Source organism: Manacus vitellinus, unplaced genomic scaffold, assembly GCF_001715985.3.
Source record: "Manacus vitellinus isolate BGI_N305 unplaced genomic scaffold, ASM171598v3 scaffold_0_pilon, whole genome shotgun sequence".
Classification (NCBI taxonomy): Eukaryota; Metazoa; Chordata; class Aves; order Passeriformes; family Pipridae; genus Manacus; species Manacus vitellinus.
Genome location: NW_021938789.1, coordinates 36,414,928 through 36,487,016, shown reverse-complemented (window position 1 = coordinate 36,487,016; position 72,089 = coordinate 36,414,928). Strand labels below are relative to the sequence as shown.

The window sequence follows — 72,089 nt, the reverse complement described above, 5'->3', positions numbered from 1 at the left end:
GAGATCATGCAAAATCCTTTTTTCCATGGAAAGCTTTCAAATCTATACAGATTAACTTTAAATGTGGAACACAGACCCCCTGCAGCCTACTGCATCACTATACTGCTCAAGGTGTACCCAGGAGTGGGCTCAGGCCCAGTTTTCAACAACAATGACAGGTAAATCTAAGGAATTACCAGCTTTTACTGTCTGGTTGATTCTTATTTCATCTAAGTCATATACTGAATGTCTTCTCTCCAAGCAAAAATAGAGACCCTTTAGCTTGCTTACAAAGTCTGGAGATATTGCATGCCTACAAAAGAGGAAAGAGTGAACAGCAAGAGTAACAGTTGAGGCAGGAGGTTAGTTGTGAGCCCAATGGCTTATTTTACTTGCTTCACCAGAATATCATAATCCATGTTTCTGGTAGCTATGACCTCACCTTTTCATTTTTCAGCCCAATTTATGGTCAGAACATTTTGTCCCATTCAGTTTTATTTCCCAAATTTATTTTCCAGTCTTCCAATCACAGATTTTTTTAATTGGTTTTCAGTCTGCTCCTTAGCACTGCTCCCTTGGGTTAATCTCCCCCTGCTTCTGCTTTTTTTTTTGACCTACTGTTGCTCTAAAAACAGGAACTATTTTTCCATCATTTTTTTTTCCTCCTCACTGGAATCTTATCCGTCTTCCCTTTGCCATAAAGAGGAGTTACGCAGCAAAAGAGGGAAGCTGTTTTAAAAGTCTAGCTAAATTATTTTTTGGTCAAGTAACATTACTGAAAATCCTAACCTCCAAAGAAACTAGATGACACTTCATGTTATGTTATGGCTTTATCCTAGGCCTTGGGAATACTTCCTGCAAAGAGAACAATGACAAGCATTTAACAAATGTTTGAACGGTTACTTTGGATCTAAATTCAGAGACAGTATCAATCAATGTAGTATAAAATTTTTCAGCTCTTTCCTACAAGGCCATTTCTGGAATTGCTGGAAGCAATACTAGTCAGCTGCAATGAATTTAATAAATATTTAGTCAGACCACGCAATTAAGTCTGGTGTTTATTATCCTGTAAACATTTATAGAGCAGCATGCATTAGCAGGCTGTATGCTTTCTCTTATCATTGAAGCTCTGTATTACACTGTACCAATGCAGCTTCAGGATGCATTTTATTAGAAGGCCTTGAAGAAATTGTTAGGGTTAAATATGTAACTATTTATATAAATTAAGAAATAACTCTTGACATGGCTTGTTTATTAACCAGTAAAAAGGAACTGTTTCAGATCTGTGAAAGAATCTCCTCTGTGTTCAGTATTACCAGCAACAGAAAGATGTTTACTTTTCCTTCCCTAATCCTCAGATCTTAAAAAGAAAAAAAAATTAAAAAAAAATAAAAAAAAGACAACCTTGATTTTATCTGAAAATGCAGTGAAATGTTGGAAACTGTTTGCCAAGTTAGAGCTTGTTCCCTTACAAGGAAATGCAGTTTTGGGAACAAATAGCATTCCAGTCTTTTTCCCAGTGGGCATTATGCCATTGTACTTGCAGACATTGTGTCATGGAAATGTGCAAGAAGGCCTGAAACAGCTAAGAAATGCATTGCCTAGTTATATATTTATTTTCTGCTACTTAAAAGCTACTGTCTACTCTTATTCAACAATAGAAAAGGACACAAGCTGAGGCTTATGCATTACAAGTTTTTCTGCTCTATTGACTTAATGAAAAGCGAAAATTAACATGATTTTTAAATAGTTAATAAAATTTATCATTATTGAAATATTTTAATATTGATAAGAGCATTTTTAAGGAAGCAATTCTGTAGGTGATTCCCATGCTGGCCAGAGTTAACTTTTTCAGTGTGAACAAGGAACACATTCAAAATTAAAGACAAAGCCTTTTTCCTATTTTTTAATGAAAATATTATTTAGCAAGAATTTTACAGAGGTATCTCCTTTGGCACTCACTGCTTTCACAATACACTTGAGAAAATTAATACCAGATGCCCATGTTTCTTCTCTTATTTTCAAGATAACTGTCTTTCTAGAGGGGTACTTTCATAATTAGAAGGAGTTTTTCTGTTATTAATATTCTTAAATTAATCTTTCTTGGGAAATTACTTTTATTATAAAAAGTGTGATTTCTGCTTGGAGACCTTTGTTTTTCTCCTTGATATTATCCAGTAAAAACATGGTTTAAATCCACATGAGCATTTTGACAGTCCATTGTTTTCTTGGGCAATGCAGTTTTTAATAAAACAAGCTCCTTTATAGTTCTCCAACTTTCAGTATGCATTATAAAACATCGGTTTAAATTTAGATGCTAAAAATTCTTTTTTCTGACCTAATTCAGATTAGTTCTCAGCAATGAACTTGTTCTTTCTCCCGCTTATTGCTATTTGCTCAGTGGGGGGACCACACTCACAACAAATTTCCAACTAAGTGGGACATACTAATAATATTCCTAACTGCAGTATCCTTCTGCCATCTTGCTGACAACGGGGTATACTTGAGATAAAGCTCAGGGATGAATGAAAGCCTGTATTGGCTCACAGATAACTTCCATAACATTCAGTTGCTCATGACACCTCTTCAGTATCATCAGTGTTTTCCAAGACCTGAAAGCTTACATCAGAAAGAAAATACAATTTCAAGTGCCCTTGGAACTTTAGGTTCATTTATTGGTACCAATGGGGTAGCAATAACTCTTAGCACAGTAATGTTTGGAGAATGAAGAGAATAGTTTGGTGAATTGCATGTTACAGTTTGCTCCCAGGGCAACTGCAAGAATCCATCCAACAAAGGAGATTCCAACAATATGTTTGAGAACTCTTGGAGACTGCTTATATTTTTGCTGCCCCAAGAAATGCTGATCTGAGAAATGCTTTTGATCATTAAATTCCTATGGATCACAGCACATATTCCATTAGAGCTGAACTTCCTTATCTATTCATTCTGTATAGTGAATAGATAATGCAATGCAGGATGATAGAAATGTGCACACACAAGTACAAAACTTAGGCAAGTATTTAACACTTTTCAAATAGGACTTCATACTGGCTATTGGAAAAGATTAAAGCACCAGCAGGAAGTGCCTGTACCTTCTCCACTCCAAAATAAGCACAAACAAGAGTATTTTACTGATAAGATGCACTTCAATTTATTTCAATTATGCTATCAATGTCCTTGCACATTTTTCCTATTAACCCACATTTAAATGTAGATATAAGTTAGCCATTCTTTAAAGCTTTGCCAAGAGCAAAACAAGAATAGACAAAAGGTCAAAAAATCCCGTGGTTAAAGCTTACATTTTCAGTGCCCTGCTTTATGTGGCATTTAGAGCCTTTGTATGCTCAAGGGAAAAAGTGACACTCGTATCCACTTCCATTGTTAGTACTATTTTGGGCTTAACTCTAGTACAAATGGCAATTATAGCACAGCTTCCTTAGGAGGGATATGAATGATGAACATGGTTTCCTTTTCCTTAAGTTTAATATTCTCCTAAGTATCATGGTAATTTTGTATATGTTAAGGACACAATATTTTTTTGCTATTAGAGAATTTCAGCATTTTTCCTCTTTAGCTCACAGACTTAATTCCATGAAAAAAATGGTTCTGTGTCACCACTGGTGACAGGAGTAAGGTCTTTGCTTTCTTAATAATTACTATTTATTGAACAAGGGTTTTGCTTACAATTTTTGTTTTTATATGACAAGCTGATTCCAATTCCTGCTTACTAGCTTGACAAATAAAAATTATAATTCAATTCATACTGCTCTAGTTCCATACAGCAGTTTCAAGATTAAGTCCTCAGTGATAATATGTAAAGCAGTTACAACTGCACAAGTTGTCCAAGTAACAACGACTAAAGACATCTTGCAACAGCCATGAGAAAAAACATTTTTCATCGTTTTTAGCAACATTCATGTCAGACCTGAAGCCTGGTTTCTAATAGCCAAATTCATCTAATAAGTATGGATAGCAAAATGATCAAATATGTTAATCCACTTTTCAGAGGAAAAAAAAATATGATTTCTTCATCTCCTTCAGCTTCTGTTTCAGTAAAAAATCCTGGGTAATAGAGCTCATGGAACAGTCATGTTTACTAAGAGATAAGTTTCTTCTTCTGGTAAATTCAAGGTGCAAAACAAACAAAACCAGCCCACCTGAAGTTCTTTTTTTGTGCCAGTAAGCAGAAAATAGGGGGGAAAATGAAACTGATTGAAAATTCCCTTGTCTTCAGAGGAAATTAATGCAAATTGATGGATTGCCACTGGAAATACAAATTAAACTAATTTGGATAGAACAACCCTATTACAAATCCAGAACATCTCTTTGGATGGCTGTTCAGTGACTATTAACAATTTCTGTACATACACACATTTATGAAGAGTAAAGAACAGAAGCATTTGTCAAGCTGCTAAATCAATTTAAGAATTACCACAGTTAGTTTGTAAATTGCCTTCAATGTGCGAGGGCTTGTGACACTTGTCATTCTGACCACTACTGAGTATAGGCTTTAATGGAAGGCTTAAATTGCCACCACCACGCCAGAATACCTTTTTTAGAAGCTGATTCTGTGTTTCCAAGGGTAAGTTATTATTTCCAAATTTGTCTTCCCAGTCATCGTTCACAGTCAATGAATAAGTTCTGTGACAACAGCCATCATTCAGTGACTAAATATAGATGGTCTTGGGATCTTGCAAAATTAAATCTGCTCTTCCCTGTGCATGCCTACATGGGCTACATCAGCCCACAGAGCTGAGATCTGAAAGCTGTGCCCTGTATTAAGGATGTGCCACACCCTGGGAACTGGCTGACAGAAAAGTAGCACAATGTTGGCAGCCGTATAAATTTATGTGTGTCTGGGAAGCAGGGTCATGGATTCAGCTCAACAAGGCACATATGCTGAATGTGAAAAAAAATCTTTCTTCATCCATTCATTTTTAGCATTTCATTCTTGGTATAGTTTTTCCCAGAGTAGGACTCTGTCAAGATGTTTTTTCCCTTTTTGCAAAGTCATTGCTTTTTTAAGTTCCTTGGACAAGAACCTTATCCATCAAAATACAAGCACTCCAAAATCCGGGATTCTCCAGCCTCATGATTTCCCATAGCTTCAGGAAAGCAGAACAGCCAGAAAGGCTACAACAGCTAATTGCCCTGGGCAAATGCTCAGTTTGTTGCTGCAAATACCGTGAGTAGAACCAAAGCAGTGCTCACACAGCATGACAGTTTCCCTATTCCTTCCTCACAGGTGCATTAGCAGGCTTTGAAGAGACCTCTAAAGGCAATTGCAATATAACTAGTAAGTATCAGGAATATCCTACATTTACTAACAACTTGTATGCAAGTTGGACATATGTAAATACCTACATAGTTTACCTACATGTAAATACCAACATTTGTTTCTTAGGCAGTGTTCTGACCCAACAAGGCAGTATCATCAAAACTTCATAAACACACTGATGAAACAAAGGTAGTTTTCAAAGGCAGGTAAGCTTTTAAGATACAATTCATAAGGAGGGGTTATTTTTTTGTTGTTCTATTATTTAACATGGGCAATTCAAAATGCAGCACATTAATAGTATGGACAGGTAGTAATCTTAATTTTCCATTCATTTCTAAACTAATTGGTGTCCAAGAGCTTACATTTGAGAATTCAATAAATGTGGTGTAGTTCTTTTCCTAAATTTGTCAAATGTTGCTACTGTACCTTCACTGCTGTCTTTAGAATAATAGAAGTTTCCATTCTCTGTTGTGCAGTCAGAAAGCTAAGAAACATTTGACATATATTTGATCAAAGATGCCAACGGCCACAAAGTAAAACATCTTTAGCTGCCAATTTTTGTTTCTTCAGCTGAGGGATAAACTAGTGTATTATTGGCATTACATGCATCTCAATCTCAAACTAGATGTATCAAGTCATTTCTGGAATCCTGGGAAATAAAAACATGTACTTTAAAACTACCTGTAAATTACCTGTTGATAACATCGGTATCCTTTGATTCCTTCTTCAGAGGCCACCTTGTCATCTTCTGTATTTTCACATTTATCTAAAAAGAATGCATTAAAAAAGTTTTATTTTTGAAGCAGTTGTAAAATGTTCTCCAATACCTACATCTTCTGAATGGTGTGTTGTGTTCACAGTTTACTGTTAGCAACTAGAGAACTTCCTCAGAAGTCAAAGAACTATCAGTAGTAACTAACATTGCTACTGAATGTAAATTCACTCATTTTCTGGAACACATCTCGTCCTCCAGTCAAAGGCTGTACTTGGACTAGTTGATGACATATGCAAAGTCCAGGTAGAGCTGATTCTGAGACAACACATCTTTTAAAAACATTTAGTTCAGGATCAAAATATGATTTTTAAAATCATCCTTACCTACCAAAAGATATGAAATATTGAACATGAAGTTTACTGCATACTCCATAGGTAGACTGAAGTTATTACTGAATCAAGTGTTTCAGTGATGACTTCTGATCTTTTTGAATCATGTCTGACAACGTATATTTGCCTTCAACATCCAAGTAAACTACAGAGGTCAAGTACATAGGACTAGTGTTGGAATGAGAAGATAGTTTAGGGAAATATTAAACAGCCTGTAGTAAATAGCTCAGTTTCACTCGCTTAGACACGAGCCTGGAAGAGCCAGTACCTTGCTTGGTCCTTCTGTGTGCTCTGTGCCCATGTTCTTCAGCCTTTAAATACAGTGCTAACATTGCGTGCAGGGGTAGTCTCTACCTCTGAGTGACTGGTTTGGGGTTTCATTGCTGGAAGAATGGGGAAAGGGGGTGGGGCTTAAATATACTAAATATATTGAATTCCTCCTAATTTCTTCTTCACCATTTTTATAACAGTCTTGTCCTAAGCACCTGTTTTGGTCACCAAGCTCTGAGACTTTTTTTTTACAAATCTCTTGACAACACTGATTGCACCAATTTGTTATTTTTAGGTCCTGTGGAACTGGAGTACTATTCAGTATATGAACTGCTGAACCTGGATAATTGCAACCAGGTAACACCTCTACATTGATCTTGCTATGCCTGAAATAAATGTGATTGCTTGTAATATTTGAAACCTACTCTGCGGGTCATATGCACAAGATTGTTATAAAAAAACATAGAAATATCTCTATTAGGCCAGAATTTTGGATAATGAACTTTTCCAAATATTTTCCTGATTGTCTGTTGTTTCCTTAACAGAGCTGTAGATATAAAGAAAGAGATTGATGTGTTTTTAGAAGCCACTTTAAAGCAAGGAGACACATCCAGGATTTTTATTTCAGTACTATCTCAGTAAGTCAGTACTATCTCAGGATAAACAGAATGTTACAAGGTAGAGTTGTTTGTGAATTCTACAGCATGTCATGATTTAACCAAAAATTTCATAGCTTTATGCTTCTGCACAGTTATGGGATGTGTGAATGAAACACAGTTCTTTTAGAACTTTCTCTAATGCTAATTGAATGAATTGATGAAAAAGTTGGAAGAAGAAATTCTCATTTTTAGATAGGCTTGGTTTCACAAAATGGATTTTGAGAACATTAGCAATGCTGTTTAAGGACACCACTTGTGGAGACCCTGTAGTCCTGACAGTAGTCTGACTAGATACAGAGCCTGATGGCCTGTGAAAACACCAGACTTTTTTCACAGGCCAGGATACATTCTGCAGAATTGCTCATAGCAAAAGCAAGGGAAGATTTTGTGTGCCCTCCAAGGCCCTTATCAGCGCTTGTTGAATGCCTAACTCTTTCTGTTGACTGGTTTTCAAGATCTTCATGGAACAACTTTGTACCTAGGATTCATTGCAGAGAATTGATTTAATTATGTTCTGCCTGATCACATTGGTCTCAGTGCCTTAGAAATTGCTGCTACTCAGTATGACAGTGTGCTGCTGCAGCAAAATTTCCTATGTCATCCATATCATCTATGATACTGCTTATAAGCTATAGTAAGACAGAACTGGATTTCAGAAAAAGTTTTGTTACCCTCAAAAATTTCAACCTGGCCTAGTAGTTTCTTCTAGCTGCTGGGAAAGATAGCCACAAGAACTGTGATAAGATAAAGAAGGGACCATAAGTACCCCATGAATTGGAATAAATAGGGAGTTCACAGCTGCCTTTAAGTATGTCATGTCAAGATGGTCACAAAAACTCTTCTCTAAGTAGTACACAATATATGCATGGTAATAACTAAATTTTCAGTCTGTATAATTTCTATAAACTCAAGTATATATCTCAAGTTGTTGGGATATTTGTTTTCCACTTTTTAAATAAAAGGTATAAGCAGATGACAGCACATTATCAACATCAGGAAGACTCCCCTGTGTCATTTTTGTCTTATTCTTATCCTTCCCTCTTGTTTAATTTTTTCTACCAACTAATTGAGTGCCAGGAGCTAAACAGAGATGTGAAAGCCACAAACACATGGCACCACTATAGATTTTTGTATGGACCAATGCAGCAATAGAAACACTGAATTTTGAAAACTAACATCATTCACTGAATGTAAAGAGATTAAATGCATTTTTTGAGAGATCTGAGAATGGTCATTTTTTTTCCCATCTTCAGTGATTTACGAAACTTGTTATTCATAGCAGATGTGTCCAGCCACACACAGGAGAAGTTTGACTTGTGAAACACATTTGTAATTTGAACTTTACTTAATGCTCTATACTTTTGCATACCTGTGTATGAAGAATTGCTCATATTTTTCTTTTAAACGCAATTTTGATTGGAGTTTTCAACACCACAAGCCATTATACATTTTGGTAGAACACAAGAACACAAAAGGAATTACTGAATTTGAGGCAGGCATTTCAAAGAAAAAAAAGTCTGTCTGGAGAGGGTACTTGGGGGTTACAAGTCACAAGTTTTACATTGTTTTCTGTTCTGCCCTGTTGGCTCTCTGACCTGCTGACCTGGTTGCAGCCTTCATCCTTTGACATTTACCAAATGGTTGTAAACTAGCTAAGTATCTAAAAGGCTTCCAATTGGAAATCTTCAGAAGACCACTGATATAAATGATAGAGATACACTTGGGGAACATCACTCAAAGTTGAACTTATTCACCATCTGGAACATAAAATATGTCAGATCAGGAAACTAATAAAACATTTCTGGTTTCTGTGTGATGTTTGCTCAGCTGAAGAGCTTGAAATTAAGGAATTAGCTAGGTTTGTAACTATAGGCTTGTACCTGCATAAGTCTTACAACTAATCCATGACAGTGTTGGAATTAAAAAGCTCTGTGCATTTACACATGAGAAATGATCAAGATGAAACTGGCCCAAGGCAGTCCTCTAGCAAGATTATTCAGCACGACTGTAATGACTTTTCAGTCCCAAAACATTACCTGCAATAACAGTGGCAGGGGCAGAGAAGTGCATATATTTTATATGATGTCACCTTTTCAGAGTTATTCAATATACTCAGCCCAGTCTGACCTCAGCATAATTAGCAGCACACATAGCAGTTATTTCCAAATGTTGTAAATTTCTTTTCTCTGTTTTCCTTTAAATCAGCATTTTCAAGCTAGATATATAGAGAGCAAAAAACGGATTCTAGATTTTGACAACCATTGAAACATAAGTAAAACTCAAAGGTGAAATCACAAAAGCCTTGATCTTATGTTAACGATGGCAACACACAGAAGCGACTAGACCAGAGACCCACACTGCATGAGACCTGAAATCCAGGGCATTTAATACACGAAGAAACCCTTCCAGCTATCATAGGGTCCCCGCAATTTTGCGTGGATCTAAAGATAGTTAGAAAAGAATCTCCCATCCTCAGCACCTTTCCTGGGTGAGAAGAACAGGAACATTATGGAGCATGAGCAAGCTAGTGGTGTAGAAGTTGAATACCTAAAATATGATAGAAGCAACAAGAAGAAAGGATGGTACAAGTGCAAAAGTTATTCTACTCAAAAATTTTCATGGTCTTAACTGAACCAGTTTTAATAGAAAAATGCACTGTGAACCATAACGGTACGTTTAAGGTAGTAGATAGGAGTTTTTTCAGCACACAGTTTAATAATTTCATACTAATTCTAACAGTGAATGTGAATACTGACCACCACTTTTTATTTTACATGGCACTATGCTACCCTATACCATTTATTCTTTAGACACAGGGTCTTAGATAATCAAATGGAGGGAACAAAGAGTAAAGTGGAGACACATTGTTTTCATGTCTCCCTGACAGAAGTTCTGGAGCATTCATGTGAGTCCAATAAATACAGACCAGAGTATTTAGAACATATTCAGATAAATATTACACTTATAAAATATCAAAACCAATAAGACAATCTGATGGGCACATTCGAAAGAAAAACTGAAATGAGAACAGAGTGGACTAATAATGTCTGTCTCTGATCTGTATTTTCAAGATGAACCTTTGATAGACGTTTGAAAAATTTCATTTTCACCCAACACAGGTCTGAAAATTACAATAAATTTATACTGCACAACTTATTTCAGGTGTTTGTTTATTTTTTCTGCATTGGAATCACCTGTTCTATCCTTCTATTGTGGCACGTTCTACCATGGAAAATGACCCATTCCTTAACTTTACCTCTGTCACGTAGAGGAGTTTTTAATCTTCATGAGGGGACATATCTGCTGACAAATCCTATGCCAAATTGTCCACTCCTACATACTGAGTCTGTGACATTATGAAAATGACATAAGTACAACTAATTCACCAAAATTATTTCAAATTTTTATGAGTCAGAGACAATAATTCAATGCCTTAATTTTTCTGTTCTTTTCTTTACTTGATCTATGGAAATGTGAGCAAAGTAGTTCTATCTTAGTATGTGTCCTGGTTCTCAGAGAAATCTAGATACTCCTTGTCTTGGTGGAAGTGATCTTCAAAACTGTTATGGCAAATCAAGCAATGTAGCACATGTAGCAAATGACATGCACAAACAGGGAAATAAAAACAACAAAAAAAGAAAGCTTCATTTAGCCAGTTCTCTGCAGCTGAGTACTGTACTTTGCAAGATGGAGAGAGAGAAGGATGAGAAGTGGTCAGTTCATACTAACCTCCAGGCTCACTTGAACAGGTATAACTCAAACTGAATTTCAGTACTCTTACTGAACTCAGTACGGATTTAACAAATACTAGGCAAATTCCTACCCCTGCCTTCATCTTCATTTTCTCTTTGAGGAGAAAAGACAACACAGAAAGAATTGTGTCTTGCAGAATATACCACCTAAGGAGTCTTTCTGCTGTGCCTTTTGCAACCGGACGTGCCTATCTCATATTGGCCTTTTTAGCCACCAACACGCTTGCAACAAACGTGGGTAGAGCCCTCCCCAAATCTTCTCTCGTGAAGCCTGGCCATGACATCAGGGTGATAACAGAATGTCTAGGTGGTTTTTATAACACAAGTAAGAAAAATAGGAAACATGCTGCTCGAGCGGATCTAGATAAGGAACTACTAATAAATGCTTATAAAATCACTTAATTCTCACTTGACCTGCTCTAAAAATATTTGATAACATTAAAAGGAATTTCCACTTTTGTAAATGGACAACTCAGGGTAATAAAAATAACTTGCTATTCATAGGAACAGAGCAGGGGAAGTAGATACTTTGTTGAGCTATATGCAGAACTGAATGGGGGAGGAATGCTTTTTCATAATAAAGGCAAGGGGTATTAAATCCCCTAAGATTTTGGAGAACCCTGTCAGCTCCATTTTCCCCCATCTCTTCAGTCTTTCTTCACTGATAGTTGAAGACACAGGTAAAAAACAAGTGGTTCTTCTCACTTTCTTCTGGGACTTCTCTGCCTAGGGCTGTTCCCACTGTAGCCAGAGCTGTCTGACAGACAAAACCCCACCTCCAGCATCTACCATCCAATCCCACAGCAGATCTTTCAATTCATCTCACTTTATAACCTTTCTCAATCAAATGCAAGAAGATTTCATAGTTCAATATAGTTAAATTTCCAGAGGTCTTCCCTAGAATATGATAACACTTGGTTAACTTGAAAAGACTACATTTTGTCCAATGTTTACAGCAGTAAACTAAAAAATAAGTATTTAGAAAATGGAATTCTTATTTGCAGTTAGCTGATGAATTCAGCAAATACTAGCATTTTCCATGAAGGAATCAAGAGTTAAAAGGGAATTGGCATACTGACCTAATAGGGTCTCATTTCTGTGTGTGACAGAAGACTGCAGCAATGTTTTAGCTAATAGCTTTGAAAAAACACTGCTAAACACAAATGCTTCTATTGTAATACTCTAGCTATTTTAATTACAGCAACTAGCAAAGCTGTTGTGTTTACTATGCAACCACCCAGTTCATAGTTTGAGCAGAAGACATTTCAGTTCTGGAAAAGTTCACTTGATACCATGATTTTTGAAACTGTTCTGCAGTTAAGAATATTCCTTATGATTTTTGCATATTTCTAATATTTTTTAAGAAATTCTATGTCTTCATAGTTGCAAAGGGTTAACAGTATTTGACCTTGCTATCAAAAAATTATAAATCCCTCTCAATATATTTTCAAATGCTTCTCTACCATAATTACTATATAATGTTTTCTTATGGATATGGATATGAAGTTGAGCCAGCTTTCCTCTTTTGTTAGTATTTAATATCCAGTTATGACTGAAATAATAACTCTACATTTAATATTCTAATTTAATGTCAAATTTTTGAAATATTGAAATATATAGAAACTTAAATTCAAGTGAACAAATGAAAGAAGGCTCAGTGGGAGCTGTAGAGTGCTTAGAGAAAAGGAGACAGAAGCCATGTAGCTAGGTGTTCGAAAAAAATTTAGGAGGCTAATTTAGACCCCTCTATTTTTGCAGTTTATTTTAGGTGCTTGTCATTGTTGCTTTAAATAACTTTTTGTGATACGCTTCCACCAGCCATCTCACTTCTAAGGCAATGGACTTTAAACTTCATAAAGAACCACTGCAGGATGTTATGCAACCTACCTAGTAAGAAGACTGCACTAGCCTGAGGTCTTGTGCATGTAGTAAAATAAATCATCAGCAAATATATTCCAGCTCGGCTTTATGCGGCAATGATTGGGAGTTATTTTACATATGTGGTATTCAGAACTTAGGGACTTATAAATCCAAGTGTCTTAAAAATGGCAGTGATAGAAAAAGCATTGAGAGATCTTTTCTCTATAGAGAATAAAGAAAACCCACATTTCTAACTCTGCAGCTTCCCAAAATTCCAAGGGACTTTTTCTTTATTAGCACTGACATTAATTTTCCAGCAGCTGTGGTAGGATAGGTAAAATGCACATTTGCCTTCAAAACCTCGTTGCTGCTGTTCTAGTGAAGCATTCTCTGATGGCCACTTGTTTGAACCTCTTGTAAATGATTGGTCATGACAAGAAGCTCTAAAATCAGAAGCAAATTACAACAATGACAACACTCAGCTCTTATGTGTCACTTCTGCCTCTTTCACCTCTTCCCCAACTACTAGTATTCCGTAGTTTTCTTTGGCATACACAACAGGCCCTTCATTATTTTCTGTTCTTAGTTCCCAGCAGACTCTGGGAAAAGTTCTCATTTGCATTACACGGGCACAAAACACTGTCAGCAGACAGGCAGGTATCACCAGAAACCACCTACATCTACAGGTTGAAAGCTATACTTTTATATTAATTGTACAAGGTCAAAAGAGTATTCTTATGGAAGTTCTTACCATGAAGAAAAGGTTTGTATTCCAACTTCTCAGAGCACCTCACAGTGAATCCCGAAAAAAATTCTTCCACTAGATAAATTTGAAGTTGCTACAATGTTACATAACACACTTGCTACAAACACCATTTATTCAATATAAATTCATATCAGAGAAAATAAAAAAATATCCATCAGCCATATACAACACATGTAAAATGAGAAACAGATTTCTGAGCTGATGGCATACAGAAATATATGTTTGCCAAATTCAGCCCTGTAATGATAATCCCTTAAAAACTTCTTTACAAGATTGTTACATTTTTCCATCAACTATTCCAAGAAATTAAAGGGAGTTGCTACCATTTCAGAAGTTCTTTAAAATATATTCCCTTTAAAAACTGCCTTACTGCTCCATAAAATAGAACCACTTAATGCAATCCCATAAATTCACTTGCTTGTAGTTGATACTTAGGAGAAAAGATAGAAACCAGTTGTTTCTAAAACAATCTTGGTATACCCTTCTGTTTTCCAAATGTCAGTGATTTACAGGCTTCCTGAGTGAGAGATATCATCCTGAACACAGTTTCCCAAAGAGCCCACCCCATATAAGTGCTTCTAATCTTTTAGCTGCTTGTGTTGACTATCTGGGCACAGAAAAGGCAGAGGACACTGAAAGGGAAGGTGAGTGCAGTAAAGGAGTGCTTCACAGTAAGACAGAGCTGAAGCTGGCAGGAGCTGCTGGAGCACGTCACTGATGTGAGAATTGGGAGCTACACAAAGTCTCATTAGCCTTTAGTCCCTGCCAGTTTGACTTCACAGCTGGTGTATCTCCTGCACATGTGCAGTGTGTGGTAGCCAGAGGGGAGCTATCAAAGGCCACTGAATCAAGGGTTATGCTGCTATAAACACAAAACCAGCAGGATTTAGGGCTCCCTGTTGAGGTGCACACAGGCCAGATGGAAGCATGCAGGAAGCAAAATCCTAAAGGAATAGGATGCTTGTGCTAGTTTATCACCAAATCCTCATATTACATTTTATCACTTGATTCTAATCCATTACTTATCATTTTCAGGGCTGGGGCTTCTTCTACAACAGTCTCATTTTCAGCCCCATAAACCTAAAAAAATTGAGACCTTTCCAGTGTCACAAGTAAGTCCAGTCAGTGAATAATAGCACTGTTGTATCTGAGTCAACTGATCTAATTATTTCTCATGGCTTAGAAGGGATTACAGACATTCACAGCTGCTTACACAAAGCATCACCTTTTAGAACGAGAAAACACGCTGCTAAAATTTCACATGACTATTTCATCTCAGGTTGAAATGTTGCTATTTTAAGAATGGTCACATAACTGCAATTTACTTAACTCTTGTGTGTTCCTGTCCTCCTCATCCTAATCACTGCTTTTAAAATTTATGTTGTTGTTCTCCCTAAGGCTCAAATCATATCCAACTCTATGTTCAGTACATCCATCAGATGTCTCTAATAACAACCAGCTTTTCTTTTACTACTTGATGTAATCCTGAAACATTAAATAATAGCAAATATTGATGTGTCAAATCTTCTATGTTTATATTATACAATCATAACAGTTAGAGATTAAATATATACATAGTTCATCTGTTGTCTCTGTGACAGAATTAGATTTGTTTTACGAAAATTTAGGGCTTACTGTTTTCTCACACGATCTACAGCTGTTGCCAGAAATGGTGTCCACAGCTGCAGCAGCCTGTATAGCCCCTCCTGGCTCTGTGCCTGATCATGCCCTTGTGCAGGAAGAAAAACAGTGTCTATTTTCCCCTCCTCTGCTGTACAATCTAGAGGTAAGATCCAATACTGCAATATGCAATAAGCATCCACTGATTAGGTTGCTGCTCCATGTCCTCCTCTAATGAAAGTTTTGCTCTAAACACAAGTTTACTGTCTGGGCATCCTGTGCTGGAAGAAGACAGGGGGATGGCATTGATCCTGTGTGCCACAGGGGTGCTGCCTGCCCGCACCTTGGGACCCAAGAGCTGGGTCTGATAGAGTCTGGAAATGTGAATTAGCTTCCAGCCACAGGTTTGGCACTTGGGTAGAAACAAGTGCTGGCTCATGCCTCAGCTTGGGTTAGGCGGTGGTAGAAACTGGGATGTGGGACTAGTTTCTGTCACATACCAAGTTCATGTGGTAGGTGTGCCATGACAAGAAGCACTGACTTTCACTGTTAGGTATTTTTTTATTTGCTCCACGACCACCATTGGTACCATCCTGTTCTTCCTAGTTACATTCTTACTACCATATAGGTTCACTGTCTCCCAGAGTTCACAAGCTGAGACCACTTATCTTGTTTTCATTATGGAATATTAAGGAATGCTGCTCTGGGCTTTTTTTTTCTTTTTTCTCCCCCTTACTTCACACCCAAGCTCTCTGCTCATTTTGCTGCTTTTTTTCTGAAGCCTTTCAGCTTGTGCCTTCCCTATGATGTAGTACACTAAATTTAGTGTGATTCTTTAAATTTAGTGGAATTAGATCAACATGAAGAAACACAGACCACTATCTTGCTTTATCAGCTGGATTTCCGATACAAGCACCTCAGAAAAGATTTGCAACTATATTTTGTAGCAGCTATAGTGTCCTGCAAATTCAGTTTGACTTTGGTGTTCTCCCTCAGATTTAGGCTTTTTCCATCAGTTCTCATTAATGTAATTCTTTTCTTGCTATATATAGGGATAAAATCCTTACAAAACTCCCTTTTCCTCCAGAGATTTGACTTTTAAGATTGATAACTTTTAGAAATACATCAACCTAATTCTTTGCCACATAGTAACATTTTCTGTTGATGCTTGTTAGTTTTAGATTCTCTGTTCATTTTCCTTCTCTTCATTGCTGTTTTCATTGCTTCCAATAGTAATTTACATTTTAATTAATTAGTTTTATTTTATATCTTAATTTAGATTACCCATTAAAAATCCATTACATTTGAGAATTAATGTTAAATTAATAGAATGCAATAGAAACATCTGGGAAGAATATAAAGCATATATAAATTATGTCCTAATTTGCCTTACAGTTTTCAAAAGAGAAAAACTGCAGAGAAATTCTCAAAACAAGGACTTTTAAGAGCAGGATTACACTTCACTCTAAATGTATTATCTCTGAATTTGTTCTTGAGATATTTAGGATTTGTGAAAAAAATTTCAAAAGGTTAAACAATAGAATTATCACTTTTATCCTATACTCTAATAGTAACTGAGGAGGTGGTTTTTAGGATAGTAACAACACTTACTCTAAACCCATAGATGAAAAGGAAAGTGAATGTTCCGGATGAGCAGCTAGAATGAGAATGAGATTCAGAAAAAGAGACCTTTTTTCAACTTTGGAGAAGCACTACTCCATGTAAGTACTGACAGTAGGAAATAAGAAGTTGAGTAGAATAATGGTGGAGATTCATATATATTTATTGTTTCCCTGACTCAATAGGATGTTCAAAGATGGGGAACTGATTCTGAGATATCCCACCAACTCAACCATTTGCACTACAAAAATTAATCTATGCTGAACTGAACATATTGTGAAAAAATGTAGGTCACTGAAGGCATTTATAAATGCTAACACATTTATTTTAATGAGAAAAAAACTAATAGGTTGCTTATCCCATCAGGATCTATAGAGGTGGAAAAGGTAAGAGAACATATTTGGTCCTGACTGTGTGGGAAAGTTTTTTCAGCATATAACTTTATGTCAAAAAATTAAGCCAGGAAAACTATGTGGCTTGTGGCTTTAACTGCTATATTTTGCTTTGGCTAACCCTATGTAATTTCAAGAGCAGTTTTAGTATGCACAGCTGTGCACCTTGGCTCCAGTGGTAATTATGCTAGTATAACTGACAAACTCTCTCTTGCAGGCAAAACCTTGGTTTTCCTAGGTTTGATGTGTGGGGAATAGCTATGCCTTCAGGAACATCCTGAAACAGTCACTCCAACAGATCTTGCCTAAACAGCACTTTAAACTATCTGCTGGGACACATTAAACTACCATTTGAATGATGCACCGTGATCATTTCAATCAAACCAACCTAAAGCAATTAAGTGAATGGCATTGATATGATGGTCTTCCAATTTTATATTTGTACCCTTCTTACCGCACTGAAAGATTTGTGCCTGCTTGCATAAGCAATGACAGAGAAAACACTTCTTTTCCATTTTCTCTGGCAAATACATGCCTCTGTATACTCTTCCTATGCATTCGATATACATCCTTCAGCTTATCCACACTTTCCAATGTATTACACATATTTAACTACACCAGCCACTGCTCTACTGTTTTCAAAATTTCAGAAAAAGAAAACATTAATCATCAGCCTTAACTTTCCTGTATTTTTTTCTTCCTGTGAGCCAGTCATTACAGTATGTCTGATTATTAGGAACAAGGAATAAACATTTCCCCTCTGTGCAGAACAGGAAACAATGTTTGGAGAACAATCAAGTCTATTCTCATTGGAAAAAAAATGTAGCAACGGGGGAGAGGCTTGACCTTTTTCCAAACTAAAAAAAAAAAAAAAGAAAAAAAGAAAAAAATCTGCTTTCATCTGAAGAAGAAGAAATTAGCCTATGTATTCACCCAGTCTGACCTCTTTTCTAAAGATGTATTTCATTGTAAAGTACACTTAAATATCAAGTATAACCATGGAAAGATACCAAAACACTAGGCGTTTTCAGTAAGTATTTTGCTTTTGTCTCGTGAAATTCTTGTTTATACCTGCCTGCCATTGTAAATTATGTTTTCAGCGTAACATGAAAAAAGGCACAAGATATGTAGAGGGGCCATTCCCCTACATGAAGCACACATGAACATGCACTGCCACCTGCTCGCAGCTGTGGTTTATGTGGGACACTCAGCCTGGGAAATAACAACAGCAAAGGCGAAGCAACTGCTCTGACCACAGTCCAGCTGAGGTCTTGTAAACATCAACATATCTCTTGGAGTTGGACTTTTTCATTTTGTTCTGTACTTTTTCCAATATTTATTAAATATCGGGGGGGGGGGGGGAAGAAGACACAAATGTATACAGCAGCAGCAAGTGCAGTGGTACATACATTAATTCCCTAAATCTGACAAAGCCACACCTCTACATAAGTCTCCTGCCACCTGTTTCATCCTATCACATTTTGTACTCCAGGTTTCTGTTGTATTGCACAGTTCTTCTCTTTGTGCTAATAACTACTTCTTCAGCGTGGGGCAGTATGTAATTTGTTGCCAGAGCACCTAAGGAGTCACAATATGGTTCCCAGTTTGGCCCAAAGGGAGGAAGTAATAGATGCCAATTTTTAACTGATGAACAATACTTCCCTGTGTGTCAGCTCAGACATGTGGTTTGTGCATCTGGGAGCTAAACACAAGGTTTAAATGTTCCCACTCACACCCCACACAGCAGAAATTTGATGGAAATTTTTCTCCTCACTGTGCAGTATAACAGCTGCACTGACTGTCACAATTTGCTGTTAAAATCCCTGGGGCTGCACTCCCTCTCTGGCCCCACAGGTGCCATGAGAGCACTGACATCTCAATACACTACATTTCAGCAGAATAGACAAATTTACCAGTCATATGCACCAAAGCTGTTGCCAAAGCTGACAGGTTTAGTATTAGTTTTGCCCTTTTGGATTGTATTTCCCAACTTGCTGACCAACAACAGAATCTCAGGGAAGGGAGACACTTTTTTTCCTCTTTCTAAAGCCTATTTCTATACCTTTTGGTTAGGCCGAAAGAAAAGTCTTGAAAACAATGAAACAACATATACATTCGTTGGGGCACAGAAAATGGGGGGCTAAAACAAGGAAACTAAAGTTTATTTGTCGTATTTTTGAATTCATTATTTTTCCTCTGAACTCATTTTCACTGACAAAAACATAGGGTTTAGACACCTGAGTTACTGAAACTGCAAATGCTCCTTGCAATCCCTCTGCACACTTAAAGCTGACAAATTTCTATCTCTGAGCTCTCAGCCTTTGCGGTGGCTTGACAAGAACAGCGTAGCTGCTGTGACCTTACCATGTCCAAAACCAAGACAATAAGAAAGGGCAGAAAGAAGATTAGGACTGCTCATTCTAAGGGGAGAAAGGCACGTTGCAAATGAAAATGGCTGACAGGCACAAATTCCTACTTGGAGCTCACAGGAGACTAAGGAAACATTGCTCTTTAAAAGGCTGCACACTTAAAAATTTTCATGAACTGATCAGCTGTGAAACTCGTTGCCATTAGATGCTACAGAGCTTAAACCACATCAAGAAGAAAATTCGTGCATATGAGCAAATTCAAACAACTGATATGCACAAGGACATGAAGATACTGGGAGAATTTGATCTGGTGAGCAGGAAATGTATGAAGCAGGACTGGCAGTATGTAAAGATTATGGGGTTTTTTCCCCCAGAAAATGCTCTATTGGTGCTTGTGAAAACAGCCTCCATCTGACATCAGGCTGAGAGTTTATTGATTAATATGTGTAGGATAACCTTTCTGGCAAATTTCTTTAAAATTACTTGTTGCACTGTTAATGCATTTTAGATTTTAATCCCTCTAGAACCAGATAGTCTGTTAAAGGCATTCAGCAAATATGTTTACTGAATTTCATGTTGTATTAAAATGCTGTTATTCAAAGGAATGTTCTCAATGGTTCATTCAGCTCTGGTCAAGACTCTGCCATAAGGGGTATTGTTCACTGAATTTGCAAATCCTCCTCCACATGCAGCAAAATACCAAGGCATCACAAGAACAAGTTAACTTTATAAATCTCAGTCACCTTTTCCCTTTGCTTCAAACAATGCTGCTATTTGCTTATTTGTAAAATTCCTCTTTGGATATAATGATCTTTAGTCCCAACATATCACTGTACTACCACAGAGATCTTAACTTTCACAGTTTGTTTGCAAAATTAAGCAATTAATCTTGCAAACTCAAAACATTTATTTTTTTTTGTCTCAGGAATCTGGTGTCTGGGGGCTACTTTAAAATACATAAGGAGCAAATCTGTCAGTAGTTGTCTCAACATTGAGTACAGAGAAAAGACTGATAACCATATCTTAGAGATTTAGCTGAACATTTATCATAAACTGTGGGTATATTCTAGCAAGTTATAATTAGCATTCATTAATCACAAAAATGCATTAATTTATATTTTCACATTCCATCCAGGTTTTAATGCATATTATGGACTGGATTTCACATACTTTGAGAGCTTTTTATATTTTAACTCGTTTTTTAAACTGACTCGAAATACCAAGCCAACAGTTTGTTTTGACCAGCTTGTACAGTTAGAGTCAAAAAAAACCAAAACAGAAGTTGTCAGTTGTACACTCCTTCATATCTTTTCAGTCATAGTAAAGAAATTACGTAGTACCCAAAAAGTTAACTTCAATTTCCACTGGCAAAGGACAAACATTTCTGAATTAGCCTTACAGCAAAAAATCACTGTCATTCTGTTACATCTTGTGAAGAATTACTCTCAGGTGTGCAACGCCTTCCAAACAGAACACTGAATACACTAATCCCACCTTCTTTTTTACCACACTCGGCCTTGTTCTTTCTGTACCTCCTGCTAAGTGTCAAATATATTTTCCTTTTTGTACAGATCTGTGGACATATATAAAAGGCAATCCTCAGTGAAAACAATAGTACAGTGCTAGTGACACCACATCAATGAGCAGCTCACAGCCTGTTGGTTATGTCACCAACATGTGATAGGATTTGCCATAGAGACATGCCACAAAGTTCTTGAAAGGAGTGAGAATGTTTGCATTTGGTGCATTAGGGGATTGAAAGCTGCTAGAAAGGGAGCTGCTGTGGTCATGACCTTTGCTAGCTTCATAGAATCACAGAATTATAGAATATCCTGCATTGGAGGGGACCCACAAGGATCATCGAGGTCCAACTCCTGGCCTTGCACAGGACACCCCAAGAATGACACCATGTGCCTGAGGGCGTTGTCAAAAAGCTTCTTTGAACTCTGTCAGGCTTGGTGCTGTGACCACTTCCCCGGGGAGCCTGTTCCAGTGCCTGACCACCCTCTGGGCGCAGAACCTTTTCGTAACATCTAAACTAAACCTCCCCTGACAGAGCTTCATGCTGTTCCCTTGGATCCTGTTGCTGGTCATCAGAGAGAAGAAAACAGTGCCTGTCCCTCTGCTTCCCCTTGTGAGAGAGCTGTCGATTGCAATGTCTCCCTGCAGTCTCCTCCAGGCTGAACAAGCCAAGTGACCTCAGCCGCTCCTCATATGGCTTCCCCTCTTATCCCATTGTCATACCTCTCTTTTGGATGCTTTCTGATAGCTTATGTCTTTCTTATACCGTGGTGCTCAAAACTGCATACGACAGTCAAGGTGAGGCCACCCCAGTGCAGAGCAGAGCAGGACAATCCCCTCCCTCGACCAGCTGGCGATGCTTTCCCTGATGCCCCCCAGGACACGGTTGGCCCTCCTGGCTGCCAGGGCACTGCTGACTTATATTTAACTCGCCATCAGTCAGGACACCCAGGTCCCTTTCCGTGGCAGTACTCTCTGGGCTTTCATTCCCCAGTCTGTCTGTACATCCAGAGTTGCTCCATGATGTTATAAATGGCTGCATATATGGTAACATTTCGGTCACTGCAATATAAGAAAGATATTGAGCTCTTAGAGAGCATCCAAAGGATGTTCTCTAATGATGGTGAAGGGCCTCGAGGGGAAGCTGTATGAGGAGCAGCTGGGGTCACTTGGCTTGTTCAGCCTGGAGGAGACTGAAGGGAGATGTCATTGCAGTCTACAACTTCCTCATGAGGGGAAGAAGTGGGGCAAGCACTGATCTCTCCTCTGTGGTGACCAGTGACAGCAGCCAAGGGAATGGCCTGAAATTGTGTCAGGGGAGGTTTAGGCTGGATATTAGAAAGAGGTTCTCCATCTACAGGGCTGGACATTGGAATGGGCTCCCCAGGAAAGTGGTCACAGCCTGCCAGAGTTCAAGAAGTGTTTGGATGATACTCTCAGGCACATGGTGTGACTCTTGGGGATGGTCCTGTGCAGACTTAAGAGTTGGACTCAGTGATCCTTGTGGGTCCCTTCCAACTCAGCATATTCTGTGATTCTGTGAACCTTGCAATCAGCAAGCACACTCCAGATACAAGGCATAACTCCAGTCTCAACATGAGAGCATGGACAAAACTCTTAGCTGTAAGTGGAAGAAAGAAAGTTGTATCCTGTAGAAACTATGCAGCAGAACTGCAAAGCTGAATTTGACAGCAAAGTTGCAAGTCCGAATGACAAGCTGGCTATTGATGTTGTCCACAGTGACAGGGGAGCTGTCTGTGAGGATCTGAGGAAAAAAAGATTAAAATCTCCATTAAACTTTAGCAGCTGGCAAGAAACACACAAGATGATATCAGGCAGAGGCCAGTCAAAACAAACTGGAGGTTTGGTATTTCAAGCTAGTTTAAAAAAATATAGACAATGAGGAACTGTTTGAAACAATGGTGAACTTTCAAGTCCTTTTTATAGTTTGTCTTGATTTTTTCCCAAAAGAATACTATCTTGGTGTAAAAAATGGCATGCAAAAGAGAAAAATTCATACATTTTTGCATTTTCAAAGAACATAAAAGAATTCTGAATTCATATACATTTGGTGCAAACTGCCCTCCACTCCTCCTAAGTGATCCTTAGCAGCTGTTCATTTCACTATCATCTCCCAGCAAAAACTTACATATTTTCATTTTCTACCTTCCACCGGAGAAAATCTGACCTTGTCTGAGCTATACTGTATCTATGTTATAATGCTATATTGCATATATGCTGTGCCTGCCCTTGCACCTGGTTGTGACTACGTGGACTTTCCTGGTGGTCACCACACTGTTGGCTGAACTTGGTTTCACTGGACCAACTCTGTCTCTCCTGGCTAGGGATTGGGGGACAGTACTTGCCCCTGGGGCCGCCTCAGCTGCCAATTTGACTCCACTGCCAGGGGTCCCTGAGATAAATGGCTGAAGACAACCTCATCTTGCAGTGCTCCTCCTCCTTTCTCTTCCCACTCTTAGGGAAGTAATTCTTTCCCTGTGGCAGGGACTGGGAACTTGCCTTTCAACACGAGGCCTTCAGCTGAGTTGTGCTGAGATGCTCTTACTCTTGCTCTTTTCTGCTTCGTTCCATTTTTGAACTAACTATATGACAAGTAGCTCAGCTTATAAACAATCCCATACATCATCCTCATCCTAAAAAAGACAATTGTTTCCCAGTTCCTGTGTGGCTGGATGGTTACACAAATACTGTGAACATCCTTCTGCATGAAGATTCTGGCTCTGGCATTGTTTGTCTCACAACTGAACACATCCTGCCCCATGATGTCTCCTTCAGTCACACTAAATTGTTCAGAGGACTCACAGAGTCTTGGATTCAGTGTCTCCTTCACTTCCCAGGAGAGCAAGAGGCTCAAGAGAAATTTTACTGATCACGTCTACCAAAGGGAGCAAAAGTTTTTAAGGAGATGCTTTATAGTATTCATTCTCCAGTGGTGACTTGACTCGCCATGCTCCATTAAGACAGCTTTGTGTACTAAGCAAGCCTCAGAAATGGAAAATTATGTCTTACAGTAAATTAGACGCCATTCCCCAAAAAAACAAGATTAAATCCTATAGGATATATTCTGGCACATTTCCAAGCAGCTGGGCTCACACAAAGCAGCCTTTTTTTCTTTAATAGATTCTGGTGACATTTTGTTCCTCTTTATAAAAATTGCCTGTGTTATCTTGAAAATAGAAGCAATTGAGCTTTCCCTGACCTGATCTGGAGGAAACATAAAAAACTCATTTAGTTATGAAACCTCTTTAACTTATACTCTCAAAGTTCATCACAAGAACTTTGTAAAAAATTATTTGGGAAGGCAAACAGCACCTTAAAAATGCTGTTAAATTACCATGCATTTTGTGGCGTTCATCCATTCTGATTCCTGGGGAGTTCTCTAGAAGTTTTCTATGTGCAACCCTCGCACAATAGTATCAAACCAGACACAGATTTCCTAATATACTCCAGTTTCATGTTGTAGAACTACTAAAACCAACTATTTGCATGGCTTTCTGGGATGCAACGTTAGGTTTCCAGCATCATCACACTTTTTGCAAATGTTAGAACACAAGTAAGGTGGTGCACTAAATGGAGATCCTCATCTGGCATGAAGGTTTTATTCTACACCAAGAATTACCTTTGAAACTCACCCTGTGTGGAGCAGTCAAAAGACATTTAAGGATTTATTTAATTTTCAATTAATGCTTTTATCCTGGTTTTCTTTCAGTGAGATTAGCTTAAAAATGTTTATAAAGCAAGCTTGTAAAGCTCAAACAGTGAGTTCTGCATGGCTGAATTATGGAAAAATAAACAAAACTATAATTCTAGTACTGTAACTGTCTAGCTGTCCTTTTGGGTTTTTCTTTTTCTACGGGGTCTTGTTGTTTGGAGTCCTTTTTTTGTTTTTTAAAGCCTTCAAAGTGTTCAAAGTATTGCTCTATTTTGGATCTTACCTCTTGCTTTTGAGCAATTGAATTTGAAATATATTTATCAAACATCTGATTTTTAAGGACTTTTTTATTCTCAAAATTACATGTATTTCAACACTCCACCAGCTCTCCCTTTATTTGTTGAAAGTGTGATCAAACCTGGATTAAGGAATTGAGAAGAAGCTAAGGAAACATTCAACTAGAATGTTGAAAGACACCTGCATATCTGATGTATGCCTCCCTTTATTGTCCTAGGCATCTTCATTTTTGAGCAATGCAATTTAAAGAAATGGTTATAGTTTTTGAGAAATTATTTTACACACTTGAAAAAAATAGGCAAGTTTTCAGGTGCAGAATCCTAATCAACTGTATTTCAATGATACCCCTGTTTCAATTTTTAATGTAGTTATTATCATGGGTCAGTACATTAGGCAAGAGTCACCATTTACCACGTGAATCCAAGTGCATATGCATATGAAGTGCAAGAGACCTGACAAGTTATAGCTGAACTGAACACCCTTTCCCAATCCTTTGAATTCTTCATGTTAACAAGTGTTTCCAAGATTTGAATAAAAAACATCTGAATGTATGCATTTTTAGAGTGCTCTGTTTTTTTTAGTCCATCATATTTCCCAAATGCTCTTTTATATGCAACTGAAATGTCTTGGATGCGTGAGAAATTTCATCCATTTGAATTTCTGAACTATATCAAAGCTCCAGGAAACAGGCCCATTTAAAAGGAGATAGATCTGTGTAACTGTAGATAAACCTCCTGACAGACAAAATGCCTGTAACTCTGATGCTAGGCCCTTACACCTATATTGCTAATTCCTGAAACACACTTTTGTCTGCTCTCAGAGCTACAAGAAAAAAATTATCACTACAAGAAAGCAGCTGCCTGCAGAGATACAGAAGAAACTCACAGAAAAGTAAGAGATGAAAGGGAAATATGTGTTAACAAGAGCCAGTGGAAGCACACAGGGCTTCATTAGCAGCTTTCTGGTCCCTTGGGGGCTTTGCTTCACAAGCCAATATCCCCTGCCTGAAACAACCAGATGGAAAGTGTCACTCCTTCCAGAACTTGGCTCCCAATCAGAATGCCCTAATTAAAAAATAATGCTCTTTGCCAAAATTTAGTAACTGCTTCACATGCTTCAGAGAATTAATAAAAATATTTTCATATATTTACAAGAAAATTAAAACAGTCTAATTGGATTGCAGGTATTCACCTGGACATCCTCCAATGATAGTTTTAAAGCTGATTTGCAGCTGTATTGTCATGCATGGGGCTACTGTCATCACCCAATTGACTGGCTTTCAAAGCTGTTATCAGATCCTAAGTCAGCTGTAACTTATAGCGTTTCAGGAAATATTTTTCAATAATAACATCATTTTTGTGTGAAATTTTCTAATTAGAGTTTAAAAACACACATAACCCTCACAAAGTGAGAACTGAGAGGGAAGTCAACTGTTTCAGTGTGCCATAGTTTTATTAGAATACATCTAAGATGGTAAGTAATGAATGTCCATTTAAGAACTATTTGCATAATTTTGTAACTAATTAATTAATTTGACATGGCATCTAAGACTATGTCTTTAATGAAAGAGAAATCAAACAAACTATATGAATTAGCCCAGAAAAAGGTATTATGAGGAGGCAGCATCAGAATCAATGCACACTTCTGTACTTGGCTATGTTTTTCCCCTGTGGTGTCAGGCAGAAATTACTCCCATTTTGGTATTAAAAAAAGTTCTGCTCTTAGGATTCATTGAGATACTTGCACATACATTGTCAGCATAGATTTTGTAACAAGCAGGAAGATAGTTTTTCAGATGGCCACTCTGAAAAATGTTAAATGTTCAGCGTTTTCCAACAGCCCAGGATGTTGTAAGAAAACTCACCCACACAAAACTGAGCTTTCTTTGAGAAAACTGCCTAGTTTCTAAATGTTTCATCATTCATCTTTTACATTATTATATTTAGACTCAGTTTGCTGCTATATCTTAAACTTCTCTGGTTTTGATTTTGATTGTCTCCTTGGAGCAAACTGCTTAATGATCTTACTCTACTTTGGAAATCATAGATGTAACACACCATTCTGGGAAGCACAGAGTAGCCTGACTTTCAAGTGAACATGTATAATCATTATCAGGAGCCTGAGCCAATGATTACCACATTCCCTGGGACTGCTGCCATTAGGTCGTCAGGGAATGTTCTACCAGATTTTAAATGAGGAATGACCTCTAGATAAAATGGCCATATCCAAACAGTTTAGATATCCTGGTTTAGCTGGAAATGTATTTTGAGCTGAAATTATTTTAAGGGCTTGGGGTTTTTTTATGTAATTCTGCTATACTTGATCCATGTTACTTTCCACCTTGAAACTGCAGCATTATGCACAGTTTAGCAGCTTTTGAACTGATTATGAAAACTGAACAGGTAGAGAGCTTTCCTCAGATGAAAACTCATGGTATTACATATTTGTTTTAATTCAAAGGTGAATGAATTGCCAGAAAACACTAATGTCCTTCCTCATGAACCACATTTGCAATTTCTAATTTATCATATCCTTCTACAAAGGAGGCTGCCAAATTTGTTTAAATGAAAAGCAACTCTGAACTGTATTTGCAAAATGTATAGAATGCTTGGATTCAGAGAATCATAGAATGACTTGGGAAGGGACTTTAAAGGTCATGTAGTTCCAACCCTCCTGCTATAAGCAGGGACATCTTGCACTAGACCAAACTGATCAAAGCCCCATCCAACCTAGCTTTGAATACTTCCAGGGATGGGGCATCCACAATTCCTCTGGACAACCTGGTCCAGTGTCTCACCACCCTCACAGTGAAGAATTCCTTCCTAATATCTAATTCAAAACTATTATCTTTCAGGTTAAAGCCCTTTCCCCTTGTTCTATCACTACATGCTTTTGTAAGAAATGTCTCATAGGTGAAAACTTCATGTGCAGATAAGAATGCAAGGTGCTAATTTGCATGTGCTCTTGCAAGACCCTTGTAAAGCATTCACAGGATGTCTCTGAGGGGTAGATTTTCTGTATGGAGTTAATGGAAAGATGTATCACACCATCTCCAATCTAGCAATTCACTGTTATCCTCTGTGCTTCTGAGGAGTTAGCACTTATTTTAGCAAGTATAGAATATATTTTGGGATCATTAAACATGCTGAAGAGCCTTACACTGAAGTGACTGTAAGGAATTCTCTATTTAAAAAACCACCAGTATAAATGAGAATCAGAACCACATTAGGAACACATAAAGAACTAATGTGGATAATTCAAATTTTCCATTTTTGTGAAATCATGCTCAGGGGTGTATTTAGACATTGTTAATGTTTAGGGAGGAGCTGGGTAAACTGAGAGAGTACCTAGATACAACCTACCATTATCTAATCTTCCATTAGCTATCTTCTTTCCAAATTATATTATTAGTGCCTTCTTTGCCTGTGATTCATGCTGTGAGAGACAAACCACAAAACACAGCACTCTGACTGGGCAATCTCCTAATTTAGTCAGAACTATACGGTGAAAGCTGGATGTCTACATCCAAACTGGAGGAAATCACCCATTTTCATTGGGAATTAACAGCTGCAAACTTGGCCAAAGTGGTCCTTTTCCAGATCATCCTAATGGTTAGAGCCCACTTGGGAATTGAAAAGTACCTGGATTGAAATTCTCCGAAGTTAAATATTATTCAAATGTAGGTAACCCACCTCTCTACTGGGGAAAGAACCATTACAGTTGTAAAGGAACCATTACAACAGTTTTCTGAAATGGAATTTCTGAATTTCTTTTGTGGAACCCATTCCATCTGTTTCTCAGCACATTCATGTCAGAGTAGATCTCTGACACACAGAGGAATCAAGCTCTGGTCTCTATTATGCTCACCAACCCTAGAAAAAAGACACACCACTTCCACTGGGCTTCAAGCACAACTCAATATGAAGACCAAAGGCTTAGGTCTACAGAAATGTCTGTAAAAAGGAAAAGTTTTTTTCCACTGAAAAATATGAAAGTTGCATAATGCATACTTCATTTCAGTCCAGAATGCTTGAACAGATCTTAGTGACATCTGTATGCCAAGGGAGAAATGGGAAACAATTGCAGAAGTTTCCCTGAAACTGGAGGTTCAGTTTTGAGCCTTAAAGAATGCAGCCTTTGCTTCCACTAACGCCAATGAGGACTTCATTATGGACTTGAAACATATGCAAGAGTGGGAAGAAAACTAGCAAAGCTGACCATACACTGGGTTGCAACACAGTCCTATTGTGGCTCCAAGACGAGGTTGTAAGAGTGGCCTCCAGGGATGGAGACTGGAGGAGAGCAGATTGCAAACAGCTACGTGAGAAAATACAGCCTCCTTTTATCTGGATTCCGCAGTGAAAGTCATCCAAAGGGCAGGACTTTTCCAGGCTTTAGTCATCAATATAGTGACAGGGAGGGTGGCAATTTATAAAAAATTTTGGTCAAGAAAATTCTCTTCATTTTCTTTAATGTTCATCCACTCCTTAAAAAGTAGAATAGCCATGATATTGAGCTTCACAAGTTGTTTTTGCAAAACTGAATGAATATCCGACCACATTCTCAGATCTACACTTCTGAAGTACACTTTTCTCTAATCATCTGTAGTCCTTCCTTACAAGACATATTTACATAGGTTTTGGCAGGACTTATCGCCCACCAAAGAGAAAAAATTACTTATTTTTCTTTGCTAATTATACTATTACCTATACTTAAAATCAGGGAAAGCAAATAGGCTGAAAATTTGACCCTAACTATATGTGAGAGGCAAGGTGCCAAGAAGTACTGAAACACATGTAAGTTCTGTTTTCTTAGCAGGAAAGACAGCAATTGTGAAAGCCTGAGGATACATACACTGGGTGGTAAAGCCAACAGCAGAAAATCAAAGAAATCTTAGCACTAAGGCAACAGTGTAACAAAAAATAGGAGTCAGCTCTTCATGGCCATGCAGATTATCACTCAGATAAGACTGTGATAAAGGGTAAGAATTCTTTCCCAGTATGGTGTTGACACTGCATAAGCTTTAATCTGTTGTTCTTTGGCTCTCGGATCTCTTGCTTCGCAACACAAACACTAACAAATTGACAAAAGCTGTGTTTGCACATTATAGCTACTTGCAAACTAGCATTTCAAGTTCAAGTTTGGACATACAAGCACGCAAAGCAAAATGAAGTGGAAAGCTGTGATTTTAATGGGGATTTAATCTCTTTTGTTCTTTGACCTTTTGCGGCTCTCAGAATACATCAACGCTTCTGTCGCATGAGTTGCCTTATTGGCTTAGTTCATGCTGATACAGCCAAGCAAGCATTCAAGTGAGACTAGAAGTGCAGGGTTTGATGGTATATTGCACTTTCTAGCAGCAAGTACGACAGTACTATCAGCACTACCCAATGGGGTATAAATCCTGTGAATCAGCCCAGGCCTCAGCTGCAATCCTAAACACAGTGACTCCTATAGCTGGACAGAAAGAGTCTCATACCTCAGTTAGAAAGTAACTTTAGAAGCAATGGCTCAGGCAGTGCACTGAGTCTGGGGGAAGTATCTTCCCTGCCGAAGGTCAGAAAAAGGCAGAACAGCACCGAAGCATAATACATATATGTATATGTATATAACATAACAACTTTTCCAAGTCTTTTATTAAGATTATTAAGCAAACAGCATACTGAATTTTTAGTGTATGTAATAGGGTTTTTTATTTCCCCTTCCCTTTTGAGCTACAAAGCCTTCTTAACCAGCAACCCTGTAGTAGAAGTCTCCTAGTTAAAAGTGCAGCAGGACCTGAATACCTACAAAAGGAATCCACATGAGAAAAGGAACCCACAGCAGGAGGAATGAGGACCACAGGAGTGATCAGTCAAGATGGAGCCAGTAGTAATTTGTGGATTACCTACGATAACAGATCTCATATTCTTTCACATCAAACTCTTAAAAAAATAAATTAAAAAGAGCCAACAACTAGGCTTATGAGATTTCTCATAACAGTCTATGTCTCACCTGTGCCCCCTTTTCAAAAATTCAGCTGGATATGCTCTAATAATGATACACGTGAAATAAACTGGGAGATGCTTTCCAAGCATTTATCTATCCGAGTTGCAACTGCAATCCTGAACAGTAGCAGTGATATCTGCTATAACAGGAATATTATATGGAAGAAAAATATCTGGTAAGAAAAAAAAGATGTTACTTTTTTATTTGAAATCTGAGAAATTATTGGTATTGATGCTTCACATTGTAGGAGATCACTAAGAGAAAAACACACGGGTATTGATCAGCTGCATAAAAGACTTGAATCCTGTAGGGATCAGGCGCAAAATAAAAACTGCAGGGGTAGGGTTCAGAGTTTTTCATTTAAGTGGTTCAGCCCCAGAGGGAGAAAAAACTAAACCTATTACATTGAAAGAATCAGCAAGATTTAGGAGTATACTGGGTATTGAAACTTACAGAACAGTCAAAAACCTTCATGGTATAGGCCATGATGCTGACCCATATGAGCTGTGATGGAAGAATTGTCCGTGTGGTCATGAAAAGAAGTAGTAGAATGAGTGAATGGGAGTTTGGGGAAAGATCTGCTACAACCATGTGGTCCTGAGCATAAGTCAGACAAAGAGCCTCAGATAGTTTCCTCACATAATGAGGTTTTTTTCAAGTTAGGTCTTGTCATATTTAACAGAATGATTCCTTTCATCTTCCTTCAGGATGATATTTTTATTAGGCAGGTCTAGTTTTTGTTTGGGTATCACCAGTTTACTGCAACTATGCCCCAGCTGTATTTAGAGTATGCTTCAGTCACTTTTCACTTTTACTTTTTGATTGCATATTTCTATTTCAGGAGACCTGAGGTAGGAAAAAACTCCAGGTGACCATAAAAGACCCTGTCTTAGGTATGTGATACATCCACATATATCTGAAAATTAAGATGTTTGACCTGCAGTTGTTTCAGAATTCCCAGAGCATAGCAGCACACTGGACTACCAGCTTTTACCATCTGTCAGACATAATTCTCACACTTCATAAGGCTGGCTTTTACACAGTTAATAAATTCCATCCAAATCTCAAAGTGTTTCACATAGCCAGCTGAAGAATACCTCTGATAAGGCGTGCTTGTACAGCTTAGCAGACCTCTGTGGAATGCCATGCCAGTTTTTCCATTGAAGGAAATAGAGATAATGTTCTTGAACAGTGAATGCTGAAACCAAATGATTAAATAAGAAGTAAATGTACTGCAAAAGACTAAAAAGGAAATAACTACTGAAACTGAATTAATTTTTAGAGAAAGCTACTTATTTCAGTCAAATAAGTAACAGCATTGGTATACCCAGATAAAACAATGCATCACAGTGGGAAAAAAAGGTTTCTGCATTTTTTTGTGCATTTCATCTTTTCCAAAAGAACAAAATCCATGGAACTGCTTTTGGAAAACCACCAGTGGGGCCACCCAAATAGTACTCTTGGACTGTGGCACCGTGAGGTGAGCACGTGAGCTTGGGGCATTATCTGTGGCCCCTTTCCCCTATATTCCCCAGTATCCAGAATTGTTCTATTAGGAACGTTAGAGGATAAAAGCTTGCCTAATTTTTACAAAGTCCATATATATAAATATGCTGTCCTTGAACTTGTCCCCTTTGAATGTCCTGACACACAGAAATACAGATGGAACAAGTTGATAGTCTTCAAAGAACACTTGTAGATCCTGCTTGGAGCCCACAGATACTGTTTAGAGTACTTACATTCCAGGTTCTATATCCATGCTATATTTCAGGCAACTCTCCTTATTTGTCTGGTAGTCTCCTAAGGTCTCCTTTTGACCTTAGGGTTCAGTTCTCCAATCTCTGAGAACATGGATTAACCTAACTGACATAAATTGTTTTATCTGGAAATGGGATAATTCAGTGAAATTGAAATTAATTCACACAAATGTATCTGATAGAACTTAGCCTGAAGCACACAATAATGTGCAAAAATAAGTAATATTTTTAATAAAACAAAGCAAATTACTTTGTGTGGGAAAGAGAATGTTTGAAAATGTTTCAGCATCTTTGTGTTTCCCATTAGCCTCTCTTGGATCATGGCAAATAATGTAAACTTGAGAGGCCAAAAGTTCTTAGGGTACTTTAACTCTGTGTGAGTCTCTATTCCACATGCAGTTCAGTATCTCTCCTCTATTCCTGTGTTTGCTCATGGTGTGTTAGAAAGTTTACAAGTCACCAACCAATACTTCTGTTCTGGCATCATAAATGGCCATGGCCTTTTCTGCTCAATGTTTATGTAAGTAGGTACTGTCAGAATGGCTAAAGAAGGTAGTAAATACCAGTGCTTCAGTAACCAGAAGGTTCACAGATACACTGCATCAGCTTAGTAAGAAAGAGTTGCAAGTCTCATGAGTAAACAGCTAGAAAATATTTCGACAGAAAGAGCCCTATAATCTGTTTTGGATTGTTTCTGTGAAGAAGCAGCTTCAAGGCCATAATTCTTTCTGAACAGTAACTAATGATCCATATATTAAGATAATTATTGTGTTATGGTTTTGTTGTTGCAACTTAGAGAGCTGAACTGAAAATCTGACAGTTATTCTTTTATTTTGTATATTCCTAGACACTATATGAAAATAGCAGTAGAGATTCAAATGATTCATTTCTTGTGAACACACTTTTACTGGTATTAATTAAAGTATAAACAAATTGACTTTTAAAATTCACAAATTCCAAAATAAAGTGGAAATTCAATATCTAGTACAAAACTTTAAAAAACCTCTGAGTTGATATCACTGGCAGTTTAGCTCAGACACAAACATATTGCTGTTTTTCCCTACAAATGAAAAACTTATAAGATTATACAAATGTGTTGGCAAGGGAAGAGTTAATCCTTTGAGAACAAAAGTTTCATCTATAATAATGTTTTGTTTAAACTTCAACTTGTGTATACCCAAAATTTGACTTACAATCACAAATACAATTCTACATGTAAACAGTAAATTACATAAACAGCTCACTCTTTATTAGCCAAACTGACCATTTCATAGGAACAAGCCTAAGTATATAAATATATACATGTATGTTTGTGTTTGCATACACAGGCATCCACATGAAAGTGTTCCCAGAATTGCTAGAGGAACCTTGTCCCTTAATGTATCCTTAATCTGTATTTGCTCATTTGAAACCATGGAATTTATCTTTTTTATTATTATTATTTTAATATAGCATGTTATGGAGTACACACACAAAAAACAAGAAGGAAACTGCTCTCACAGTGCTCCACAGAAGTTTTCATGTCCTCAGCTTCTGAAACATTTAAGAGTATTAACTTGCTGGCAGGCTCCCGAGGAATTTTAAGGCATCTGTGCCTGTGCTACTTATTTTAAGCTCTGACTCCCAATGTTATGAAATCAGCAGACTCTTTTGACTTTCTTAGTAATTCCATTTCATGTGGTTCTGGCTTTCAAGCAGATTCAAGAATGACATAATCGCCTTTTCCTACCCACAGGTTTTGCACTGTTGCTGTTGGTTACACCCTTCCAAGTAATATGCAACACCAACATTTGTGTGATCCCATATGCCCAGAAATGGAAGACAGCCCAGCAAAGATGACTAAAGCACAGACTCTTGGTTTTCTATTGATCACCACAGGCTGAGTAAGACTTCTTCGGGATTTGCCCTGTCAGTTAATATTATTTAGGCCACAGTGCGCTTCCTGTCAGTCCAATGTCACGCTGCTTTCAAAGGAAGTGAACCGATTTCCCAATAAACTTTACCCCTGTTACTGAAGGGACAGCAGGTATCTTGAATGCAGTAGCAGAGAATGAACAAACTCAATAAAGTGCTTTTTTTGTATTTTTTACTGTAGCTTTTATGCAAATGCACTCAAAAAATACAGAATTCTTCATTATCATAAAACAACCCCCTAGACCTTGGCTTGTATGTACTCACAAGCGCTATTGCAATCATACTTTGCATTATTAACAATACTGGATTCAAATACCAAGCTCCGCAGCAACAGGGTAAACATTATGGAGAAAAAGCACTTTCTGGAGTTTGTTATGAACTTTAAAGAATTAGAAGAAATTTACAGTCCAATCCCACCGTCCAATTTCACAAAGCCTCTCCTGACTTACCTGAAGACTTATGAGAGTGTTTGCACACATAAGAAATATGGCATGTTAACCTCCAGCTATGCATAGTGCCATAATAATGCACCATTGTAAGATGAGAGCAGCATGCAGAATGCCTTGTCCTAGACACAAATTCAGACTTTCAGAGAAAGAAGTATTTCTTTGCCCTTGGAAAGTCTCCAGAAGTTCTGCTTTTTACAGTTATGCTTTTCATGCTTGGTCAAATTTTCAAGTACTGCACAGCATCATGGCTGCTCAGACCTCTTAAACTCATGACAACTGAGAGGCAGTGGTCCAGATCAGCCTCAGGGCAATTTCTTACTAGTAGGCAATTACATTGCTGCTTTAAGAGCTGGCACTGAACTGCCAGGCAAATAAAAGAGCATGTGTCATGCTCAGGGAAACACTAGTCCATATCCAGAAGAAACGGAGAAGAATGCATCGAGTTACGACCATATAAATAAATGACCCAACCTGAAAAAGGTAAAAAAATCCTTACTTTCAATTTCCTTCTTTTCTTGGAAAATGACCCAATTCTGGAAAAAAAAAAACAACTTGGCAAAGTGAGGAAGTGACTTGGCATCAGGATGTGCAGTCTAAAAGATAGAAGACAGAGTTCCCATAGGACTTTTTTCATAATCAGGTACATGCATATCTCCACTTGGCCCTCTACTGTTTAGTGCAGCTGGGATTCACGCCTTTCTCCCACTCCCAGCAGTGTCTGATAATCCATTTGAACAGATATCTAGCAGGAAGAAAACTGTGAGAAACGCTAGAAAATGAGACAAATTGATCATGATGGTCATCAAAGAGTGAAATTCACTGCAACAGGAATTCCATGTGAAATGGATCCTTAGGATTACTTCTTTCTCTAGACTCTGTTCACAGTGTAAGACAAATTAACATTTTTGTTTCTGTGAAAAAAATTATCTGGCTGATAAGTTACAACATTTTTAAGAAAGGGGTAAGATGAAAATCCTATAAAATTCTACTTTGGTGCTATTAAAAAGTCCAAGGCACTCTAAAACATGTGCTTTCAAGGCAATAGTTAAGTTCTAGTAAGTTTTAACAGATTTATCTGTTCTTTGCCTACAAAATAAAATATTATTAGCTGGCTAAGCCCTTAAAATTTTACTAAGTATTTTTAAGTCTGTCTATAATGAGATCTATTTCTCCTAGTAATGCAATTATTGTTAATAGGTTTTCTGATACTAAGAAAGAAATCTGGTTTTAGCTGGTTTTAGTGGAATTGTAGTTATTTAAAACATTAAATTCATCCACACTAACAGTGATGAGACATTTTAGTTTCTCATTAATGACATTAAACAAGCACTTTCAACAATATTTTAAAATCTTATACACCATATATTTTTTTACTATACATAAAGACAAGAGTAGCTACAAAAGTATCCAACTTCTACCATTATCTCAGGGCAAGTAGATGATAGATATTTCTCTAGAAAGATGATAAAAGTCTTTCTAAACAAACAGGTAGAATCAGTTGATATTTTATTTCTGCAGGATAGAAATCCTCTGACTTTCTCTAACAGCCTTACCTTTGGGAACACTTAGGGCAAGTCATTCCATAGTGGTCAATCTTAATGGAAAACCAGAGCCTGAACTGCTGGCCAGAGCTGAGCACACAGAATAAACATTTCCTGGGTGCTGGGTTTATCAACACTCATGTTGTTAGTAGGTCTGCTTTTTAATAATTCTCAAAAAATATTGTCAAGAATTTTGCAAAAACAAAACATGTAGCAGCAGCATATTCACAAAAAGCTAAAGCCACTTTTAAAAATAGTGGTAGCAAAGGACAATTCTGTGAGAAATACCCAGTTAATCAATAGACAGAAAATATCAGATTATCCACCTACACATCAGAACAACTTGAACTGAAAATAGTACATTGTAATGAGTGACTCATGATGAATTGTACTCCATACTGGACAGGTATTTGTCAAAATAATTATTATTGTTAAAGTCATGTTCTCTTTTCCCTGTTTTTAAAATTCTTTCATGTCCAGTGCAAGCACTCCTGTCTTTAAAAGAGCTGAATTTAGTTCTCAGATTTCAAAAGATCAAAATAAAATAAAACAAGCCTTGGAAATGTTGGGATTTTAGTATTCCTAATAAAAAGACAAATTCCTGTATATATGTTTCAGGAAGTAGACGTGATGACGGTTGTCATCAAGCTTATATATCTCTGGTCCTATTTAATCTTGTGAGAAAAACTTATATTGACTTGAATGGGGGAAGTAAGAGTAATCCAGACTAATGTACTGAAAATCCTGTTACTAATTTTCAAACAGTTTAACAGAAGGAGTGTTCATGATACCTATATATTACTGCATATTATTTATTGCACCATTTGGTTATTTTTCATGCCACTGGTGACATAGAAGAGACTTCACTGTGTTGAGCTGAAGCTGACATTTAAGTATTGCTTTTAAACTATGTAAGATTTCTTATTTAAAAATAACCTTGAAAGTTTGGGGGAAAAAATTAAATAATTCTATGAATTAAATCAATTTTACTGTCAATTTTTGTCCCATACAAAATTTTTTAAAGACTGTCTCTCAGATGGAAACAAGACTGTTTCATTCATTCATGGGCAATACTTTGGCTCCATGTGCATTTATATAAGTAAGAAGAATTTTGGACCTCCTTTCTATTACATCAATAAGCTTTTCAATTCCTTTTCTGCCTCCTTGGCTCTCCCAGTATATTTTGTCAAGGAACAAAGACTGGAGCAACTTCTCACGTAAACGCTGGCTCCTCAGCACTGAAACTGCAGATTCAGGGAATCTGGAAAAGAACAAAGAAATTCATCAGCTTTGCCATTACTCTGAATTGCAATATTTATGTTGTGCTTTAGCAATCAATTCTATGACTGTACCCTGCAACTCGGCAAATGTTCCATGCTTGCTTAACCATATGCATGTTAACTGTATCTTTTACAGCAGTGGGATTACTCATTTTAGGCACATCCTATCAATGTCTTGACCAATGATATCTATTCCAGTAACTTAAGAGTCTCATACTAAAACTGGGAAGAAATTATCAATCTTTTTACAAAATTATTAACTTAAAACTTACTCATTGATTCCTTGTAGTATTTTGAAGTCAAGATTGTCCTCATTTCTGTCAAAGAAACCCTTATTGTCTACAAAGGCCAAGTGCCTTTGGTCATGCCTTCTCTGAACTATGTGTGTCAGGTCAACAGCATCCTGATCATTACATTTCAGCTTCAGTCCTTGCTGCATGCAGGAATCCTCCTTGAGAGGTTTGAATCCACAGCAGTTTCTGTCTAGTCGATTATAGATCTAAAACAAAGTACAGCAGAGTGCCAAGTGAAAACAATACCAAAGTACTTGGGGCAAAGTGCCACTGTAAGGCATCACTCACTAACAGAGTTGACAGGAAAGCAAGCCCAGGACAAGTATAATTAAAGTCAGCAGTGAAATGGCATTGAAGACCTGGTCCCCATACTTCATGTACTGCTAGAAGCAATGTCTCAGACTGTGTATTTTATCCATTTTATAGCCATGATTTGTTATGTCAGTAGAAATTCTTTGAAAATAACGGAACAATACCACTGTGTAACTGAAATAACAGGATGGTGAATACAATTCTTTTTTTTTTTCAGAAGGCTGTAGGGTTTTTTTACATTTTCTCTGTTGGAGAACAATAGAAATAGCACAGTCTGACACACACAGAGGATCTTCATTTTGTGGAATCTCTTAGACTAACAGTACACAAAATAACTGAAAAGACTAGTAAGGGGCACAGCAAACCACCTAAAGCTATAAAATGCAAGAATAGTGAACTTATAATCATAGAGCAGCCTCCCTGAGTTGCACTGTAGAATAAACTTTAATGACATGATGGTCTAGGTTATTTTTTCCCATGCAAACCCTCGATTATTCATCACACAGCTCTTAGCTGGAAGGAATACACACATCTGGTCTAACTTTAGTGGTGTAAATGTTAAGCATCTCTTTTGACTTAGTCATTTCTTTTCCCTTTCATAAACAATGAAGGGAATGAGGCACATCCAGAGCAATGGATGCCATTTTTGGATAATCATCTAATACAGGAAGGATAAATCACTCCTTGAAAGTGCTTCTACCCCTGTTGACTAGATGAGAATAAATACTCCACATTGCCAGGGCCCTGAGTGCACAAATCAACCTGAATTGCCCTGAGAAGTCTCATCTGGGACTTCCACATACCTCACCTCTGTCTCTGGGCACAGGAACCCCCTTTAAACTCAGGCCTGGCACCTCAGCCCTCTTCTGAGCCCTTTGAAGGGAGGGGTGGTTATCTGCTGCTTGTCCTGCTACCTGATGCTTCTGGGTTGCTGCTTGGGGTTCATGTTTGTTGGTCTTCGAATTACCTTGCAGCCTTGTCTGTGCCTGATGCTCGCTGGACTATAAATCAGACGCAGGGCTTTCACTATCCATCCTGCTGGGCTGCCTCTCCAGCCGCTGGTCCTGCCTGTCCTACCTGCCCTAGAGCTGCCCTTGGCTCCAGCTCATCTTCCCAGAGAGCAGAGTTGTCCCTGCTAACAGGTAATTAGAGAGTAGAAGTCTGGTCTGGAGCATCTAAGGCTGAATGAGTAGATTATCAAAGATAAAGCAATTTTCTGTCCTTCCTTCTTGTTTACTGCTAAGTCTTTACACTGCTCTAAGCACAAAAGCATTAATGTTCACATAAGCCTTCCAAAATTACAACTTTATTTTTGTGACATCCCAGTGAAATGGATTGTTAGGACTTTTCACCTGATGTAGAACTAGGTTGCATGTTGAAATGAAAAGGCCTCCTATTTCATCAAATGAAAGTCTGAGAATTTGTTAGGGTTTAATTTTGGTTGGTTGGTTTTTTTATATGTAGTTCTATTGCTAGCAGTATTGCTGAAGGTGTTCGTTTTCAAATGTGAAAATCCTGAGGAAGAGATTTCTCTGCCTCTTTCTCCTTTCATGAGCAGCATTCAGCATCTGCAGGTGGTAGAGTCTCTCTGGCTTCCACTGTTTAGGTCATGGGATCTCTTATTCAACTCATCCAAAGGTAAAAAAGTAAAGCAGAGTTGTTCTAGACAGACTCTTTTGATGTATAGACCTAATTCATCTGCACCACACTTCACTATGTGCATTAAATAGACAAAGAGACCACGTTTTACAGACAGCCTTTTCATAATATCTTCCCTCATTTCAGTGCCATAATGATGGGACACTCTGGAATTGAGGCTGCAACCTTAATAGTTTAGCATGTTTTTCGTTATACATTTATGTACATAAGAGGTCCAAACCCCCAAAATTAAAGAAGCAACTTTATGTTTATGTCCTTATTTTGCTTGAGTTCTTGCAGAAGGCAAATAAAGGTCAACTATAAGCATTTTTCACCCTGCTCCTATGTTTTATAGCATTTGAAACCAGAGATTAGGAACACCTATTACAGGAACCAAACCCATTCTTCTGAGGGAAGTATGTTTAACAGAAAATACTTTTCACCATTATTCTCTATTTCTGAATGACTCATGTAGCACAGATTTATTTTTTTTTTAATGCAGAATCCCTCCTTAGCTTTTTTTTTTTTTAGAGTCTTCTCCTACTGATGAAAAATTTTAAAGTATGAGAGCACCTAGATAAAATTTTGTTTTTAATAACCATAAGGCTCACTTTCACTCACTATCTGGCATGCGTGTTCTTGTCTGGTAGGGAACCAGAGGCATAAATCACTCTGATACCAGCTACTAGTACAACAGTAATTTGTTTCTTGTCATGTAAAGTTCAATCCTGTTGTATCTTATTTTAAGATCCAGCTCCTTCTGGATAATAGGAGCTCTACTATGAATATCACAAACTTTTCTTAGAAGACCCTAAAATTAGAAATCAACACAGAACTCATAAGAATTTTTAAACTGTTAAATGAGAATATAATGGCATGAAAACATTAACTCTGACACAATCTGTACTATTCCTATAGGACCCTTACTGTTTAGCAACAGACTAATCCACATATGACTTTATACCCATTTCTAAGCATTACTTGCTCATAATGGGACTAAAGATGGAGTTATTAGACAAGTGGCAATCTATTTTTGGAGAATAATTGAATGCTCTGTTTAATGTAGCAAATATGCAAAAATATAACTAAAAAAATTGGAGACATGAGTTCATTCTCTAACAGGACTAAGAAGAACAGGGATAGGCTATGCATAAGCCAAGTCATGATTTTTAAATTTCAAGAAATTTCACCCTCTTAAAAACTAAATTATGTGAAAAACCAAACACTCCTTCCTGGCTAAGGAACTGGCTACACTTTTTTAAAAAAGGAAAACTAGCAACTACAGCTATCTTGATCCAGATTGCAGCTCACCAAAACCACTTCAGTTACCTCTGGGGGCTGGGGAGGTACAAGAAGGACCACACAGTAAACAGAGATTTACAGTTGTGAACATAGTCAAGATCTTTTTCTTTTGGAGAAAAAAGGAGTGAAGGAGAAACAGTATGCCTGTCTCAAGGTGAAATAAAACAAGTCAAAAGCCTTTGCTTCCTCTTTAAAAGGAAATTAGTCAGTTATGTTCCTGATCTCTTTCCCTGATTATAAACTGCATTTTGGATATTTTAATCATAAGAAAAAAAAACAGAAATAAATTCAAACTATGCAGATACGTCTCTTTCCCATTAAAAAAAATGAAATAGACTAAAATTACGTTTCCTAAGAGTCCTGTGTTTGCTCACATGATTTTTGAAGCAGATAGTTGTGCTCAGTAAGCGATTTACCTGCAGAAGAAAATCAAAAAGTGCCATCTTGGACCACTCATGATGGTGGATTTCAGTACAGCCCCACTCAGCTTTGGGAACTTTACCATTCTGCCAGCATTTCTGCTTCAACAGCTGCTGATATTGTCCCCATGTTAACCTCACTGAAGAATGGGTACTATTATCTGTTGGACTCAGTGAGGAATCCCAGAGAATAACAGGACAGGCTTGACCACCTGAAAAAAGAAAAAAAACCATCATTAGTATAGTGCAATACTGTCAGTCTTATTTGACTTTTCTTTAGACATTTTACAGATCTGGCAGGAAAAACAGCCAGGGACTAATAACTTGACATCCTTTGGTCAACGTGGTCTTATTCTACATCCAACACCAGCCACCATAGGAACAAAAGCATAGGCATAAATGCCTTCAGTGGACAGAAGGCTTTTCCTGTTTGAAGCAAGAGATTAATGTACAAAATCGTATACTAAACTAAACTATTACGAAGTTTCTAGGTAAATTAAGAGCCTACACTCTGAATCAACAATGTAATTTCCCTCTGATTCCAGTGAACTGATTTTCAAGAGTTGAACACATGTCAAAGGGGTTTCTTTCTGCATAATGGATATAGAAACACTGCAAATTCTATACTCAGAGTGGGTTTATTTTATTATCTTTAGTACTTTAGACCTTAAGTATTTATGCCTTCAGAGCTCTGAAAAGATATATGAGAATACTAGAATGTGTGAGTTTAGCAAGAATAAACACCTTGACAAGTTTGGGGTTTTTACCTAGAGATGAGAACTGTTCTGTATAGCAGATATTTTGGCCAAATTCTTTAGTTCCTCTGTGTAAAGAATATTCTGCTCTTCCCTGAAACAGAGAAAAGGGACTTCTCTTTGGTGAACTCAGGTGTTCAGAATTCTCAGTGAGAAGAAATCTCATGAAAGAATTTAAAATGAGCTTTCTCAGTATAAGAACTGGCAAATATATTTCATGAAATGTCAAGTAACAAATGTATCTATCTTCTTGGGAAAGTGGAACTCTCCTTTTATGGTTGATGCAATGCTACTGCTGCCTTAAACTGTCAAGGACCCATGACTGACTGTGGCTTGTACACACATTAAAACAAAGAAATTCTTTACATTTTTGGGTGCGTAGACAAAAGACCAAAATATGTCTTGGTACAGAGAGGAAGAACCATTTATCTGCAAAGCTGCTCTTTACTAAATAACAAGTGTTCAAACACATATAAAGCTTTAAAAATTATTCATATTCATCTTGAAGGTCAACTAACTTAAAGTCTACACTATTGCACAATTTACTGCATAGTTAAAGGCAGCCTAAACTGTCTCTTTGTCTTCCACATGCCCATGGAGACAGACAGATTTGAAAAAAAGCTTTCAGAAACTCACATGGAGGTAAAAGGTCCAAGGCACCTTCTCTAGAAGCAAACCAGACAGAGAATAGCACAGGGAAAGCAGGTATCAATGCCAACAGCAAGGTAAAAGCTGCTGATGTGAATGTTACACTTGTAAGCAGCCAGGACTGTGAAAAACTATCTCCATACAGCTGAATCAAAAAGCAACTTGTTCAAAGGATGCTGACTGGTCTAAAACAACAAGTGAGAAACTATCTTTGCCCATACCTAGCACTGAAACATATGTCAAGTTCCATCTTGTGTTCACCAAAAAAGCAAGAGAGGTCCTGCATGCAATCAAGCCCGAGAGAAAAACTAATTCCTTTCCAAAACCAAAACGTACTTGATCTTCTCTCTGCCGTGGCTTGCACATACAAGGTAGTCCTTCCCAAGCCAAGACAAGCCAACCTAAACCAACATGCAGCTTCATCACCTCTTTAACTTCCTTCCCAGTTGTCCAATGCTTTCTTAGAACACAGAGCGTGTTCTTCTATTAGGAACATCAATCTCTCTTTCATTATCAGTATTACCTTTATCAGCAGCATGCTCCATACTCTTTCCTCCATTGAAAAAAAGTGCTGAGCACTACTGAAAATCAGGCTTCTCCTCTACTGAGGTTCCTGAATAAGTATTTAGGTAACTAATTTGGGAAATCTTACCCATTTCTCCATCTCTCTTGCTTTGGCTCCATTGCCTACATTGAAGATGACTTTAGCCAAGTTAGGTCAACTATCGTCTAGGCTTCTTTTCCCAGAGAGTTGGAGAAAGTCTATATAAGCATTGGAAATTGTCACAAAAAAAGGATTGCTTTCTTCAGGACCAAGCTTGATCTATTATTTTTATATCTCCAGTAACAGCTTATGTAACTATTCATGAATTTTCCCACAAACCAAATACATAAACAGTCTTCTAACAAAACAAACATCTCCTGTCTACCCAAAAAGGACATGATAAACAATAGTAATATAAATACTTGAAAAATATTAATAATATCTTGCCGGTTTCCACTAAGATACAAAAACATTTTTAAAAGAGTAAGGTTAAATGCAGGAAATGTTTGCATTTCAGAGGAAATGGGGGCAGAAAAGATGAGCCAAAATAAAATCCTTCAACTCTGTAATATAAATTGAATTACAGGAATATGAAACAGCAGCTTCAATAAAGAGCTGTGATTCAGATTTTTGACACTTGCGGGAAAAACATGAAGATTCCGAATTAAATCAGATAAGGGGTCTGATTCACAGCTGGATGAACTGGCATGACCATAATGAAATAAGTGGAGCTCTTCTGATTCAAACCTTGTGAGGATGGGGCTAAAGTCACCTGAATAGTGAAGAGACCTACAGCCAAAACTGAGAAGGTTGAGTACACTTCAGAATAAGTCCAGTGTATTCTGTATGTCCTTCTCTCCTATTCAGCTTTATACATTAACACCAAGGGCTGCTGCTTTTCTTTTGCTGCAGCTGCATTGCACTGAATCTCCCCCAAAGCTCAATGGCTTCATTTAACTTTCATCTGCCACTTTAGATCTGTATATCTACCTAACCATCCAAAGGCAATTTGCAAAATTCTATAGGAAAGATTTTTCAGAACTCATGTTGAAACCAGCTTCCTAGTAAATCATACACATCTTTGAATATCAAAATATTTCTAAAATGTCTTTGCTAAGTTGAATAAACTAACACAGATGAAACCTCAGGCTGCTGAGACTAGACTACCTCAAGGTACTCAAACTGCATCACGTGCAGCTAAGTAATGTATCACTGCATGCCTTCTTCAACACAGGCATCATCTTAGATATCCACACTCCATGTCACTTCAAAAATAGTCTGCATTCTTCTTCATCACATTTTGCTCTTGCAAATATCACTCTCATCTTGTGCTCTAACTTGCAGCTACAGCATTTTTTCTAACTTTCTTAAAAGAAAATAATTTCAAACATGCCCCATAACAGCAACACTAAAACCAGAAAACCATTCATGAGGTAGCTAAAGCCCTTTCTCAAACTCATCATTGTTTGGCAGTACAGCTTACCACTGCCACATTTGCAAGGAGCAGTTTAGCTGCTCACATATTTGAAGGAGAGGGCAATTTAGTGTAGAAAATGAGAGGGACTGACATACAGATCATTACTTGATTTTGAGAGTTTAAATTCTGAGGGAAAATATAAGGGACAGAAGCAGAAAGCAGAGAGAATTTAGGCCATTTATTTTTCTTTCTTCCCTGTGCAACTCATTGCAATGTTTTTGTCCTGTGCTCATATAGATGTCAGTATTAAGGAATGCATGAAATGTGCATTAGTTGCTCTCTAGACTATGGACTGCATTGTTGCTTATTCACAAACTTCTCTACCCAACAGAATATTAGAAATATTCTCTTACCCCTCTGAGAGGTACAGCACTATAGGGAAGTATTTTAGAGTACCCTGCATGCATAAAGCAGTCTTGGGTTGGGGTTTTATTCTTTGCCCTGACATAAGTGATTCATAATATGTTATGCTTTTGCATAACTTTTGATGAGATGGCAAGGACAGTCTGATAACACAGGGTACAACAAGGAAAAGCTTATGGCTCCATTTATCATCATGTAGAGGCCAGTAAAGCAAAATGACAAGTGCAACCAGTGGAGCTATCTATCACATCATTCAGCTATTTGTACTAAATCATGCAAACATGAAAGGTGTTATTCAAAGGAAGAGTTTCTTGCATGTTTGGGGGTGACAAAAAGAAAGAGGTTCTGGACAAATAGTGGATTAGATCTTTAGCTAAAAAAAAAATTAAGCTGAATTGAGTACACCCGTTTCTGTTCTTTTCAGCACAGTATAAAACATATTTAACCAATTTTAGGTTATCAGAAAGTCAGAGAAGAATAGAGGTAGTCGACAGCATGCAGTAGTTCAGTCCCTCAGCAAGTGGTGCAACAAAATTGCATAGCAATAATTATATATAGTACCAAAAGCTGAATAAAGACTCAGCCTTGTTGCTATGATCCAAGGAACCAGAGTGCTATCCTTACAGCTGTCAGCTGCAACAGAGAAGCAACCCTTCTCCAGCTCATGTTAGTCCTGTTGTAGCTGAAGCCCTAACAAGCATTGCCATCGTCCTACCCTGAAAATTCGATTGCTGAGATAGAGGCAACACGTGCAGTCATTTTACTTAGCTTCTGTGCAAAGGTAATTAACACAGAGCTGCAACACCAAGCAAGGTCCCTTATGTCTCCTCTGTTCCTCAGGTTAGGGTTATGAAATAATGAGGATTTTCATTACTGTGGTATTAATGTGACCATCTCAAAACTCAGACACATAAGATTCAGCCTCCATCGTCTCCAATAGACACAATTTTATGATTATTTCTTGATGTTTTACAGGCTTGTCCTTCTCTGTTTATAGATGTTTTGGAGCTCTCAACATTTTTCACAACTTGTAGGTAGCAATGGGAGGAAAGCATGACTGCTTGCGTATGCCCAAAATCATGCTCTTTTAGTCTGTTACGCTAAACTCAAAGGGGCTTTTCCTACCTGTACTTCCCAGGTATTTATGTTCAGAAAATGCATCGCAAAAATATGAGACAGTTATCATACCTGATTTTTCCATCCATGATAGAAAAATTAGACAAACGATAAAAACATTCAGTTAACACTTAAAAGCTCTGACAATTAAGTAAGGTAGGTGAGCGTAGCAGACAGGGGACTTGAGTACAGTGTATTGATAGACTTTAGACAAAAAATCAGAGGCAGATTTATGAGAATAAGGGAGACAGGACCTATAGAGGGATTCACTAAGCAGTTCTTTGAAACTGCTTTTGACAAAATGAATGACAGTTTTGAAAAGCCCATTTTTTAAGATTTTAATGCTACATCAAACATGTCTTGTTAGATCACATCACAACTGGGGCAAGCAAAAGGGATGTGTCAGGGAGAGAGATGTGTCAGCCCAGAAATAGTGTACATTCATACACACATGCACAGTCTTTAATCCTGCATTGCTTGCTTTCCCATGTGAATAACTATTTTACAAAAGCCACCCTGTAAAAAACTTTACAATGCCCACCTAATCTTAACTGAAATGCATATGGGTCATAGAAATGAGCTAATTGTTCATATTATTTTTAAGGATATATTTTTGCTCATTTGCTCAACACAGATGTTCTCAGATTACGCCCAACACAAGCACATCAACAGTAAAGAGCTCAAGTAGTTATTAGGTATCTGAGCTCCAGCATATTTCCAGGCTAAAGAAATGGTGAGAGACAAGGTACAATCACTGTTCCAAATGCTCTGTTCAGCTTTTAGCTGGAAAAAATGAAGTGAGACCAAAATAATGTTATTTCTCTTCTCATCACCTAGCAACCCTCCTCTTGCAATAGGAACATAGTCAGTTATGAGGAAGAGAAAATTAAAGAGGGCAGAACAACACACTCTGTCACAGACAGTCTAAAACATACTGTAAGGCGACAGACAATGAGCAACACAATGCACAATTAGCCTAACAGCAGTTTTCCAAGCTTTGCAGTCTGTCATCTCCACAGCCACACTATGCAGAGTTCCTCCAACCGAGCTACCTTAATGCCTTAGGACAGCTCTATAGCAATAGATGTTGTTCCTAAAAATAAAATAGGCATAATGTATCTTCCATGCTCTGCAACTACGAATAATATTCAGAAGCCTCTAAACTGTTGTTCCTAGAGATTCATTCACATTGTTGTACAGGTTTTACAGGGAAGGTTTACAAAGGAGGAAGAAACTGGACATCACTGGATTGTCTTCCTGCTGACAGACTTTACAAAGTCATTCTTGCATTACTTTTCTTTTTAAGAAATGTAGACTGATATAAAAGTATTTATTATAAGCTAATTTCAGCAGCAAGAAATGAACAGCAAAAACATAGCTAGCTACTTTTGCAGTGATTCATTAAAATGCAACATAGTCCTTCTGGATTGTGATTGGTGACTGTACAAAAATAGCAGTTATGCTGAAGACATATTTAAGAAGGTAGCAATGTTAAAACTCACATTACATGTCTGAAACTTACCTTTAATTTCACTAAAGGTTAGAAATCAAATTTTTAATTGAAAACTCTATGCCTATCATGTAACAGCCATATTGAGATATTTACTGTGTACGTTTCTTTGGATAATATATAGACATGTGTAGTTAACCTCAAAATGTACAGCGAGATCCACTGACATGTAGTTTATTTGGTTTTTAAGTACCAGAGGAGAGGGAAGCACTTTTAAAAAAATTTTCAGTTCCCAAGGGGATTAGTACCATAGAAGTAGATTCAAGCTTCTGCAGGAAAGTTCCCTACCTCTCTGAGTAGATTATCTGCCTAAATACAACCCCCCTTTCCTAGCACCTAAGAGATGAATTTTTGTGCCCAGTTTCAACAGTATTTGATTGAAATCAATTCTAAAAGATGAGAAAACTTTTTTTAAAAAACATCAGAAATACCCATTGAATCATGGAGTATTCCAGAACCTCTTTCACCAGTTTCATTTCAGGCAGTTTCTATAATTTCATGCAACCTACGGATTACACTCTCTCTTTTTTCTCATTCCAGATTCTCATGTAAGAGAAACTGTTACTGCCCTCAACAACTCAACGGTATTTGACCTAAACTTTGGGGTACTGCATCCTTTGGACAGGATAACTGCACTGCAGAAGTTATACCAGCTTTATTTCCCTCTACCAACAGGGTTAGCTCTTGGGGTCTCAGGAGTTAAAGGTGGTGGCTGCTGCCCCATGGCTAACATGGGAGGGGAGAAGAAACATCTGTACCTCACCTGCAAGCTGAAAACCATAGGAATGTGTTACCTTGGAAGAACTCTGATCTCCTGCTTACAGAAGGTAAGCTCCTGTTTAGCCCCAAGATCCTATCCAAATGAAAGGCAAACACTTCGCTCATGTCGAGGGGTCTTTTGACGATCCCACAGTGTCCTTGATCACAAGCAGTTCCTGCGGTGCTGGGACCTCCTGCAAACACGACCAGGACTGCTTTGTGTGAAGGTACTTCTTGGATGCTCTCTATCGGAGAATCTGCCAGCATTCGCATGTTTAGGATGTCATTTTTGCTCATCCACGAGGGAGAGCTCTCACTGTAAATCCTGATATTGCTTTCCTCAGGCTGGGGCTGTGCCTTCACAGCTCCAGAAATCATCCCAGGTCTCCGATGACCCCTCTCCCCAATCACCATTCCTTTATTTCTATGTTCATCCAGCTGGTACTTTCTTGCCTCCAGAGCTACTGCTGCTCCCATTGTGCCCGTGGCATGCATGGCCCTCCCTGGCTGTTGGGCAAAGGCCTTTTCCAGGCCCATAAAAGTGGCTTTTGGAAAATGTTGCCCGTAGGACAAAGGCGTTGCATTTTTCTTCCTGCGCTTTGGCTTCACTGTGCCTCTGATATTGGCAGGCTTGCTGCGCTTGGACCGCAGGGTGATATAAACTACATTGGGTGGCAGCAAGGTCCCATTGCTACCCAGCTGGGGTTCCTGGAAATTGGGTGGTGACAGGGTGCCATCCAGTGGGATGCCCAGAAAAGGAGTTTGGGCTGCATCTTGGAGACTTCTGGAACTGATCTTTTGATGTCCTCCTTTGTGCTGGGGTAAAACATGACCAACCTGACTGACAAGGAATCCCAGGTAGATCACACAGGCGGTGCCCACAAGCAGATTCCTCCTTGTCCTTGGGCGCCTGCAAGTCCAGAGCCTCAACACCCGCGAGGGGCACAGGCAGCAAATAAACAAGTTTTTGATTTTACTTTGCTGATCAAAGGTGGTCATTTCTCTGGTGAATCCACATGATGAAAACAGCATAAAGTCTTCGGTGCATTACAGCCAGGATGATGATGCATGATTTTCCTTCCCCAATTTCTATTTCTTGTTTTCCAACTAGCTTCCAGCATGGGTGATGGACAGAGGCTACTGATATGCCTGGGAAAGTGGTTAGCACTAAGGATGCACTCCACCTTCTCAAGCTGTTAAATTCTTATCAGCCACCACAGGGAAAGTGATTGGTTTCAGAGAATGAATGGAGCCAGCTGCGTAAGCAAAGTTTACTGACTTGTAGTCTAAAAGATCTGATGTATCTCCTTTACAAACTGCAAAAAGAAAACAGTAACATTTCATTTCATTACTCACATGTGGCATCTGTAGTTCTATATTTTCCAGGGAAAAAAGTTCCAGATGAGACAGTATGTACGTAGAAATTTGTCAAGATACATCTTTCACTTTCTCATTACAGTATAAATTAAACACAAAAATCATTAAATATAGGCTCAATTTGTAATCTCAGCTGGCTGTATTACAGCATTAGAAGAAAAGCTTGTCAAACTCAGATCATTATCTTTTTCTTATGAGATAAAGTTTTCACTAAACCTTAGGTTATGGAAATGCTGTAAATTATCCAAATATTAACACCAGTAACTGTAGTAGTTAAATATGCACATATTCATTAATATAAAAATATATTAGCATTGCCAAATTTCCCTAGTTGACATGAATATAATTCACATAATTCATAAACACACATTAAAAATGAAAGATGGTTAATTCTCTTCACACTTCTGAAGCTATAAAAAGTATCTAGCTATAGTTTTAAAATGAAATGACAGTGGCTGATACCTCTTTCCAAAGAAACAAAGATAGAATAAGTGCACATTGTATGTATATTGCTATAAAAATAAAATTTCTTACCTATTCAGCTTGACACATCCTTTGTTCTGGTAAACTCCTTAGGTCAATAAAAGTAACTGAGCTGGCGTCTAGCACATATTTCAGTTTTAAGTATGGTTCACATTTAGGTATTTCATTGCAAGCTAAGTACAATTTGGAAGCTAACTTTACTGAGAGGTGGTTTGCATATGAACTGCTATAAACTTACATGAACCTCACATTATTAAAAAAAAAAAAAACAACCCACACACACAAAACCACAGCAACTTCTATTTTAAATTCTGTAATGAAAAGTTCTGTGAAGTATATGCCTTCCAAAAGTGCATTCCATCCATTTCTAACTCCTGAGGGCCCTCTAGTGCACTGCATGCAAATGTACTGAAAAAATTCTCTCTTCCACGTTTAGGTTTGTTTACTGAACTTTTTAATTTAAAATATCCCCTGCCCCCTGGATTTTAGAACTTTTGGGAAGCATATATTCTTGTGATGAGAAATTAAAAACAGATAGGGAATTTTTAAATTCTATTTATATGCTACTAAACAGCTCAGCAGTTTCCTATTTGTGCTTTCCAAAGTGTGGCATAGCCTAATCACTACACAGCTGGGAAAGTTGAGGCAGGCAGAAGTTAAAAGCCTGAGCACCCTTAAGCAGCGAGACACTGGCAAAGCTCTGACTTCTGTCTCCTTGCCTAGTCAAAATACAAAATAATAAAATTTATATGTTCACTGTAATTCAAGCTAATGGAGATATTCTCTTCTCCACAGTTAATAGGAAAGGGGAATAGACAATTAAGGAATTAGTTTATGGTTCCTATTGGTCCAATCTGAATTTATAAAACTTTGTGAGTGGATTTTTTCATAAGCCATAACTTTACGTTTTTGTCTAAATATGTACTGTCAAGTTAAAATTTCATTATCTATGCCCATTACCAGTGAAAGAGCCTTCATATCATCTCCTTTATCCAAATCTGACTTTTTGGAGGAATTAGGGTTGTAAGAAATCTCTCCATCCACTTCAGTTTTTCTCCCTTTTTTTATTTTTTAGTTCAAATGTGACTGATGAGACATATCCCAAGCAAAGAAAATCAATTCAAAAAGCTCCAGACAAGTTGCTTGAGTCAGAAATGCATCACACTGCAACAATTGTTTCCAAATGCCTTGTTCTTGCATGTACTCAGCACTGTGGCCTGTCCATTACAACCAAGCAGCGCCAAAACATGGTACATTCTCAGTTACTAACAGCTTTCCTATACTATAACATTTCTCTGAAATTGAAATTTTGGAATCTGTAAAATCTTCCTACTGCAATTCTTTAAAGATTATCTGGAAGAAATTATAAATGAATATGGAAAATTGTTCTTCCTTCCTCGTTTCATTTGCAACCTTGAAATCATAACGTGCTGTCACCACTGATGTACAGTATTGACTGCTGAGGGGTTTTTTGAGGCTTTCTCATGCACCAGCACATTCTTTGGAATAGATGATGGTAGAAATTCAACAAAATGGAATACAGTATCTTGTTAATTTAGCAGATATTTGCTCTAATTTTGGACATTTAAAAGCTAAAATACCAAATTACATTTTTTTGGTTTTTTTCAGGTCTTGTGGTGTACAGCTCCAGTACACTACTAGATACCATGAAATAATTAAGGCTAGAATGACTATGGAGTTGTTTGGAAAACAAACATTTCTTCATGTTTCAGGAAAAACAAAAAAAATAATGTTCATTATTCAGGTGGGTCATGTTCTTCTTTCTGGAATTATTCTAGACCAAAGCTGGAACAAGTCACTAAATGGCACTACTGAGCTAAAACGGTACTTCCTCTGTGGTCATAAAATATGCAAGACAAATTTTTAGAAAGAATAGACTGAACATGGTTATTGTCTGACCAAATTCCAGCCTATGTTATTTCACTTTGCCTACCTATGTTTAGCCTGTAATGTCCATTAGAGTCTATATTTGTTCTTTGCTCTAAACTGTATCTGAGATACTGTCATTTGCATCCATTAAACTCAGCTTTTTATGTAATTTTTTCATATACCCATATTTCATGGTCAGTGTTATCCCTTCCTAAGGTTAGGAACACAGGAATATAGGAACTAATATAGGAAAATAGCAATAGATGGAAGAGGGGAATTTAAGAAGTATTTTCTAGTCCTTCACAGTCCTAGATATAGTTTGCAAATGTAAATGAATAAAAGAACTGAATATTTGCAATTATTTTCTCCCCCTCCCCCTTTTTTTTGTTTTGTTTTTTCGATTTGGTTTTGGTTTAACCTCAGAAATGCATCCCCATCTATAAATGCATTTGTAGAGGAAACCAGATCAACCTGTATTGATGGGAAGAACTGTGACCCAGGGTGCTGCTGATCATGCTGGACAAGCTACAGACTCTGAAACAGCTGGTGGCCTGCACTGCTGCCAGTCTTCCTAGCCAACAGCCTATGGCCAATCTGCAGGAGATAGGTGGACTGTATCAATGACCAGCAGGCACAAGCTCCTGCATCTTGACTTGTCTTTATCCCTGGATACCTGAAATGATGCAGTCACAGACTAGGCTCCTTAATGTGCTCTTGCTTTCTATGTGCAGGCAATTCAACATGAAAGATTAATATTGTTCTTAATACTTTTCTTCTAAATAACATAATATAACACATATACTTGCACTGCCTTTAGAATTCTTTTTTTTTCCGGGCTACATTTGTTCCTCTTGGATGCACTATAGCTAAACTGTTTCCATAGAGACGTTCTGCAGTTCAGCTCTAAATGACACATGTACAGACATTTATGTTAAATTGATTGATAAATGGTGCATTCCTCGCTTTACTGGATCCAAGGGAATGAGAGCTTATTCTCCAGAGAAAAACCATAAATTCTTATTATGGAAAATGCAGATTTGATTTGCAAAATATGAAGCATTACTTTAGAAGGGTCGTGCTGTGTTTGTAAGGGGATCAATTTGGGCTGCCATCTGGTAACTGTACTTCAACAGCACAGAGAGAAATGTTTGCTTCATGACTAAACATGCTGACTAATAGTCTGTGCTTTAGCTGGTTTGGATCAAATCCTTACAGGGAAATCTGCAAAAATCTCTTCTTGACAGCATATAAAAGTTTTTTTCCCTACTTGATTTTGTTTGCCAAACAACACAGGGGCTTCCAGAGCAACTGGTGGTAATTTTTGTGCTTAAGAGAACAAACCCTGGATGCTCTGACCAGCCTGGGGGCTTTCCTTGCCTTGCTGTGCACCACAGGCTGCTGCATGGCCTTGAAATGTCCCTGCCTTCCCTGACATGCCTGCCCCTCTCAGCAGGTGCCTGTGACCCCCCCAGCCCCGTGGAAGCCCCCCAGCAGTCAGGGAGGCCTTAGGAGCAAGAGAGGCCCTTTAAGGAGACCATGCTATCCCCTGTGGGAACAGTCCCATCTTTGAACCATGGCTGTGTTGCTGGGTAAGTGCTGCCAAAACTTGGGCGCCTTTTCTGGAGCACAGGTCTAAAGTGCAGGAGCTGAAGGAGGAGCTGGGGTTGTTTAGCTCGGAGCAGAGAAGGCTAAGGGATGAGCTTATGGTTCTCTACAATCACCTGAAAGGATGTTGTAGCCAGGTGGGGGTCACTCACTTCTCTAAGTCAACTAGTGACAGGATGCGAGGACATAGCCTTAAACTGCAAGAGGAGGTTTAGGTTGGACATTAGAAAGAATTTCTTCACAGAAGGGGTCATTAGACATTGGAATGGACTGCCCAGGGAGGTGGTAGAGTCACTATCCCTGGAGCTGTTTAAGTAAAGACTGGGCGTGTCACTCAGTGCCATGGTCTAGTTGACACAGTGGTGGTGTCATAGGTTGGACTCTACAATCTCAAAGGTCTTTTCCAACCTGACTGATTTTGTGATTCTTGCATGTGCAGTTACAGCACAGCATCGGCCTGTGAAGTACACGGGTGCACTTCACCACGGTGGGAACTGTCTCATCAGCTGCCGCTTACGGCCGGCAGGGGCAAGGGCGCTTTTGTCACAACGTCAGCGCCTTAATCTAAGGTTTCTCTCAGTGTTTGTCCCCCGCTAGACGGGAAGCCGACGCCCCAGGAAGTCTCCTCCGCTATGGCAGCAAGGGAAAGGCGGACGCGTGCCACCCTTGGCTCTCTTCCTCGCACTTCCAGCCGACGGGCAGGCTGAGGGCGGACAGGGGCGGATGGAGGCGGACAGGGGCGGTGGAGGCGGACAGGGGCGTGAGGCGGACAGGGGCGGATGAGGCGGACAGGGGCGGATGCGGACGAGGCGCGGCGGTGCCTGGCGGGGCAGTGCTGGCGCGGCGGGAGCCGCGCTGGAGCGTGGCGAGGCATGTACGCGGCCCCCGGCTGTAGCGGGTGGGGCGGGCCGGCGGCTGCCGGAGGGGCGCGGGAGTGGAGAGGCCGAGGCTGCACGTAGGGCCGGCGAGGAATCAGCCGGTGCGGGCTCGTCACCGCGCGCCTTCCGGCCGGCAGCGGAGGACCTAAAACCGGCCGCGGCGTGAGCCGGGCGCGGCGCTGGGCACGGAAGCGTCCGGTTGAGCCGGCCTCGAGTGTCCCCGCGGCGTGCGGCGAGCAGCCGCGTCTGCGAGACGGCCGGGTCCGCCCCGCCGCTGCCCCGTCGGTGCAGCCACACGGGCCTGTGTGGAGCGCTCGGCTGAACAATTTCCGTGTTCCGTGATAGCGCTTGCTGAAAACACTGCCGGAAGAACGTCTTTTAAAAGCGTTCGTTTCGGGGACGGGAACACACATTTGCTGAGCAACTCTAGTCATAAGTTGCGGTGTCACCTGGGGACTTCGCTCTGAGCGACGTTTAGACTGGTAGCAATCTCCTAAATTCGGGGTGAAAGTATCCATTCTTAAATGGCAAGTACATGATAGGAGAAACGGGCAAATAAACAGTCAACGTGGAATTACCCATTCCATTAGCGCAAGCAGTTTATTTGGGATCTTAACAGCAGCTCGGGTCTCCTTTGGGGTGAAAGCTCCCAAAGGCAGGCTTCTTGATTTCATGCCTCTCTGTGGAAACCACAGCAATGTGTTGCTGTTGCATTAAGTGAGCATCATAATTTGTTGTGTATCTCTGTGAAGGAAGCAAATAGTGGCAAATTTCTGAGAAAACAGTGGAAATAGAGAGCACAACATTCCAGTGAGGTGAACCAGTGAAGTTAGTAGGATAAGCGGAATATGTGCCAACAGAAGCCCATTATATTTCTTCTACAGCTTGGGAACCCTGAAGCGCCCTTCAGTAAGGGCTATTTAGGGGGGAAAAAAAGCCTTCAATAACAGCAACAATTCCAGTTGTCTCTGCTTGATTTTCAGATGCAACCACTGTGCTCTAATATGGCAGCTTCAGGAAGTGATCCTGATTTGGCATTTGGTATCTATAATGGAGGCATATAAGCAAGTCCAGGTGGCAGTAACACAGGATTGAAGAGAAGAGGCTTTTAGGGAGTTCTCTGAAGCTCTGTATGTGCAAAAAGCATAGTCAGCTTAATGCTGTGTGCCGGATCGTTATTTGCTCTTGACATTGGATCATACAATAGTAGAATTATTTAGCTTGGAAGGAACCTCTAGAGATCATCTGGTTCAACTCCCTGCTTAAAGCAGTGCTGCCGTTGAAGTTAGAGAATGTTGCACCAGGCCTTGTCTAGTTGGGCTTTCTCTTGAAGGATTTAAAATGGAGTTGAAAGCTGAGTCTGAAATTTAGCCGAAGTTGGAACGAAGTGTCACAAACTTTGGAAAGTAACAGAGTTTTAAGCAGTCTGAATGAAGGACACTTTTCCTTAGTTAAGTAGAGTTGTCTTTCTGGTTTTGGTATTACGATTCTGGTTCTCCAACTGTGCAACAGTCTTAAATGTGTACAATACAGAGATTTTTGGAAGATACGAAGCAAGCAGAAGAGTGTATTGCCCTGCAGCACACAGATTTTCTCTTAGTAGATACAAAACTGATATATTTTTAAAGTAACAATTTTCTGTACAAAACCAAAAGACAGATAAGCTACTTCAAATTTGAAAGGTTCGTAGTATCTTACCTGCATAATGACTCATTTATTTAAAGGCAAAAGGTGTGATTCTTGCATTCACAGAGGTGCAGTGTAATCAGCTTTAATTCTGTGTCCTTAACAGCATGGTGTTCATGTGCAAAACCCAGCTCTTGTGTCTTAGTTGTGCACTAAATGAATAAATGTATTCACTTAGTGAGTTGAGGTTAATGGAATGAAGGTAGCTGATGCCAGCCTTTATCTATATTGATCTTTTCTTGTCATGTCACAGTGTATCCTGTGAAGTCGAGTTTTTGAAGAAATCTCGGAATTATTATTTGCACTGATCAGTGTCTACAGGTCCTGGGTAAAACACACTTTGTAGAAGAGTCTTAAATACAGTGAAAAGTTCCTGGAGAAGCTTATCTGCTAAGCAGGAAAGGAAGATGAGGAGGGAGAAAAAAAGTCAATATAAATTGAAACAGCCTTGCCATTGTACTTTCATGATGTGTCTTTTAAGTGTTATCTGTATTTTTCTTAAGTTAGAGCTATACTGATATCTTTTGAGGGGAAAAATTACAGAAATTAAATGGTTATATAGTTGTGGAATTGAGTTTTTCATCTTCTAATACAGATAATTAATTTCAGCAACCACTGATGACCCTGTTGAAGATGCAGATAAAAGCATAACCTCAGGAGCTACAGTTCTTGGTGTCCTAAGGACTGTGGAGAAGGTAAGACTGGAGGGTGAAATAATATGAAAGAATGTTCAGCAGCTCAGCTCTTATTTTGTGCAGAGAGTGTAGTCACAACATCTCTTACAAGACTTGGCAAAATTTCCACCATCCTAATTCAGCTTTTTTTCTCCAGGCAGTAGCTAGTCCACCTACACTGGGGAGTGGCAAACTGTATTGGGATGTCATTTGATTCAATACAAATAGCATTACTTTGACAAGAGAATTGGATGAATATCGCTATAGCAACATATTAAGTATCCTGTTACCATTTCAAGTTAAATTTCCAAACACTTTTCCTACCTGTAGTCTTTCAAGTGTGGTGGTAAGATTATGTTTGCAGAGTTCACATAATTATGATTGTCCTCAGAGAAATCATTCTGCCAAAGTTATAATCCATATCAAAAGTATATATGTGGCACATCTGTTGAGTGTAACCTCAAGATGAATCTCCCACTTAAAAAAAAAAGAGAGAGGTATTATGGGATTAAAAATACCTTTGGTTTTCTTATTATAGTTATGTGGAATGAATGAAGAAACCTTGTTCCCCAGAGAAAAAATGAACCTTTCATGGTTTTTATCAGCTAGAGCAATCCCTTTGGTTGCCTTATGATCTTGTATTGATCCCACTGTGACATATATAGAATCTCTTTAGCTGTTCACAACTTCTAGAAAGTGGGTCTGCAGATTGCTATAGCTTTTTCTGCCAATTAAGATTTTGTCTAACCCCAGCTTTTTTATACATCCCGGTATGGCCTGCCCTTTGGCTACAGGAATAAGGAATAGTCTGATAGAACATCTCACTAAAGCATCAGGCTTCCCATGGATTGAAGTCCTCATAACCTTTGAGTGCACCTCTACGTTTGCTTTTTATGTGTTCAGACATGTTTTTCTGTGAAGCTGGTTATGAAACAGTAGTGCATCTGTTCTTAAATCACTTTATTCATATTTTATGGCAGCTTCACATCTCATGAGATTCTACAGTATACTTTGCAGTTCATTCCAGCTTTTGAGAGATTAGTCAGGTCCTTTAAGTTTTTGATTTCTGAACTGCACTGGTATTATTTAATACTCCACATATTTAATTCCAGTCTTTTATTTCAGAATCTGTCAGGACCTGCAGCAAAACAACTCCACAAAAAGAGGCACCTACAGAACAAAGATGAATATCGGAAAAGCATACAGTGCTGCTAACACCAGCAATGGAACAGATCTAGCTATTGGCTTTACTTCTTCTGCAGTAGCTGTCCTTCTGTTTGGGACAAATTTTGTGCCTGTTAAGAAGTTTGATACTGGTGATGGTAAACTCTCTTATTTTGTCTGTTTTTCTATGTTTGCTAATAGGAATAATATTTTACCAGCAAATACAAGAGTTTCTGTGCTAGAGTTGTAAATATCATCACAGTTTTAATCCAGTAGAGTATGTTTAATTTTCTTTGCTGATGTTAGGGTAAAAAGCAGTAATACTGCTTCAGGGTGTGACAGATCTTTAGAAGAGCTTTCTTAACTGTTGTGCACTTTAACAGTGATGTACATTTCATGAGCATTTCACAATGGAAAGTGAAATGTCCTTTCTTCTATCCTTGTGGGGATTCTCAGATACCTACAATGTTATTTATGAGGTTAAAGTTGTTGGACTTAAGAGAAGTTGCCTTTCATTTGTGGACCTAACATAAAAACAATAGAAAAATTGAAATTTTAATACGTTTATTTGGTGAGTTGGTAAGAGGAAATGAACCTACCTATTTCATGCTTAGAATTTCATCACTCTAGTAGGTTTATGTTATATTTCCGTGTTTATATTAAATGTAATGAATTACAAGATTCCTAGATGAATAGCTGTTATTGCAATCATGGTATCTGCATTGCAGGCTGGATATAACCTCTCCTCTTCATGCCAAATATGGCCCTAACAAGACAAGGCGAGGCTTTAAAGTGAAAGTCTGAGCATAGCTGACATAAAGTTAACCAGTCTGCCTCGTTGACCCTTCTAGAATCTACAGAGGTAGAAGGAATGTGTCACTGACCATCATCAGTGTCCTGGATTAGTGGAAAAGCTTGAGCTTTGAAGGAGTGTTTTCCTGTGCAGTCATCTATGTTAGCAGCTCCTAGGGTTGTGGGAAAAGTTTGCAGCAGCTGAATACCCTCTTTGTCAGAATTCTGTCAAAGTTTTCATGTGTTTGAGAATCAGGGCTTGTGTAAATTTTGTGCAGCAAAGTATCTTTTGCAGCTGTGTATAAGGAATGCATGATAAGGAAAAGTTAACAGAATTATAACCCACCTTAAAAAATTATCTTTTGAATATATTGTAACATGGTCCCTGAAATTCACAAAGGAAGTGGACACCTTTTTGAATTTTTTCTGAGCTACTGTAAACTTGTTATGCTAAGAGATTCACACATCCAGTATTCTACAAGTTTTCTGTTGTGTGCACATGATTTTTCCACAGGCATGTTCTTCCAATGGATTCTCTGTGCCTCCATATGGATGGTTTCTTTGGTGGTCAATTTGATCCAGAATTGCCCCCGGTTTTGGCCTCTGGCTATGGTTGGAGGTTTTGTGTGGGCCACAGGTGAGGATAAAGAGATTTCATATCTTGAAACACAAAGTAATCCTCTTGCTTCATAAAAAGGTGATAAAAACTTTTCCATGTGTAAGGTAGTAGCTATTTAGTAGTTATTTGTTTTTTTAAAGTCTCGGGATTAATGGAGCTGTACCATTACAGTAAATGTTATTTTATTATGCTTATTTTATAAGAGGCAAATTCACACTAGAACTAACTTTTAAAATCATATGGAGGCAAAGTCCATGTTCAATGTATTTATTTTTTAAAACACTGTTTCTTACCACCTTGTGGTTTCCTAAATTTCTTTGTCTTCTGAACAGGCACAAAATCTAAAGCAAATGTATACAAGACCACATTCTATTTTTTAACTGATTTCAGTTTTGGTTTTTGTATTTCAGGCAATATTACAGTTGTTCCTATTGTTAAAACGATTGGCTTAGCTCTTGGCCTTTTGATATGGGCTTCTTTTAATTTGCTGACAGGTTGGGCAAGTTCAAGGTAAGTATGCTTAAGTCTTAAATCATACATAATTAATGTTGCCAATTCTTCGTTAATAACTGCAGCGAAAGCTATCACCTGTGGAAACATAGAATCATTTAGCCTGGAAAAGACCTTTAAGATCATCAAGTCTGGCCATTAACCTAACACTACCAAGTCTACCTCTAAAGAGAGTTTATCACATATATTAAGACTTATCCCCTCTTAGTGGAAAGTACTCAGGTTAATTATTTTACCTTTTTATATTTCCTTTGTCTCAGTCGCAAGAAGTGTGCCTAATGATGGTCATTATCTTGAGTCAATAAATAATGTATTTGTTAGTGTAAACCTAGCACACTGTATTTTTTCTTTTGTAACATGGTCTGTAAAATAATTTAACTTCAATTTTAAGTGAATTTTAACAGATTTAAAAAATTAATATACAATAAATTAGTGTAAAGATTATTTTTGTAAAGTAGACATAGCTTTTTGCAAGCCAACTGAAGCACTGATATAATGCCGCAAATATATACTTAAACAGAATTCTAAGGTAAGATGAAAAGTCACAGAATATTCTGAGTTGGAAGGGACCCACAAGGATTATTGAGTCCAACTCTTAGGTTAATGGCCTTTGTAAAGATCAAACCTACAACCTTGGCATCATTAGCACCATGCTCTAACCAGCTGAGCTAATCTGAGAGGTTTATTTACATAAGTCAAGATTTCAAAGACTAGATTATAACTCAACTATTCATATAAAGTCAGTGCAACTAAGTGAAACTGGTTGAATGTTCCAGGTTTGGTTGGTTTGGAATTGACCCAGAAGAGGTCTCAAGACCGATCTTAAATTATATTGGAGCTGGACTTTCACTGTTAAGGTAACAATTTATTCTTATAATGAATTTCTGTAATGTAAAATATATATTTAATAATCAACCACAAGGACAATTTAACTAGCGAGTGAACGTATTGAAGTATTTTTTGCAAATCAGTTTAGTGCCAAAATCATGACATATCCATACCTAGCTGGTCAGTGTTGTATTTCAGAGTAGGAACATACATGATACCCAGTACAGTGGTGGCATGGTTATCCATAAACACAGAAATATATTTTTATGCTGGTATGCATGTTCAAGGCAAAGCAGGGATTTCCTGATTGCCTCCCTAGCTAGATTGTTGAAATGTTTCACTTCTGCAAATCCTGTGAGAGAGGACAAATCTGACTAGAAGAATCTTGTTGAGAAAACCTCAGATTTATGATCTGATTTCACTCAGTCAAGGGTAAAAACCACTGAAATGCCACAGAACCCTTTCCCTGATACTTTGGGATCCATGAAAAGCAAGAGGCTTTGCATGTTTTCCTGTCCATAATAACTCCCTGTCTTGTAATTCTTAAGCCACACTTTAAATTTCCAAACAGTCCTCCTTTGGGATCTTGAGAAGGGCTTTATTCTTTATTTTTTGGTTGGTTATTATTTGCATGAGTGCATACAGTTTGGTCCAAACGTGGAGGAAAGAGGATTCTTCTTAAGGATCTTGCTTTCCAGCTGGGTTGCCCGGAAGGCAGCCCTAAATCCTAAGGGCTCTCCACGAGTGTAGTAAGCAGCAGGTGGACATAATACCTTTCAGAAACAATGGAGATAAGGAACCATTTTTGATTGCTAAGAGAGAGCTGCTGCCTTAGTTTCATGATTTTTGTTTCCACTTTCCCTCTTTCCTAAGAGTCTGCAGCTTTGTACCCATTACTGTTACGTGGGGCACATGAGTTTGGGAGATACTGAGAAAATAGTAGTTGTACTGCTATTCATTCCTGATGAATTCATGCAGCTCACCACCTGCTTCCTGCCTGTTTCTGATATATCACGGGGGAAAGATCAACAGGGAAAAAGATTGTGACCAGACATGTTTTCCTGGCAAACTGCACAAAGCCTGTGTCGGTTGCTCTGACGAGTTCATTTTAGCCTCCTGAGTGGAACCTCTATATGTTTGTCAAGTCCTTCTGGAGGAAGCTGACATTCTTTTATACTTATTCAGTAAGGCATGAACAGTTCTTCAAATGTAGACATTCTGTTTGGAGTTTGGAGAAAAAAATTCCTAAATCATTAAAATGTTTTTCATAAAAATAAAAACCAGATCCTGCCAGTTCTGATTGCATGTATTTACCTCATTTCCTAGAGCCAGGGGTACAAGTAGTAATGTTTCATTTTATTCACTTAGTGCACTGGAGCCCCACTGAGCAATACCTCTTCTCCTTCCACATATGCATGAGGCCTGGTAACAGCAGTATTCAATCCCTCACATATAATAGAAGACTAAAAACTAACATTTTTCCTTAAGCGTAGAGCCAGTTCTGTGCAGGTTTAAGCTGTTCCATATAGAATAACAAGTGTTCCATTGGATGTGTGGTTTGGTACAAAAGGGCACTCTTAACTAAGGCATCTGTTGTTAATGTAGCTGTAACTACACACTGTAAAAAGGAGACATTTCAATCCCATTGCATAAGAAGAGAGATCTATAAAGTGATACAAAACCTGATTTATTTACTTACTTAGGTTGTTTGTTAGTTAAGTTAAATTAATAAATTATAATTATATTTTATATATGTGTTATGTATGTTTATTATATATGTGTATATATAATCATAAGTTATGACTGTTTAAAGCAATTGCATTTTTTAAATATGTTGAAGCGACTCTAGGGTAATAATGAAAGCGGTGCCTCCAATTATAACTTTTGTTACTAAATGTTACGTCCTTATGAGCTGACATGATATTTATTGGTGTATTTTTCTCTTCTGAGTGCTGTCATATTTCTTTTTATAAAAACTGAAGTCCAGAGTTCTTCAGCTTCATTAGAAAGCACACCTTTACTGAGAGAAAGTGTAAGTCCTCTACAGTTGTTATTTTACAGCAGTGAAAGTACAGATCCATTTAAAATCAAAAACTGTGTTTGTTACTCAGGTTTGCTGGGATTTATGGTAGACTACATGAAACAACATAAATATGTATTGATTGTATCATTGATTGTATCTTAATTTGTGGATCTTGTATATCCAGTTAAATATTAGCAACAGAAGAGTTTCTTCCCAAGTGTTCTTTCTTGATTGTCAACTTTAAATAGCTTAGAAAGTCCTTTTCATTATTATGGAGATATAAAAGACACAATGTATTGCTTTCCTAGGTGAGAAGAGGAAGCAATTTCAATTAAATGTTAACCATAAAGCTATGAGGGTGCTTAGATGAAGGGTCAGAGTTTTGCCACATTACAGAGCCAGGAGACTGTCAAGAGTTGCTGACTGTCATCTCATCATCAGCTATGGCACGGGTTGGCGGCTGCCAGATTGGCTGTCACTCCTTTGGGAGCCCAAAGTGTTCAACAACAGCTAGAGAACAATAGGCTCCTACTACTGTTGTATCTTACTCTTAGAGGTCAGTGCTCAGTTGCCACCTGAACCCTGAGAGTTCTCTAACTATACTCAATGCACACTAGAGGTTCCAGTCTACCAGACTAAATCATAGAAGACAGTCTGATTACAGATTTTAAGAAATCAAACTAAACTAAACTTGCATGAAGAACTCTTGTTTTTTTGCAGTCTATTAATGTTTCTGAAGATACCTCTGATGACTCGTGGGTGAACAGACTTTCGCCAGCAAAAAAGAGACTCATGTAGGTTATTAACAGTTCTTTTACTGGTACAGACCAAATAGCCAGAGAAAGTAGTTGAACACAGCATAAGAGCAGAATTTGTGTCCTGTGGTTTTCCTAGCGAAGTCACACAATAATAAATAACAGGGGTTTGTATACTAGTATAGTGTGCAAATCTATATATGAATAATTGCACAAATATTTAGATTATTTCTTTGACACTGTTGAGTGTGCTTAACCTTACCAATTAAGTATTAGGTACTACTACGAAAAAACTGGCAAACTAAATAGCAATATCAACTAATTACAGAGCTGGTTTTTGTCACCTGGTTGATTAGCACTCCAGCATAGACGAAGCCTGTGCTAATGACATGCTTCCAGGTTTGCTTTCTGGTTAAATACATCTGGAGAAGGCATGGCAGTATGGTAAGGAGACAGTAGAAGTGCCCCAAAGTGGAAGCAAGCAAGGGGAGACTGCCAAGAGCTCAACGATCTAGAGATGAAGAAGGGGATTAAAGAGCAATGAGTCTGGGAATAGTGATAAAAGAATGTATAGACAGCAACAGTGAAGCTGAGGGTGTGAGCATTTTTAATTATATATTTGTTTGGGTTTTCCTAGCTTTGCTTTTAGGAAATTGTAGTTAGTTAATTTCCCATGTCATTAATCTAGACTGCTCGCTCTTGGGGCAGGAATTTTCCATGTTACTTGGCCACAAAGTATAAGGAAACTCAATGAACCATTTCTACACTACACTGAAAATAAAAATGTACCAAAATGTATTATCTTTATACCTAGCAATTTTCACATGATACACAGTGTTTACTGGGTGCTTAAGTGTGTTGTCTACTTCATTAATTTATGCTAGGCTATGTTCTCCAATATTTGCTCTTTTTAAAGAGGCTGTAGCCTGGCTGTAGTAGCTGGAATACTGTACGGTTCCAGTTTTGTACCAGTACTTTACATCAAGGACCATGGAAGAAGAAATGAAACTATATACACAGGAGCAAGTCAGTTTGGTAAAGGCTAATAGATCATTTCTACTTTATTTAATCATTGTGTTTTCCTGCTTTTTTAAAGGCATAGGGTGGAATTCTTCATATGCCTGAAAATATACCATGACAATTTATTGGTTCTGCATTACATTATATGTTGTCATAATCATAGTCCTAGCACTCCCTTTTTCTCAGAGGTGAACTAATCCATCAAAACCAGTGAGAAACATCCCAAAGGCTAGCATACTTAACTCATAGCTGTGTTCCAGAAGGCATTAAATAGTAGCACTCTCAAAATACGAAGTTCGTATGCGTGGAGGATGAGGTGAAGAAGGGCGCAAGCTTGACAATTGCTAAATTAGTACACCAATCAAGGAAGAGAAGGTTAATAATAAGCTATGAGTGGAGCAGAATATAACAACATAAGTAATTAAAACTGTGTAGGTTTTTTAATTGAAACCTTTTAATGTAAGCCTAATTGCCAATTTCAAACAACATTTCCCCGAAAACATTTTCCTTAAGGTTTAGATTATACTCTGTCAGGTAATACCAGCAGCAGCTTACGAGCAAAGTATTGCTGAGAGTGCATAATGTTGCCATTGTCACATACAATTTCTCTTGAATACTGCAGTTTGTATATTCCCCACCTAGGCAAAACAGATGTTGTCATTAGTATAGCTGCCTTTCCTGTTGAGAATTTACAGCTCCAAGGAGACAGGGATCGCCTTGTTACATGCTTCTGCTTTGCCATGTTGGAAATACTCTTTTTAGCTTATACAAAGTCCATACAAATTTATTATTGTTAGTGATTATGGTAATCAAAATTTTGATACATCCTTTAAGATTAAAAGGGACAAAACTGAACCATGTTTAGCTTACATAGTATGTGCAGTTTTCTTGCCCTTAAAAGTACAGAAAAGAAACAAGGCTATATACAGGAACACATTGTAGATGATCAGGAAAGGATGTAATTATGTAAAATCCCTAGCCAAGTTTCGTAACCTTACTTGAGGATTTTTCCAAGGTTTTATTAAATGAATGCAGTAATATATAGTAGAGTTCCAAAAATAACAACTCACAGAAGTGCATAGAAACCTGTAATAAATGCTGGAGTCAACACGGCAGTTAGTTCATGTTTAATATGTGTCATTGACCATATCCATCCACAGTCAGACTGGCAGCTGAGTTCATCACATTCAGATTTGAATTTGAGTTATTAGGAGTAGCACCTTATGCATTTTTGTCTAAATGAATGCTATCAGTGAAATTAATTTTGTTAAAATTAATAACTGATGTTTTATACTAACATAATTTTGTAATTTCTCTTTCAGATTTAGATTATGTTTTTGCACACTTCAGTGGAATATTTCTTACTAGTACCATCTACTTTTTGATCTACTGTGTAGTCAGAAAAAATAAACCTAATGTTTATCCCCAAGCCATATTGCCAGGTATGACTGTTTTTTAAATTAGCAAAGCATTTCAATTACTACTTCTGACCATTTTGCAGTAATTAGTCCAAGCCATGTGTTGGAATTGTAGTTTGCCTTTCAAGTGACTCCATTTGACTTTTTGTATCTTTTGAAAGAGCATTCCTATTAGGTTAATTAATTAACAATGATAAATTTTATTCTAATCTAATGCTAGAACAAAATGACATTGCAGATTTTCAAAAATGAACTGCCAAGATGGAGAGCACATTGCCCCCAAAATTGTGAACTTTAATTAATTTGCTGCTTCAGAGTAGCTGATTTTTATCCTTTGAGCTTTGGTTTAGATTACCAGAACCAGCTTTTTAAAGGAGTTAGTGTACTAAAATACATACCTACAATTTCTGTATTATGCTATAAGTATAAATTTTCCACAAATTGCAGTCTATACCTTGCTATGCATGTTTTTGATTAGGATTTATTTTTCTAGGGTTTCTTTCTGGTGTGCTTTGGGCGATAGCCAATTGCTGCTGGTTCATAGCCAATCACTATCTCAGTGCTGTCGTCAGCTTTCCAATAATTACTGCAGTAAGTATATAAAAATAAAATATGTAACTAGAATGAAAAGTGAAATTTTTTTTACCCTTCTCTCTGTGAAATTAAGTTGAAATTATGATGGATCTAGAACATTTTTAATCAAGAGTATATATTGCCTTTCTGCTTGTCTGTGTTAGTCTTTGGATTTTTAGGAACATAAACATATGACAAGCACTATCTTGGTCAATGCCAAGCATAAGAAAAAGCAGAAGAATTAAGAGTGTGAATCTTTAGGTTACATAAAAGCCAAATCTCTGGAACCAGAAATATATCAACATTAACTATTTAACCAAAGTGATTAAAGGAAGAAATATTTTATGTTTTCATCCCAGGGAGTACATTTTGGTCTGGATGTTTTAATTTGTGAGTTTTATCCCCTAGCAGTCATTTTACTTAATTAAGTCAGGTATTTTTTCTGTTTGCCATTCTTGAACAAACAGAACAGATTATGTACTGCTGAAAATAATGTTCTTATGCAAATGAGAGGAAAATAGGTTGACCTGTTCTGCCTGTTTTATTCTTATTTATGACACTGTACCTTTAAAGCATAAATTTTATCACCAGGTAAAAGTAAACTTTGCCTTCACTCTCTTGCCAGTGTGCCAGTTGGTGATGCAAAGGTGGCAAATGAGAGTTAATAAATATCAAAACCAAAGTTTTGCTCAACAACAGTATTTTGGAATCAAACTAATGAAACATCTTTAATAGGGATTAAACTTTGCCTCAAGATGCAGTAAATCCGAATAAACTTTGCAGTATGCCATGGAAAAAAAAGACTTGGGATCGTTCTAATTAGAAATTGAAGGATTAATGGAAAGCAGCTTTAGTAACTCAGTTATCAGTATGCCTAAAGGGCAAAGATATAAAATCACAAAATGAAAAACATAAGGACAGCAGTGATGAGAAACTGCCTATCTGGACCACAGGTTCAGAACTGCTGCTTTACTTCACCCTGGAGAGAATTTCAAGAGCTATTCATCACAGCCGTTTAACAATTTGTTTCATTTTTAAAAATGCATTCCTCTTGCAGTGTACATTACCTAGGAAGTGAAATAACACCTCAAATTTCACTAGAAAACAGCACCCACCCATACATTCAGCATGAGACACCATTTCCTGCTGGTCTATATCTGTGTCCCATCAGCTGCACTGAGGATGGAGAGAAGGTCCTTGTCCAAACATCTGTCAAGTGTTCCTCAGAGCAGCTCTAATGGGAAGCATTAACAGAGCCAGGTTTTGCTTCATATTCAGATATTTTCTCAACAGACGTGAAAATTCAGATCCTTGCTCCCTCAGGAGAAAAAGTGTGTGGAAAATAGTGTGAAAAAAGAGCTCCTGCAAGTTGCCATTGTGTATCATTGTTTGCTGTTAGCCAGGAAATCTGTACAGCATCATCACCAATAATCAGCAGTTTTCCTGACCTGTCTCTGTGGCTGGCTTTGTGAGTGATAAAATCAAACCTTGTCCAAATAGTTAGTCATGCTAATAAAGGAAATGTTAGGAATATCCATGGTAGTTGCCAATAAACCTGAAAAGTCTTCTGAAACAAGATAACATAGTGAACTCAAGTTGGGACTAAAGTGAGGCATATTATTTAGCCTACTGAAAGAACATGGAACAGCCAGGGCAGACTCCACAGTGTAATTTAAAAAGGAATTGTGCCTACTCCAAAAAAAAAAAAGCAGTCTCTTGCGTCTTTAGTCCTTCCTGAAGATTTTACTGTGTCTTACTTAGTAAAGATTTCAGTGATGTTTATGCTTTAGTCATGAGTGCTTTACTTAGATGAAATGGAAAGGCCTAAATGTGTTATCCAGACAAAATTCAACCGCCCTGAGAGCAGTAATGAGAAGGCAGTAAATTTCAATGAAGTGCTGTAATGTACAAATGAATCCTATTTTTTAGGGGCCTGGCCTGGTTGCTGCAATGTGGGGAGTCCTTGTATTTAAGGAAATCAAGGTAATGTTATTGAGTCTCTTGCCCAATCTTTCTTGTTTGTCTCTAGCTCTGGAAATAGTATGACTTCGTATACAGCTGTATCTCAGATTTCTCCTCCTTAAAAGTATTGCACTATGAAGCTGAAAGTCCTATCATGCACTGCTTAAGTTTTCCAAGAAACATGAAAAACTGTGAACAGTTTTTATGGGAATGACGATTTTAATTCCATAACTGTATGAGCAACAGTGGATGTATGTGAGGACTGTAGTGTAACCAGGAGGCAGGATGCCAGGCACAGCCTGAGGACAGTTTTCACTTGAGTCAATTCTTTCAGTGGAGGTGGGTGAATGAGCAGCTGTCCTAATAATCATGTAGACAGGTAGAGTAGACTTTTAGAGTCAGGCTCAACAAAAGACTAAAAAATACAACAGAGGTTAGTTGGTCTTAATAATTACAGTATAACGTAAAGATCCTAAACTGATATGGCAGTGATTGCCTAGAACAAGCTGATTTACTCTGCTAGATATTAACATACAGGACAGAAGTTATTTTGCTAGTGGAGTTTCAAGCACTGAATGCTAGCAGTGTAATATCAGGTTCTCTTAGCTAATCTATCCAGGATCCATGGGTACCTAACTTGCTGTTAGACATCATCTTTCCCAATGTTTTCGGTGACTGTGTAAAATGAGTTAGGCCTCATTGGATCTACAGCTAGAAGTTCTGTGCCTTCCACTGCAGATTAGTGTTGCACTACATGAGAAGATCATCATGCTCATTATCTAAATCTTTGTAACTCTCTAAATCTTCCAATTTTTTCACACATTTTTGAATAGTCTCTGCATAAGTACTTACTGTAAATAATCTGAAAAATAGACAAAGGCCTTTAAAAATACCTCCAAAAATTGCTGAATTAATTTTGTGAATATTTTACTAAGTGTATAAGATCGTAGATTGCTTGTAATAAACTTCTCAGCAGCAAATGTTACAAATATATGAAATAAAATGGTATAAAATTTACCATGTCATATAGTAGAGTTATTAATTTTGTCATAAAATGAGCATAAAAGTTCTTTATTTTACTTTTTTTTTTTTTAAGGGGTATCAATTTTTCTTTTTTTCTCCCTTTTCCTATACAGGGACTGAAAAACTTCATCTTACTGTCAATATCGTTTTGCATCATTTTGGCTGGATCACTTTCCACAGCTTTTTCTAAAGTTTGAAAGGATCTTCTGGACCAGTAGATGGTGCTAATGTTTAACACAGATAGAAAGACAATGGTGGTAGATTGCAATACATAATAATTTTCAACACGTATGTCCAACATTTACCCTAACTTGCTTCAGACGAGTGAAGATTAAAACCATTTGATATGAAAGAAAATATGGAAATGTTTGTTTCTTCATTTCTTGGAATAGTAAGAATATCAGAAGATTTTATTAAATAAAGCTAAATTATTTTATAATTACAAATTATTGTTTTTTCTGGTACTAAACTTCATGTCATTATAAATTGCAGTTTAATGTTGGGTTGGTGGATAAAGGGAGTTTAATTCATAGTCTGTAATACTATATGTATTTGCAAGCTGACTCCTTTTGACATTTTGTCCTACTAACTGAAATATAAAATATGTCTTGAAATAGTCTTTATGGAACTCATACACGTGAAGCTAACAAAGCTTTTATTTAGAAGCATTATTCTTTAAAGTCATCAGTTTATGTAAAAATGTTGTCTTCCAGTCAGTTTAGAATTGTGGAGGAGATAGAAGGAGCTGGAAAATAAATTACTTTTGTTTCACAACATTTTCCATAACCACCACTATCATGGAAAACAGTTTATTTTCTTACTTATGGCAGCTAACCTTTATGTATGCAAAGCATGTTGTCTGAACCTCTCCTTCCAGAATCACAGGATCCTACAGGTTGGAAAACACCTCTGAGATCATTGAGTCCAACCTACAACCAAACCCCCTTGTCAACTAGACCATCCTCCGTGACCTAACAACAGCCTTAAACATTTCCTGAGTTGCCTGTCCTTTTTTGCAAAGGTGATAAACCCTCTTTTTTTCCCTGAGTTCCTGCAAGACTTAGACTCCTTAGTCTTTACTTCAGTATGTGAGACAACCCAAGCTCCTGCAGTCTTCCTTTGTTTGTAACATGCTTATAACTCCTCTTTCTTTCCTGATAGTAGAATGGTTTGGGTTGAAAGGGACCTTAAAGATTGTCTAATTCCAACCACTCTGCCATGGACAGAGACACCTTTCAGTAGACCGACTTGCTTAGGCCCCAACCTGGCCATGAACGCTTCCAGGAATGGGGAATCGACAACTTCTCTGGGCAGCCGTCTCTGATTGCAGTGCGTCACCACGATCTGAGTAAAGAATTTCTTGCTAACATCTAATCTAAACCTGCTCTCTTTCAATTAAAAACCATTGCCCCTTGTTGTCGTTATCTGCCCATATAAAAAATCTCTCAGTTTTTATACACCCCCTTAAGCTTCTGGAAGGCTGCAGTGAGGTCTCCCTGACACCTTCTCCATGCTGATCTCTCCCTAAGTGGACTAGGTCTGTCTAGAAAACGAAGACATGGCAGTCAGGCCACAGTCTTA

The 72,089-nt window shown here is 37.9% G+C and overlaps 2 protein-coding genes across 9 annotated transcripts; one reads left to right on the top strand and one right to left on the bottom strand.

Moving 5' to 3' along the window:
• Positions 1–34,135: 34,135 nt before the first annotated feature.
• GASK1B (golgi associated kinase 1B) lies at positions 34,136–52,679 on the bottom strand. Of its 2 annotated transcripts, XM_018071298.1 has the most exons (5): positions 51,140–52,679; positions 49,264–50,544; positions 42,054–42,268; positions 38,365–38,591; positions 34,136–38,073 (listed from the first exon to the last, which is right to left on the bottom strand). In XM_018071298.1, exons 2-5 carry the CDS (start codon positions 50,258–50,260, stop codon positions 37,866–37,868), a joined length of 1,647 nt encoding a protein of 548 aa, XP_017926787.1. In that variant the 5' UTR covers positions 50,261–50,544; positions 51,140–52,679; the 3' UTR covers positions 34,136–37,865. The 2 variants fall into 2 exon arrangements, with proteins under 2 accessions (XP_017926787.1, XP_008931386.1); XM_008933138.2 differs by lacking the exon at positions 51,140–52,679 and having other exon boundaries at positions 49,264–50,840.
• Positions 52,680–55,411: 2,732 nt separating this feature from the next.
• TMEM144 (transmembrane protein 144) lies at positions 55,412–71,220 on the top strand. Of its 7 annotated transcripts, none has more exons than XM_018071260.2 (14): positions 55,412–55,457; positions 57,757–57,842; positions 58,802–58,862; positions 58,947–59,143; positions 60,292–60,414; positions 60,807–60,906; positions 61,683–61,763; positions 63,685–63,766; positions 64,478–64,551; positions 65,429–65,547; positions 66,855–66,974; positions 67,444–67,541; positions 69,453–69,506; positions 70,622–71,219. In XM_018071260.2, exons 4-14 carry the CDS (start codon positions 59,005–59,007, stop codon positions 70,703–70,705), a joined length of 1,074 nt encoding a protein of 357 aa, XP_017926749.1. In that variant the 5' UTR covers positions 55,412–55,457; positions 57,757–57,842; positions 58,802–58,862; positions 58,947–59,004; the 3' UTR covers positions 70,706–71,219. The 7 variants fall into 7 exon arrangements, with proteins under 7 accessions (XP_017926749.1, XP_017926778.1, XP_017926764.1 ...); XM_018071289.2 differs by having other exon boundaries at positions 55,430–55,457; positions 57,743–57,842; positions 58,947–59,137; positions 70,622–71,220; XM_018071275.2 differs by having other exon boundaries at positions 55,431–55,457; positions 57,743–57,842; positions 58,934–59,143.
• The last annotated feature ends 869 nt before the right edge of the window (positions 71,221–72,089 follow it).

What these genes read in the sequence shown, in the direction of transcription:
- GASK1B (XM_018071298.1), bottom strand. Translation starts at nt 50,260, where the DNA reads ATGCTGTTTTCATCATGTGGATTCACCAGAGAAATGACCACCTTTGAT. An exon ending in GAGATCAGAGTTCTTCCAAG is followed by an intron (nt 42,269 to 49,263) that starts GTAACACATTCC and finishes TTCTTTTTTCAG; the next exon opens with GTGGTCAAGCCTGTCCTGTT. An exon ending in TTTTTGATTTTCTTCTGCAG is followed by an intron (nt 38,592 to 42,053) that starts GTAAATCGCTTA and finishes ACTTTGTTTTAG; the next exon opens with ATCTATAATCGACTAGACAG.
- TMEM144 (XM_018071260.2), top strand. Translation starts at nt 59,005, where the DNA reads ATGAATATCGGAAAAGCATACAGTGCTGCTAACACCAGCAATGGAACA. An exon ending in GAAGTTTGATACTGGTGATG is followed by an intron (nt 59,144 to 60,291) that starts GTAAACTCTCTT and finishes ATTTTTCCACAG; the next exon opens with GCATGTTCTTCCAATGGATT. An exon ending in TCCCCAAGCCATATTGCCAG is followed by an intron (nt 66,975 to 67,443) that starts GTATGACTGTTT and finishes TTATTTTTCTAG; the next exon opens with GGTTTCTTTCTGGTGTGCTT.